At 36.3% G+C, this 72,089-nt stretch overlaps 3 protein-coding genes and 1 non-coding gene across 4 annotated transcripts; 2 read left to right on the plus strand and 2 right to left on the minus strand.

Annotated features, from left to right (window-relative positions):
* Positions 1-8,795: 8,795 nt before the first annotated feature.
* On the minus strand, positions 8,796-11,002 carry LOC133783648 (uncharacterized). Its single transcript, XM_062223295.1, has 8 exons — positions 10,691-11,002; positions 10,342-10,545; positions 10,154-10,246; positions 9,953-10,054; positions 9,567-9,857; positions 9,270-9,356; positions 8,941-9,180; positions 8,796-8,840 (listed from the first exon to the last, which is right to left on the minus strand). The coding sequence occupies exons 1-8, from the start codon at positions 11,000-11,002 to the stop codon at positions 8,796-8,798; spliced, it is 1,374 nt and encodes a 457-aa protein (XP_062079279.1).
* A 2,984-nt stretch (positions 11,003-13,986) lies between these two features.
* On the plus strand, positions 13,987-19,302 carry LOC133783649 (uncharacterized). Its single transcript, XM_062223296.1, has 8 exons — positions 13,987-14,714; positions 14,874-16,349; positions 16,432-16,737; positions 16,821-16,920; positions 17,003-17,232; positions 17,325-17,675; positions 18,571-18,626; positions 19,154-19,302. Exons 1-8 carry the CDS (start codon positions 13,987-13,989, stop codon positions 19,300-19,302), a joined length of 3,396 nt encoding a protein of 1,131 aa, XP_062079280.1.
* A 3,370-nt stretch (positions 19,303-22,672) lies between these two features.
* On the minus strand, positions 22,673-31,629 carry LOC133781423 (beta-amyrin synthase-like). Its single transcript, XM_062220397.1, has 15 exons — positions 31,431-31,629; positions 30,829-30,918; positions 30,005-30,205; positions 29,817-29,901; positions 29,557-29,723; positions 28,603-28,794; positions 27,887-28,000; positions 27,083-27,202; positions 26,833-26,955; positions 26,629-26,727; positions 25,575-25,631; positions 24,882-25,072; positions 24,202-24,379; positions 23,102-23,266; positions 22,673-22,816 (listed from the first exon to the last, which is right to left on the minus strand). The coding sequence occupies exons 1-15, from the start codon at positions 31,449-31,451 to the stop codon at positions 22,676-22,678; spliced, it is 1,944 nt and encodes a 647-aa protein (XP_062076381.1). The 5' UTR covers positions 31,452-31,629; the 3' UTR covers positions 22,673-22,675.
* Positions 31,630-55,401: 23,772 nt separating this feature from the next.
* Positions 55,402-55,508, plus strand: LOC133787340 (small nucleolar RNA R71). Its single transcript, XR_009872368.1, has one exon. It is a non-coding gene; the product is annotated as a small nucleolar RNA R71 (small nucleolar RNA).
* The last annotated feature ends 16,581 nt before the right edge of the window (positions 55,509-72,089 follow it).

The raw sequence follows: 72,089 nt of genomic DNA on the forward strand, positions 1-72,089 counted from the left end.
TTCAACCTCTAATAATCTCAATAGCCCCCTGAACCAGCTCAGGATCCAGATATTTATTAACTCATTCATCTTATAAGATGTTCTTCCAATAATAATTGGATAACCCTCTCTCTTTGATTTACCATCAGTCTGAGAGCGATAAACTATACTGAATTCCATCTATATACTCATTGCCTTCTTAACCCTTCCAAAATCTGGAAGTTGTACTAGAGTCTTCATTTGATAAGATAGACCTTGAATTCTCTAGAAGGCACTCTATTCATTTCTCACATAGAGATGTGAATACTGATCAGCTGTGTTATTTACTCATTCTTACTGATAGAAGTGAACTCACTTGGACTATTGGTCCATAATGACTCAATGCCAACTCATACTGACCCACTATCCTGGCAATCCCACCGCAAAACCCATCGCGATGCTCTCTTATTTCAATTACAAAATAATCAAAGGCTACCATGGCCTTAAGGATTCCTGACACTCTGATCTGACCTGCTAACAAGCGAAGAATTTACCACACATTCAATACATCCCTCTCCATCTCAGGCCATCACTATAAAGCTTTCATATCTTGTTACCTTTCCATGATGCCTGAATGAAGAGAATAGAAGAATAGCATGAGATTCATCCAGAATCTCCCAATTAATTCCAGTGTTCGTCGGATTCCAAATCCGACCCTTATACCTCAATAAATTCATATCTGCCACTGCACAACTCTTAGCTAATCCAGCTAAGACATTCTCCTCAATCTTTCCTATTTGTGACTCACTTAATCATCTTTCTGTTTTTTGATCTTCCCTAAGATAATAATCTCAAACATAAATCTGGCCACCTGGCCCACCAGAAACTCTACCCTAGTTCTGGTCAGATCCTTTAACCAACACGTTGCATAGGCAATCACTTTTCTCTGCTATTGAGGTGTCATAACAACCTCCAAACTAGTTCTGATCTGCAAAAAGACTCAGAACTCTTTCTCATGGCACATATAATATCTTGCAAATCCAAGGAAATTTTTGCCTACCGAGGTGTTCCTTGTCCTTGGCAAATCTCCACAGAGAAAACATCACAATACCATCGTCCAAGACGATCACAATTCTCATTCAAATAAACCTTTGAACGCTCCATTCATCTGATTTATAAACACTTGGCATTGAACCAAATTCTCAAATTATAGCTCAGCACTCCTAATGCCCTTATCTGATACAAACAATCCTTTATTTGTCCTTTACCCTAATCACTAACTGGTACTAACCAGATCAAAGATCCACCTTAAAGAATACCATATTACTCATTAATTGGGCCTTTTATTCTTACAACTCTGTTAAGCCCTTCAAAACAGTGCCCTAAATCTTGTTTCCATTACTGGCATTAACTCAATCACCATTCTATCTTTTCACATAAAAGAACCCTGACAAATCCCCTGGAAACACGTCCAGAATTCACAGACCAATCCAGTCTGTCTCGATCCCACTGGCACAATCTAAGTGGTACCCACCACACTAGCTAAGAGTTCCATGCATCTTTCTACCATAAACTCTAGCTCTCACTACATATGTCATAAACATATCAAATCTATGCACAGTGCCAACTGTCACAAAGCCCCCACTCTTAAACTCAAGAGTTACTATTCTTTTCTTATCGTTTAGCATTGCCCCATAACTACTTAACCAATCCATACCCTGGATCAAACCAAAGCCAGTTATAACCAGCTTTATCAAAGTCACTAATGAGTCTGTCCACAATAATTCACTTGATCTCTTAAATTACCAATACAGTATTACATTCCCAAGAAGCAAAGAACAACATGGCACTAAAATCAGTCATCATAACTCATAAATCAAAACTAGAAAACTGACCTGCCACCCCGAGGAACTAATCTCGGTCTCAAATTCCGATTACAGCAGAATGAACACTCGAGCTTGGAGTTAAGCTGTCAATTCCCTTTTGCTCATCCTTCCTTCACATTGGGCAATCCTTCTTACGATGTTCAAACACATTACATAAGAAACATGCCCTTGCTCGGCATTCCCCTAGATGATGCCTTTTACACCGAGCACATACTAGATATATCTTTCGGCTTTCCTTCTTACTTGCTCCAATAACTGGAGGTACCACTATCTAAGCTTCGTGCTCTCTAGTACTCTTTTTCTCATTTCTTGTAGAGACCAAGAACTTTACTTAGCTAAGATAGATAATAGTATGATAATATTTATAGCATTATCTTTGTAACTGTGGATTTTTGGTTCAGACCGGGAATTATTTGGACACTCATAATAGTACTTATAGATTTTCTAAGTTTAACCTATAGTTTAAGAATATTAAGTATAACCTAAGGTTTGATTATGTGACTGATATTAAGGATCATATTTATTATATTATAAGGTTTAGACATCAACCAATAGGATTTTAAGCACATGTTATGAATGGTAATTAAGGATTAAGTATTTTGGAGGATTAAATTAAATAAGGGTAAAGTTTGAATGTTACAGGGTCAGTCAGCAGCTTTGAATACGTTGAGGGCTTAGTCAAGGCTGTTTACTCCATTCAAACTTAGCTAAAAATGTGTAATTTCGTGTTTAAATATTCAGCGAGTGCCGATATATCGCAGCTATAGGGGGCGATATGTCGCAGCACGTAGATACGGAAAACACGAAACGATGCACGGTCGCCTCGGGCATACTGGCCCAGGCGATATATCGCCTACAGGGGGCGATATATCGCCTCCTTCAGCATATGTTCAATTGTTTTTGAATTCTTTTCCTTTCAGCCATTCAAACTTCATCATAAGTCCAGCATCTTTTGAACGAGTCTTCAGCCTCTGCTGAACGATTATTCAAATGATTTTCACCTAAAAAGCCATTATTTTTATTCAAGTAAAATCAAGATCTTTTCATCTCCAAACTCTATAAATAGGACCTAGTACCCAGCCATTATTCACCATTTGCTCTAAGTTCAGAAGCTGCTAGTGTTAAGTGAGTGTGAGAGTGTAAACACCTGGTTTGGGGAAAAACTACAAGCTTAAACATCATAAGCTTATCAAACACTTTGGGAAGTGAGTTCTATAGTATTTCGGTGGAGGTTAGATTGATCTTGCAAATCTTTGAGGTAACCAAAACTCTAGTTCCTTTCTGTATTATGTTTCCTTTCTCTTAGTCTTCTACTCAATTTCCTAACCTCATTCTTATTTTGGTTAGGGAATCCAAGTTCTTAAGCACTTAAGTTGTGGTAAGCATATTTTCTTTTAATGGTTTAGTCTTCCTATTCTCTTTCATTTCATCTCTTTCCTTCTTTCAACTCATTCTTGTTCATTATGGTTTTAGGAGTGTTCGAAAAGTCCCAACTCAGTCCATTATATCCCGGTAACTTTGGTAAGGAAAATAGGCTAGAATCTATATGTTTATGCTTATGCTATTTTATGTGTTATGTTTTCATATGTTATGAATATGTTATTGATGTGTATGTTGTAGGCTTGGGCATATGCCCTATTTGACTAACAAGACCCCAAAAAGATTGTGGGCATATGCCTATTTAGCTGGTAGGACCCCACTAATCTCATGGGCATAAGCTTGTTTAGTCTATGGGACCCCAAGTAATAATGGCCATTATAATAAGTGAATTATGTGTTATGATATGTCTTTACGTTATTATGAAATTATGTTTATGTTTATGACTATGTGTTAGATTTTTCCTTGCTGGGCATTAGGCTCATTCCTTTCTGTTTTATGTGCAGGAAAATAAGCTTTAGAGGCGGAAAGATTCGTGACGCTTAGAGGATGTGTATCGATGGTGAATGGAGTCAAGGGGCCGAGCGTTATTCGATTCGAGGATGTAGTCTTGTTTATGTTTTTATGGTTTTAAATGTATTTTTCCGCATTTTCTATGTAACTCTTTTTAGTTTTTAAGTTAATTTTGTTTTAAAGACAATGGGTACCCATATCCTACTGATTTTATGAAAGTAAACTTTGTTTCTACAAGTTTCTGATAAATTATGGTATTTTCGCAAAAATGTAAGTTTTATGTATAGTTTCGTTAATGGTCCAAAAAGTCTAGAGTAGTGGGTCATTACATTTCTTATGCTCTCAACAGCAAGAGCCTTTTTTACCACCTGAGCATAGGTAGAGACTTCATGCACTGGGGCAACTCTAATGCCCTAAGCTATTCCAGGATTCAACCCCTGAACAAACTTTTCCTTCGGAGATACATCTGTGGGTACCATGTCTAAAGCAAACTTGGCCAACCTTTCAAATCTACTAACATACTCGGTTACTGTTGCCTTTCCTTGAACGAGACTCAGAAACTCATTCATCTTAGCAGTCTTAGCTGCATCACAGTAATATCTTTCGTTGAACAGCTGCCTAAATTCTTTCCAGTCCATCACAGCTGTATCTCGTGTCTGGGATACTACTTCCTACCACGTCCGGGCATCATCCCGCAGTACACATGTAGCAAAGATAACAATATCGTGACCCACCAGCCCCATACTGTCCAGAATGGAACTGATCATGCCCATCCATTGCTCAGCTCCAAATGGATCTAGGCCTCCCTCGAAGACTGAAGGGTAATACTCCTGGAATCTTCCACAGAGAAATTCTCACCTGCTCTCAACCCTAGGCTAAGCTAAAACTGGTGCCACTCCTGGCATAACAAAGGAAGAAGTGCTTCCCAACAGATTCTGCTGTTGCTTCAAACACCTGATCTCTTCCTCATGCCTCTACAATCTCGATTGCAAATCTGTGGACATCTGTTGAAAATTCATAGGAGCAGACGAAGTCTTGATACCCTGGCTGTAACTCCTAGCCTCTGTATAACCACCACCAGGCCTCATTATCTGCCTTGAATATAAACCTGCTAATTGAGTCTGCAGTCAATAACTTGACCCATTAATCATGATGAGCATATCAAGAGTTTTCCCCCACGGGATAAACCTTACCACACCACATTCATTAACCACTTGCAGTGCTAAAAACATGCCTGTGACATTCATACATCAATCATGATCCCTACTCTTCCATCATTCACACCATGCCTCCAAATCCAGCATGCAAATATTACAATTATATATTCATGGAGCAGGTAATCATATGATCACATTCATATATATATATATTCACGGAGCATATAATCATATAGCCAAGAGCCAGACTCTATTAGAATCTCATTCTCCCAAATACAATGTGCACGTAAAGCATTTACATTCTATTTAAGCAGTTGAGCGCATAACTACATAAATGTTACCATTCCTTAAGTGAAGTTATCTTCAGTGACGAGTGTACATGCCCAGCTTGTCTTCAGGAACCATAAACCTTGGCTCTCTCTGATACCAAAGTTGTAATGCCCCAACTCCAGGGACCGTTACAATGTGCCTTATAAACAGTGCTAAACTCGCTAATCGAGTCATTTGGCCAAAATCGTGTAACTAAGTATGATTAGCGGTTTAGGGATTAAATTTTTTGGTTAAGATATAACGTTTCATTAGAAAGTTTATTGTATACATTGGGATCCCTAAAAAAATATAATTTCAGAGTCTACTATAAGAAAATATTTACAACAGGCCGATCTAAGCGGCAAAATAGGGTTTAACTCTAGTTCCTCTTTCAACCCTCGGTCATGGCGATTGAGCAGCCGCAAATGTACACATCGTCACCTAAGCTCTCCAGCTCAAGGATGGTCCAGCTTTCTTTTGCCTTTACCTGTACCACATAGCACCCGTGAGCCGAAGCCCAGTAAGAAAATTTAATATGCTCATGAACAGTAATAACATGTCATCAAATCATAAGGCACACACCTAGCAAATATATCCCTATTCAAGCAGGCAAACAAATTCATGTAAAGATGGGTATCCAGGATAAGGAATCCTGCCCTCCAGAGTGGATGACTATCAAGTCAATCTCAGTTAGATAAGTGATTTAACACTGGTGGTTCCGGTAACCATACTGGGCTTATAGCCCTAAATAGAAGAGTGACAATTGTAATAGTCTCTATGGTGGGTTTTGTTTCCTTTATAAATACGTGATCATTTCACTAGCTTAAATAAGTAGGTATCTGGTGAAATAGTTACCAACATAAACCTATCGAGTAGATAAGTGATCCTTTCACTAGCTTAAATAAGTAGGTATCTGGTTAAATAGTCACCAGCATAAACCTATCGAGTAGATAAGTGATCCTTTCACTAGCTTAAACAGGATAGGTGCATGATGATTAGTCACCAACATAACCTTCCTCATGACCAAAGAGTCATAACCATGGGATACTGCTCCCTAGCCATATGACAAACCGTCACCTAGGCCTTTGGCCCTGGCTCGGAGTAACTAGTCCTAGACTAGTCAAGCGCTTATAATTTTCATCGACCTTCGGGTCGATCCAGCATTAATACCCCATATGAGTCATTCAATGCTGATATCGATTAGATCTAATCTTCATTCGGCCTTGCATTCGGGACGTGTATGCCGTTTCAGACTCTCAAGTCAGTAATACGCGACCAGTGCCGATCCTGAACAATTGGTACCACACACAAGCAAGCAATGCTACTAAACATATATCATATGTCAAATATCCGAATATATTGCATTTAGCATGCTTACTTAACCATTGTTAGCATAATTAGGACCATGCATAAACACAAAGGCTCAAGCTCTGAATAATATCATATTTAGTATACATAGCATGTCCTAATCACATGTTTCTCGTGCATTACATTTAAACATTCAACATCCATAAAAAATAACCATGCATGTCACAGATACACAGGGTGCAATTTTCTTACCTCTGGTTCATGCGAGAATTAGAACAAGAACGACCCTTGAGAACGATCGATCCTTTAATCCTTTAGCGGTCACCTAGTCATAACCAAACATAACCTCTGATTAATGAAAATTAACAAACATAGGGTCTTGATCTAAACCCCACTCTTGGGACATCGAAACATGCCCACACAGTGAGTAGATTCGATCCCGGGCCTTAAGGATTGAAACCCCGATCCAAAAACCCTTAAAAATACTCAAATTGGGGTTATGAAGAAACAGGGTAGCGCTACAGCGCTACCCTCCTAGCGCCCCAGCACTCTTCTCAGAACCACAAACTGCCCATCAGCAAACCTGTGTAACGCTATAGCACCCTCTGATGGGAGCTGTAGCGCTACCCCCAGACTGAACCACCCCTGAAACCTCCTTCTTTGACTCCTTCAATTCTAACTCGATTTCAATGCTTCCAAATCCCATTTTTGGTGCCAAATGACCTCAAAAACCATCCTCGCATGCCCCAAGCATCATTACCACAAGAACCCTAACCAAAACTCCAATCAATTCCCAACTTTCAACTCAAAAACCAGCTGAAACTTAACTAAGAAAGCAGAGCAAAATCAAGAGTTCTAATGGCTAAAAACTCACCTCAATCTCAGCAACACACCCTCTTCAATGGTGGAGCATAACCCTAGCTTATCTCAGCTTGGTTCCTTGGCTTGATTCCTCAAAAAGAAGCTTGAAAATCCAAAGAGAAATGGAGGAGAAAAAGGTATGGGAGAAGAGGAAGAGATGCTCTGTTTTTGACAAGCTTCTATAGCCTTAATGGCTGATATACATCTCTAAGGGCGAAAAGATCTAAATGCCCTCAAGTTTAAAATAAAGCATTAATAGCCACCAAGGGCAAAATCATCCTTTCGCTCCTATCTCGTTAATCATAATTAACACTCTCCAATTCCCTCTATTCTCGATATTCTCAAACACCAATAATTATATCCCATTACCCGTTAATTCCCGGTAATGCTCTAATCATTAAAATCACCCCGAGACTCACCCCGAGCCTCAAACTTAAACACTTGCATTCCATGTTCGTCTCATGTCGAGAAGCTTGAACAAATCCACATATAATGTGGTATCATTCATAACTCACCCACATTGTAATAATCCGGAATTTTTTTTATTTATTTATTTGTTTATTGTGTTTTATGTAAACATTTTTCTGTGGATTAATTTTTTTTTTAGAGTATGAATAATAATTAAAATAATATTTGGTGAATATTATTTTAATTAAAGAAATGTGAGTTGATCGCTTGAGACCATAGTGTGGGGATTTAGATGTGAAATAAATCTAAGATGGATGTCTTGCTCAAAGAGTTTAAGTATTTGATTTTACGTGTTTGGAATCAACGTAAAATCTTAGAATTATTTTAGACTCACTACACCAAAATATTAATACAGTGACATTTGAAAATGTGACTACTGTATGTTTTTAGTAACATTTACAATTTTTGTGACATTTGTAGCAAATGTAAGATATGCCAATGTGAGTAAAAACTAGTGACATTTTCAAATGTAACAATAGTATTTTTTTAATGACATTTAAAAATGTCACTAAATAATAATTAATAGCATTTTCAAATGTCACTATATTATTTATTATAATAAATTTTATATTTATTTTTTATATTAAAAATAATTTTAGTGACATTTTAATAAATGTTACTAAACTAAAAATGTTATTAAAGTATTTTTTAATATATTTAAAAGAATATTAAGTACATATTTGATAATTAATTCTTGCATTTTATTTTTCAAGTATTGGAGATGTTTTTTATTCTAAAATATTTTTATACACATTTAACTTAAGTAATATTCACAAATATATAATAATAATCAACAACAAAAAGTCTGATAAATAGTGTAAATAATACATAATTGTAGCAAAATAACATTTCTTGAAACAACAACAACAATGGAACTTCTATGTACAAAAACATTGAAATAAACACCAACAAAAGAAAAAAAAAATACATACATGAGTTTAATTTCTACAACATAAAATCATAGCATTGAGTCACCAAGTTGTGTATCTGATTCCCTTGGAATCTGCAAGAGAATAGAAATCATATAAAATTATTTGTATACACATATATATATAATGACATTTAATGGAAGATAATTATTGTAACTTTTTAATTTAGCTTACCACAAATGCTGTTGGCCATGCAATAGGGGCTCCAACAACTTGACCAATTGTCTTAAAATGTCCATATGATTTAATCAGTTGTTCGTCAGGCTTAATAGGAACTTGTACTATAACTTCAGAAAAAAAGGATCCGAGCTTTTTTCCTCCAACTTCTTTTGATGGATCTCTACTTAAAACGATACCAATAGCAATTGTTTCAGGCTCACTAGTGACACTCTTAAGATTGACTACTTCTCCAACCTGTATGTATTATATTAATAAAAGAATAATTTCCATAGTGGAGGATCCACTTATAAATATTTTAAAAAATGATAATATAATAGTAGTACCTCAACAACAGGAGTATCATATGCTGAAGATGAAAACCATAGTTGACGTTGAGTTTCTTTGTTATGTAAGGTACTAGCATTTATGGCCTACATATATAACAATAAATTAGCAAAATAATTTTATATAGTTTATAGGTTAGTAACTTAAAAATCAACAAAATAAAATAAATCTTAACCAGGTGTGTAGATGTAGCATTTTCATTATAATGTAATGGCTGCACATAATTAAATTTAATGTAGTTAGTACAACTTGTTGTCAATAATTAAAATAAATGAAAAACTAGTAATTTGACTAACCTGAAGTGTAGATATATCATTGCCATTATTTTGCTTGCTCAAAATAGTCTTAGTAAGAATTTGAACTTGAGACCTTAGATCATTTACTTCTGACTGCAGAGTATCTACATACTCATTTTGGTTTCTTCTCCAAGTTGATTTATCCTTCCACACATCAGATGGGCAAACACCAAATCCATACATGCGAACTGATCCATGTTTTTCTTTACCCATAACTTCAGAAAAAACGTCATTCATACTCTTTTCTTTTGATGCATCTTCAATCAGTTCTTCTTTCTCTTGTAATTGTAACTATTATTGATTTAATATTGTAAACATGTAAGTTAAGATTAAACTAAACTAGCAAGCAAGAAATAACACATTAATTAAGAATAATTGGATCATACCATTGCTTCTTTTGTTTTCTCATTAGTAATGCTCTTATCTTTTTTTGAGTAGCAGATTTTGAACATGGTTGCACGTGTTGGTGTACTTGCACCATCTTTTTTCTACAAAAGAACATATTATTTTAATTAAAAAGCAATGAAATTTACCTAATTTTGAAATAATATTCAAATGTTAATGTTAAAATACTAAATAAATTTTACCTGTAATGCTCTAAGTTGAGCAAAACTCTTTGTGCCAGTTGTATGGTTGTATTTTTTTTCTGCACGACTAGTCTTGTTGTTAGCACTCTTTCTCTAAAAGAATATTAAAGATTAAAATTTAGTTAGTAAACAATTCTTGAAATACAATGAAAATAATGCAAGTTAATAAAAGTTTGAATGAAAAATACCATTGCACTTTCTGTTGCCCAATATTTTATTAGTTCCTCCCATTGATCATCATATACTCGTTTGTCTTTATATTTCTTTTGCTCCTCAAAAGATAAGTGCTCCAAATAATAAGTTTTTTTAAGATAAGATTTCCAAGCTCTAAGTTTCCTTCCAAAAGTTCTGAAAGTCCAATTCTTAGCATGAGGAGGAATTTCAAATTTTTCCTACAAGAATTTAAACACTGATTATTCACAAATTTAAATATACTAGATTGTAATAAATACACTAAACAAATATTGAAATGACATAATACTTCATTTTTTAACATAAAATACCAAACTAAATAATCATGAAAACAATAATTAATACCTGTATGATTTTCCACATTCCAAGTTTGTATTTAGCAGGTACCTCATGCCAAGTTTTATAATTAATTGGAGCATTTTTTCCATCCCGTACTAATGTCCCAATAAAGCTTGAAAGTTTGCTTGCACTTTTATCATATGGCTGTCCAAAATCGTTGCAAGTGATTTTTATCTTCTCTCCATCTCGTTTTCCCCATATTTCACGCATTTGTGTAGGGCCTCGAGTTTTCTTTTCACCATTATCATTCATCAACATATTTGAAAATGATTCTATACTATCTTGTGAGGCCAATCTACATTGCATGTATGGATCCATAGCTGTTTTGAAGATTTGAAAAAAATAAAGTAGTTATGCATAATTTACTTCATTATAAATTAGCAAAGAAAAAGGACAAGCAATGAATAAGCAAGCAGCTAGAAGAAGCAATTTGAAAAAGTTACCAAGCAAAAACAAAGAATTGGAACAAGAACACAAAAATTTGATTTTTGAAAAAGTTTCTACAACACAAATCCAATGAAAGCTAAAGAGACGAGAGTGATGGCAAACATAGGAAGCCATCTTTGAAGTTGCAATTATTATATTATGAAAATAATTACTTTTATTGCTTATTTAATGATTTAGTGGGTCAAAGTTTGAAGCCATCATTCATTACCAACAAAATAAATAAAAAGAACTACCGCTTGCTTACCATAAGTAATAATTAATTAATAATAATGAGATCCTTTCATAATTAACTATCAAATTATAGTGTGAGCATGAGTATATTATATATGCTTTTTTTTCTTTCTCATTTGATATATTAACTGGGTTTAGGTTACACTATTATCCTATTATTAAAGACTAAGTGGAATTGATTTCCTAATTAAAAATAATAAAGGAAGCACGAGAGGATTTTCTTGGACGGCGTGTTCTTAAATAAATCAGGACATGTTTCTTCAACCCAACAAGAAACGTTTTCAGTCTTAGGGTCATTTCCCTCACTTGTTGTCGATCTCGAATCCATGAAAAATAGCTTACGAGCTATAATGCTATAATAAAGTAAAAATAAAAAATCAGGCTTCCTTCAATTTGGGGACAACTTCATCAGTGGAAACTCAGCCAAAACCCACGAATGGGCATTCTTAGAAATTAGAAAGAAAGAGATTCGCATTGGAGATCAAAGCTGTTAAAGCTGAAGATTATCTATTATTTGGGTAGTATTAGGGGAAAACGCTGCTGATTTTTTTTTTACAAGATTTTGAAAATTGAGAAATGGAAATCGAAGATGGTTTGTTCGGTTAATGGGAAAATGAGAACGAAAATGTGGGCAAAAATAAAGTACAGACGGAGGAAAAAGAAGAATGACAGGTTTGGTTTGCGTGACTGGTGGATGTACACCTAAGAATTGGCGGTTGCATACAAAAACTGAGCTTACATGCATTTTTTATTGTGGCTCCTTTATTTATAACATGGAATTTCAAACATATTAACTTTGAGGAATTTCAAACATATAATGCAAGGAATAAAAAGGAAGAATCACATGAAATATTAAAATCGTTTTAGAAGGTTTGAATTGTCATCAATTGTGTTTGTTCTTCCAATAAGATCTTTGCCACCTGAGCTTCCATATCTATAGTTTTCAAAATTCAATAACAAACAAAATATGAAAATAAATAGGTTAAAAATTATATTCATAGAGAAATTAAGACTAGAAAGTGTGTATATAGTTTTACCATCTTTTTTGTAGTCTTTTTCTCCTTGGTAAGCTTAGTTTAGCCTTCTCCAGATTTGAGATGAGTGAGGAAAAAAGATAATCAAAACTATCTTTTAGGGGTAAAACAATCATGATATATAGAATAACCGCCATAATTTTTAATACGCGCTCTTTTTAATATGTATTTTTGTTTTGCAAAAGATTTAATCAAAATTTATTTATTTATCTAATTTGACAAAAAAAACAAATCAGTTTACTTTCACATAATATATATATTTATTATATAAAAACGTTTTTTTTTCTTTTAATATAAACTTATCATATAATAAGTTAATACTATTATTTATTATATATATAGTTTATTATAAATAATAAAATCATTTATTATATATATATAGTTTATTTCAAAATCGTTTATTATATATATATATAGTTTATATATATAGTTTATTATATATATATATATATAACTTATTATGTTTGTAGTTTTGATGGTTAATAAGTTTATTATATATATATATAGTTTGAAAAATTGTAAGATATATAAAATCGTTTTATATATATATATATTATTTATATACTTATAAAATTAAAAAAATGATGTTACGTGTATTTATTTTTAAAATATCATATATATATATATTACTCATTTTTGCACAAGAATAGATGATATATATCTATTCAAATTTTAAAAATTTAAATAAAAACTATTCAAAACTAACTTCCAAATTTTTAGAACTAATTTTGATAAATAATCAATTTTGAATAATTTTAGTTAACACTATAGCAAAAATAGAATTAATCACTAAGATTACTTTATATGTATACATAAATATGCTTTGATACCATATTCCATAATAACAAAAAACGTAAGATATTTATCATATTAGTTTTTGTATATTCATAATAAATATATGATTATATATCTTTTAAACATATGTCAAATTAAAATTAATATAATTTAAATGAAAACTACTTACGTAATCAATAATTTTTTCTAAACAAACTCTAATATCTTTCCTATAATAGATATATAGATATATACATCATATATTATCAATTTTAAACAAAAAATATAGATGATGTAGTATCTAATTCAAATTTTAAATAAAAAATATTTAAACCAGCTTCTATTTTTTAAACTTAATTTTAAATTATAATTACTTTGAAACTTTTAATTTACAAATAAATATCATGGCTAAGAATAACTATATATATGCATGCATATAAAAAGATATATTATAAAATACTTGTTTTGCATCTCTACATCTTACTCTCTATTTATTGGTCTCATTACAAAACACTTCATAATACTTGTTTCTCAAACTAAAAGCAAGGAAAGTATTAATTTTTTTTTTTGAGGTAATTCTTATTCTTATGTTTTTCATCTTGTTATTTTTCTTGTAGAATATAATCAAATCTAAAATTAATTGGATTTATATGTGTATTTATTATTTTGATAAACAATAGTGTGCATTCAAATCTAATAAAGCACTATTTATGATTTTTTTTTTCAAAAAAATAAATCAAAAGTTTTATTTCATAAGCACCAATATTTTTTAATTATAATATAAATTAATTTGATTTTTTTTTATTCGCAGTATCAATGGATAAGAGTTGGATGCACCATTCTAGATTAAGTGATTCATACCAAGAAGGTGTTAATTTTTTCCTTGATTTTGCCTTTAAAAATGCAAGTCATGAAGACAAAATTGTATGTCCCTGTGTAAAGTGCGGTCTTATCACACCTGTCATCCGTACAATTGCATTTGAACATTTGATATGCAACGGATTTGTAGATGGTTACACTAAATGGGTATTGCACGGAGAAACTTCTTCGCATGCTACGCAAAATGTTGACACTCCTAGTGATACTCATGAGTCAAATTATACCATTGATATGCAAGGAGTTATATACGATGCAATTGGACATAGTATTGGAGACGACGAATGTGAAATTGAAAATGATAATCTTCAAGGTGAAGGTGATGAACCAAATGCGAAAGCAAAAGAATTTTACAATTTGATAAAAGATGCAGAGAAAGAACTTTACCCAGGTTGTACGAGTTTTACAAAGCTCTCGTTTTTAATTCAATTATTTCATATTAAATGCATTTGTGGATGGAGTGACAAATCGTTTGGCAAGGTACTTGACTTATTCAAAAAAGCATTGCCAAAAGGTGAAACATTACCCAATTCTTTTTATGAAGCCAAAAAATTAATCAACGCTCTAGGACTTGATTATGAAAAAATTGATGCATGTCCAAAAGATTGCATGTTGTATAGAAAAGAACATGCAAATGACACAGAATGTGAAGTATGCTCTACACCAAGGTACGTTACATATAACAATTTTTTTCTTTTATCTGTCTTATACTTTCTCTAGATTAGAGTAACTTGACATTGTAAAAATCAAAATAAGAATCTTTTTTTCTTTTACCTCATTTATAATTTCTAGATTATAATAACTTGATATTTTAATTATCAAAATAGGAGTGAAGCTATAGTCTTGCGCCATTTTCCATTGATACCAAGATTACAAAGATTATTTATGTCATCAAAAACATCTGATTTTATGACTTGGCATTATAAACAAGATCGTAAAAGAGATGGTTGTATGAGACACCCAAGTGATTCTCTAGCATGGATGACTTTTGATCACAATCATAAGGATTTCGCTGCAGATCCTCGAAATGTCAGACTTGGGCTAGCTTCTGATGGAATGAATCCTTTCAAAACATTAAGTGTAAGCCATAGTACATGGCCAGTTATTTTGATACCATATAATCTTCCTCCATGGATGTGTATGAAGCAACCTAATTTTATTATGTCTTTGCTCATACCTGGTCCAGACGCACCTGGAAATAATATTGATGTATATCTAAAGCCACTGATTGAAGAGTTAAAGGAGTTATGGGAAGTTGGAGTTGAAACTTTTGATGCATCTACCAAAAAAAACTTTAATATGCGGGCATCACTATTATGGACTATTAGTGACTTTCCAGCATATGCAAACTTATCAGGATGGAGCACGAAAGGAAAATATGCATGCCCATCTTGTCATCAAGACACTTATTCTTTATGGTTGAAGTATAGCAAAAAACATTGTTATATGGGACATCGACGCTGGTTAGAAAACAACGACCCATTTAGAAATGATGAAAAGTCTTTTGATGGCACAAAAGAGAAAAGAATGGCTCCAACACCATTAAGTGGTTCTATAATACTGGATACGTTAGTAGGCTACCAACTTAAATTTGGGAAGACAGCTGTTAATCCTTCATTGCCATACAATTGGAAGAAAAAGAGTATATTTTTTTATTTGCCATATTGGAAGGATAATTTATTACGACACAATCTTGATGTGATGCATATTGAAAAGAATGTATGTGAAAGTTTGATTGGGACATTATTGAGTTTAGATGCAAAAAATAAAGACAATCTGAATGCACGTCTTGATTTAAAATATATGGGTATTAGATTTGAACTTCATCCAAAGGAGAGCGAGTCAAAGAAAACTGTCATTCCGCCTACATGTTTTACATTAAGCAAAAAAGAAAAAATTGTCTTCTGTCGATTTCTAAAGACAATTAAGGTTCCAGATGGATATGCTGCCAACATTTCTAGATGTGTTGATGTAAGCAAAAGAAAAATTTATGGGCTCAAAAGTCACGATTTTCATATCATTATGACTCAATTACTACCACTAGCATTGAGGGGAATATCGAGTGCACATGTTCGTCTACATCTAACTCATTTAAGCAACTATTTTCGCATGATGTATTCAAAAGTTGCTCTACCACAAGATTTTATGCAACTTGAACAACAAATACCTATCATTCTTTGTAATCATGAAAAATTATTTCCCCCTGCATTTTTTGATATAATGGTTCATTTGGTGATACACTTAGCATATGAGGCAAGAATTGCTGGTCCATCAGTTTACCGTTGCATGTACCCTATTGAAAGGTAAAGATCTTGATTGATTTTCATTTTATGTAACTGTAAGAAGTTTCAATATTTTTTCTAATGTTTATATGAATAAATATAGGTACTTATCTAAATTAAAGTCATATGTTCGAAACAAAAGCAAACCGGAAGGTTGTATTGCTGAAGGATATTTAGCTGATGAATGTTTAACATTTTGCTCAAGATATATGGAAGGTGTGGAGACAAAATTTAATCGCAAGCCTAGAAATTACAGTAATGTGGAACCAAATGGAGAAACACTGCCTATTTTCCAAACGACGGGTCGACATTTGGGCAAAATAGATACTAAGAATTTAGATGAGGATACTAAAGTTAAGGCACATCGATATGTGTTATTTAATTGCAATATCGTAGAATCATTTATTGAGTAAGTGTTATTTATTATATCTCCAATAATAATAAAAATGTGAAACATCATATAAATATGACTAAAGCTAACTTATTTTGTAGGGAACATCGAAATATGATTGCACAACAAAACTCTCGTCAAACAACCATGACCGTAGATCAGATTCATAGCCAATCATTTCCTTCATGGTTTGCAAAAAAGGTAAGGTTTTTTAATAATTTTTGCATCAACTTAATGAGCCAAACACATATTGAGTGTACTTATTACATTTTTTTCAAATCAGGTAGAAGAATTATATGATAATGGGGATGATCGAGTTTCTGAAGATTTACGTTGTTTGGCAAAAGGTCCGAACAATATTTTCATTCGATTTAAAAGATATCTAATAAACGGTTTCAGGTTTCACACAAAAGAAATCGAAAAGAACTTAAGAACTCAAAATAGTGGAGTTATTATGACTGCCAAGACTCAAAGTTTCGCAAGTAGTAGGGACCCAAATCTGTTTTCGGAGAGGTTACTTTTTATGGAATACTAACTGATATTATAGAACTAGATTATTCTTTGGGAAATCGTGTTGTGTTATTTAAGTGTGATTGGATTTCAAGAAGTGGCATTAAAAAAGATAAGGATTGCACAAGAGTCAACTTTTCAAAATTGATGCGTGAAGATGAGCCATTTATACTAGCTTCTCAAGCAGAACAGGTAATGTATGTGGAAGACCTCAAACATAATGGATGGCATGTTGCTTTAAAAATCAATCCTAGAGATTATTATAATATGAGTGTGCAATCACACGATGAGAATGTGGAGTCTTATTTGCAAACTGAAGTTTGTAGCGCAACTATTGATGTTGAAGATGGAGAGAGTAGTTTGGTTAGGGAAGATATGCAAGACATAACCATTGATACATCAATGTCGTTTGATACAAATGAGATGGATGAAGAAACTCAGGGATTGTAATTTTTTTTTCTTATTCATATTTTGCATAAATTCTAGAATTTTATTTGTCTTAATAATTTTTATGGAGTTCAATTGCATGTATTCAAAAAAGTTTATTATAATCATGTGCTAATATTTATAGTTATTTTTCATTTATGAAATTAATTAGGCCTAAAAGAATAAATTACATTTAAACACTTAATCTAAATTTGTAAAATAAAAAAAATTAACAAATTAAAAGAAAATAATTATTAAATTAAAAATGGCAACATTTCATTTCACTAGTAACACTTTTGAAATGTCACTAAAAATATTTATTTAAGTAACATTTTAAAATGTCACTAAATCTAATGTTTTGTGACATTTTTGCAATGCCTCTATTAATATATTCTAGTGACATTTTTTGAATGCTGCTAAAACTATATATTCACAAATTAGTAACATTTTTGATCAAATGTCACTAAATCATATAAATAGTGCCACTATTTAAAATGTCATGTATTCTTAATAAAGTAACATTTTTGCCAATGTCACTAAAATACTATTATTGTGACATTTTTTGACAAATGTCACTAATTAAAATGTTACTAAATGCAATTTTTGGTGTAGTGACTATGATTTTGTGACTTATTCACCAAGAGTCTATGAATAATTCAAGATGAATTTTATGGGATTAAAGTTGTGATTTTATGTTGAAAGGATTCACATAAAATCATAAACATAAATTTAAGCTAAAGTTACATTTTGGTATTTACACTATAGTTTTCATTTAATTATTTTTAGATATAGTTAAATGCATTTTCTGAACAAATGCATAGGTTCGGCTGGTGGGAAATTTTGAATGAAATCTTGGGAGGTTATTTGAGGGTGGTTGAGAGGGAGTTGAAGACACTTTCTCTCATTTGGTTTCAGCCATCCTCATATTGAAGCAAGAACCGAGAGGGAAGAAGGAAAGGAAGAAGTGCACGGTGCACTTGTGTTTTGGACGTTCACTTCGGGTCCAAGAAGGAGGAATCAAAGGTGAGTTTTCTTTGGTTTTTCTTTGGGTTACAGTCCTTAGACACGTCCTTAGAGTCTATGTTTTGATTGTAGAAGAAAGCAAGAAGAAGAAGGGAGAGTTATTGGGAATTTGGTACATGAATAGTCAGAAGAAAAACGTAAGTCCGAACATACATTTGCGTTGATTTTTCTCTTAGATTATGAGCACCAAATTCATGTCAAATAGTTTTGTTGTGTTCATAGTATTGTGTACTAAATTGAGGAGAAGAAGAAACCACCAAGAACCGGCCACATTAAGAGGTATATATTCATAAATTTCCTTAGTAGTTTACGGTACCGATTGTTCTTCATTTATGTTCTTAGGTTGGCTATGGATTTGTGGGCTATTTTGTATGGATCTAATTAGTGTTTTGGGTCTAGAAACATACATTAAGGGGTTGGAGATAGTTTAATATATGTTGTCTTGAATTTTGAGATGATTTGGTGGTGGTTGAAGAATGGTGGAAATGGGTGGCCGTGCATGGGGAATACCACTTTGGGTGGTCACGCGTGGAGGCCGGTGGTGGGGCTAGTGGTGGCCAAAGTGATGAGCATGGTGGTTTATGGAGTGAGGTCGTGGCTGCCATGGTGAGAAACCTTGGTTAGGATGGCCATGGCTGAATGTGTATAAGGATGAAGAGGATGGGGGTAGTCACGTGCATGTAAGAGCATGTGTCCAAGTAGTTACTAATTAGTTACTAATGGTTACTGATTAGTAACCAAAAGGACCAAAAATGGTAGTTGGTCCCAAAACTTTAGAATTTTATCGCTAGGCTTGGGATTAGGTACCCTAAAGTCTACAAACTGATATTTTAGGATCAAGGTTTAGAAAATTTATCTAAGTAATATCTAAGATTAATAAATTATGACCAAAACTAAGAAATTATTGCTTAAGCTTCAAGAAAATTCTAGGCTCGGGGATTAGTTCCAAATATTAGATTTGGTAGCTTAGAACCTATCAAATATTTTCAAGGACTTAGAAAATATTTTAGGAAGTACAATATTACCGATTTTAAGTCTCAAGGTCAAGAGGTGGGCTCGGGGCTCGTGAATTGGACTCGAGCATCGGAAAACGGAATTTTAAGAAATAATTGGAGTTTTGACTTGCAATTTCGAACATGGCCTAGGATAAAATTATTATTGGAAATAATAATTTTCTAATTCGAGTTTGGAATTCTGAGAGGGGTATTATGGTCATTTTACCCCAAGGGCTCGGGTTTGGGCCAGGGTCGGGAATTTCAGTTTTTTTTTTTTTTTAATTTCCCTTATATATTTTAGAATCTTAGTAAGAATAAACTAAGAAATATTGTCCCAATATGATTATAGGGTCTAAACGCGATCGGAAATACTCACAAAGATATAATTCGCGAAAGCTAAGGACAAGAGGTAAGGAAGTATACACCAAGAGTAACTTAGCTTGTTGTGATTCTAGTGAATTGGTTGCATGTTTGTAGATTGCTGGTTAAATTCTAGATGCTATATATGTGTGTGATTATATGGCTGGATGCGCATGATAGTACCCATCTATCGGGTTTGAATGTGCTTACTGCAGTAAAGTTATCATGAATGTATGTGCAATGTTTATGACTGTCAAGGGAAACCTTGTGAGGGTGGATCCCATGCAGCCGTGTAGTGGGGTTCGCCGTCCAGTTCGTAAAGTCATCGAGTTTTAGCGGAGATTAACTTTTTGGCACGGGATGTGAGTATTCTCTGGGCCGCGGAGGCCACCCGGGGATCATGACCCCACAGATAACTCGATGGCTCAATACAAGGCCTTGTGACGGCGGATTCCCCATGCAGCCGTACAGTGGGGTTATCCGCCAAGTCAGTAGAGTCATCGTGTTTTAGCGGAGTGTACCCCTTTGGTACGGGAGGTGAGGTTGCTCTGGGCCGTGGAGGCCACACTGGGATTAAAACCCCACAGATAACACGATGGCTCAGTTATATGTTTTCAGTATGTTACGCAACACTTTGACTTATGTGAATATGCTAGACGTGTTGCTCAGTTTGCAGTTTCGAGATATGCATTTCTGTTATGAAAAGTTTGTTTAGAATAGTAGAATCATGAGTTGTAGCTAGCTTCCTTACTAAGCGTTATAGCTCATCAGTTACTCTGTGTGTATAGGTAAGGGCAAAGCTTAAGGAGCAGTGCAATGAGCTGGAGGGGATTCTGTCTGAAGTATGCATACTGTGAAACAACCGACCTGCAGGGTTCTCTTAAGTATTCCGCTGAGTCCAGTAATAGTTTCATCAGTTTCATGTTTACTAGTTTATCTAAAGAAAGCCATGTGGCTACAGACTATTTCTTAAGCTACGTTTAACTACTTTTTTGTTTTTAAAACTATGGGATCCCATCCAAATACTATTTTATTTCAAAGTACTCCCATGTAAAATTTTCTAAAAGTTTACTCTAAAGTTTATTTAGTTTTTAACGTCCGATTTTTACCAAAGTTGACCGTAAGGGTCCAGTTGACCCCGGATAGTCATAGTCGTGTTCGGTGGGTCTAGTTAAGAAAATTCGGGTCGTTACACATGCACAAAAATACACAATTATGCCCTCAATGGGCCAAATTACCAAAATGCACTTATAATTATAAATACACCCATATGCATGCATTTATCATCATATAATAATATAATTCACATAAACATGCATATGATCACTAAATAACATAATAAATCAATTATGGCCCTCCCGGCCTCCTAATCAAGGTCCTAATCCTTATTAGGAAATTCGGGGCATTACATCGTAGCCCCATTGATCATGTTTATACGTGTTTAATTATTTGTTTAATTATGCTATGTGTGCATACATGTGTGAATGAATGCCAAGGGTCGGGAACGACGAGGGCCAAGAACGGCGAGGGCCGAGAACGGCGAAGGCCGAGTACGGTAAGGTGCCGGGAGCAGCGTTTAGCACGTGGAGTGCTAGTTGCTAGGGCGAGACCCTATGGGATACTTGGGATATCCTCACGGTGTAGACTGCGAACCCAGAGCCCGGTAAAGTGCCTGGGATGGCATGGACGTATGTGTTTAACCTGTTGGCAGATTTATTGAATGCTAATTGGTAGCAATGCATATGTTATTTGCTTGTGTGAAGTTTTCTTGTTGGGTTTCGGCTCACGGGTGCTCTAAGGTGCAGGTAAGGGCAAGGGGAAAGTCGACCAACCATGAGTACAGAGAGCGTGAAGCGACGCGTACATGTTTGGCCTGCCTGGCTGCCACGGCCAGTGGTATTTTTGGGAGATGTTTGTATTAAACCTAAATTTTTTCGTTTAATCGAATTTAATTATATTTTTGAGTTGTAATATTTCTAAACATTATTTTGGGATCCCAAATGTCAAACGCTTTATAATTTTCAATGATTGGATATATTTTCAAATTATGTGACTTTATTTATGGTTTAGCTACACTTTTGTCTTAAAACCTCGATTAGCGAGTTAACTGCACGATTTAAACTCAATTAGGAACGACTCTAAGGAAGTAGGGCGTTACAATTATAATATCACAATAATCTTATATTTTTATAATATGTATATTCTGTGTATATATTTATGATTTGGTCAATGGTATAATAGCCATAATTCTAGCTTATATACATAGTTGTAGCCCGACTTTAGCTTGTAATATTGTATATATATTACCTAAAGGTGAATGAATAAAATCAAGGAAAACCAATTTTGACAAATAATCTGTACCAATAAATAAAAGTGTATCAATAATATGAGAGCAATCTTTATTTCATAATTAATAGGCATTAACATTTTCCTCAAATTATTCAAATAGAGAAAGTGAACATCAAGCTTCAAAGACTACATTCTAAATTATAATAAAAGACTTCTTATAATGGATATTATTAATTACGAAGTCTATTATTAATTTGTACTCATAATAATGTCTTATACTTAAGCATAAATCATAACTACGTACACACCAAGCTAGAGCTTTATTAGTTTTAACCACACACATTAATTATTAATTAAGTGCTTCGATCTTTTACTTGTTCTTTGCATGGCAATAGAACTCGATTGCGATACTCTGCAAGCGCCCATAATGGAAAAATGTTTTTGTATAATGGATAATGTAGTGGACAATTCATCTTGAAAACTCCAACTATTTCCTGGCATGGGTCATAATAAAATAAAATCAATTATTTATTTGTTAGACAAAAATAAATTGAACTTTACTTTTAGGAGACAACAATTTCAAAAGATTATTTTTATTTTTGGATTCAAATAAATTAAGAGAAAAGAGAATTTAATTTCATGATCAGATCAACTTATAGAAATAAAACTTTTAATAAGGTATTTTAGAACATACTATATATATTCCTTAGTAATGTTTGTTCTCATTAATTTTTTCATTAAAAGTAATATTGCTAAAGAAAATATATTTATATATATACCTGTTCTGGAAAATCACCATTTTCCATTTGAGAATTGATAATGAGCTTCGCAGCTCGATGAAGAGGTGTTGGGTCTCTTTCTGCTTGTCCAGCATGAATCAATGCCATCATAGCCCATGAAGTTTGTACTAAGTTTGATCTATTTTCTGGAAATGCTACATATTCCTATAATACAATCAAAATTAATACCATTATTCACACATGGTTATATATGAGAAGATAAAAATGAATTGTAAAAAAAGTTATATACTTCATGTTAATAAATTAGAGAAATTGATGAAAATGATTTTTTTTAAGTGATTTTGTACTTCGGTCTAATTTTGATAATTTTTTTGCAAAATAGCCTTTGTCTAAAATTCGACCAGCTGTCTAAACTTGTCGACCAATTGTTTGATTTTTTTGACTACCTGTCTAAATTTTTGACAAGCTGTCGACTAAATTATGAGAAGCCATTTTGCAAAGAATTATTAAAACTAGGTTAGAGTACAAAATGATTTTAAAAAATAGACCATTTTGCCAAGAGACCCAATAAGTTATAAATTACACTACTCATAATATATATAGATATATATTAACTAATTACATTATAAAAATACTCAAGTAAATAAAATGTAAACACTTGTAATTATATTAAAAGCATAATTTAATTATATAAATATACCAATACAATATGTAGGATGTTATTAAAATAACTTTTTATATTAAAAGCAAATAAAAATATTTTTCAAAATCATATGTTTGGTATATCTATTTTAATCATTTTAAATTGTAGCTTAATTTATTGTCAAAAAAAAAAAAAAAAAATTGGGGCATCCCTATCTTATGTGGGTTATTTTATTTTAAACCTCAAACATAGATAAAGTATGTTCTCAAGTTAGACAATAAATTTAGTTGGATGAAATCTTTCATTCCATCTATTTGTATTGTATCCTCTTTCCAATCTTATGATGATACAATCTACGATAAAATAAATAATAAATAAAAATAGAGAGAGATGTTGTCTGGACAACATCACTTAATTAAAAGTCAAGTACTTCCCAATTGCTTCCTTTTAAGGGATGAACGAACAAATTAACACAAGAGAACACTTAAAATGATACCTTTTTAGGGCATGAAAGGTAGCTCTCTCCCCAACCGCCATCAAATGTTTGTTTTTTGAGTAGGAATTCAACTCCCTTGCGCATAGTTGGACTGTTGTTGTAAGTTTTACCAACTGCGGCTAGTCCTCCAAGGGCAAACCACGAAGCATATGTGAAGCAAATTCCCCAATTGCCATACCTATATACAGTAAAACATCTATATAATAATATCATTGGGACTAAACTAATTGTATTCTAATTGAGAGCTTACAACTAAATAGAAGCATCCGTACAAATTTTTTTTCAAACACTCAAAAGTATAAACTTTAACAACAATAACAATAAAAACTCCCTAATAAACTATTATATATTTAAAAGTAATATTCATGTAATCAAATGTGGAATAAATCTTTGATTTTCTCCTTTGAGCACAAATAAATAACATAATACATATATTTATTTGACTGTATACATAATTATTACTATACCTTCTTAATGCATGACTTAAAAAACGTTTAACTAATTACATTATTTATAAATAGCCTAAATTGGAACCAAATTTTTTTTAATACTAAAATAAAGGTTATTCTTATATAGAGTATTCGTATATAAATAGTTTACTTTATACATATATACAAAAATCAACAACTTTCAAAATGTTTTGTTTATATATGCAGTTTAGAATGAGTGATGATGCTAACCATGAACCATCATGTCTTTGTTTGTTTTCCAAAAACTGAACAGCTCCTTTTATGAACATCTTAATTTCTTGTTCCCTATGCCCTGGATATAGCTTCTTGAATAGTACTAAAGCTTGGATTGCAGTAGAAGTGCATTCCACATACTCATGCTCAATAACAATTTCTTCAAGAAATTCCAGAGGATTTAACATCTGAATTTGAATTAATCCAAACACAAAAATTACATTTATTCTTAATTTAGAAAAAAAATATTGCAACTATATATATATATATATAAGGAATGATTACAACGTATCTTTTTTTTTTGCAATACCAGTGTATTTTTTTTTTCTATTTTCGACACCTGGCTAGTTATAATCCCAAATTTTTTTATATGACGGTGTACATTGTTAGAATATCCTGAAAAATTTTCAAAAAATTCAAAATAGTTTACGAAGCCAAAAACAGGATTCAAACTGTCAAATTTTACACGCGTACACACAAAAACAGGCACGAGTGCGACAATTTAGACACTGTTTTCATCAGTACCATAACTGATTCAGAATTTTTTGAAAATTTGTAAGATGTTCTAAATAACTATAATGTACACCGTCATATAAACAAAATTTATGATTATATCTATCCAGGTGCCGAAAATAGAAAAAAGATACACCAGTGTTGCAATATATAAATATATATATATTAACTACTTACTTCCAGCCATGCCGGTGATCTAGCAGGCTCCCAAGCTGCTTCACCACCGTTTTTACTCTAAAATAAGTCAAAATTCAACAAGGTTATAATTGACACATAAATATAGTGATATAAAAAAAGAGGTTTCTATATTTTCTTTAGGTAAGAATAATTAATTGTGAAAATTAAATTCATAATTGGATCTTTCTTATTCTCGTGGTTGTTAGGTTCTTCTAATTAACAAGTGAATTCATACTAATAAAGATTCCAAAAGTCTATCTTTCATGACCAATTGGAACATTCATGTTGTTCCCAATATGAATTATAGTGTTATTGATCCTTCAAATTCTAATTATGATCATAAGAGAATTGCTAAGGGACACTACTAGTGCCTAATACCACAAGAAAATGACATATTGTTATTGGTGCAATTCAATATCGAGTCTCACTTATTTGAATTTAATAAATATTAGGAGTATCTCTATAACCAATCACAGAGTGTCAACTAATGTGATATTGGACACCTAATAACAACACTCTTATCATAATTGACACAATTTATGTTAGAAATTAGAAGTGATTCCACATCCCCTAATCTTTGTTAAAAACTTAATTCTAATTCAATGTATGCCAAATCTTGTACAATGTATCCTAATTCAAACTATGTTGTCTCACATTTAAAAGTTGTCACTCTTACTTTTATAGCATTTATTGCTAACTTGTCCTCATGTGAAATTACTTTTAAAAAGGGGCTGTATTTAAAGAAATGAGAGCTTTAAAAAAGAATAATGTAATGTAAAATTCAGATGATTGATGAAATCAGAAATCTTAAGAGAATGCTTGCCAATGAATTTGAGATTTAGGATTTGGGCAAGTTATGAAATTTTATTTGGTATTTATGTCTCATTTTATCTTATATATATATATTATTGTATTGTTTCCCTTTCAATCAATAGATCTATTTATTTGTCTTCATATATCAAGGCCATTTGGTATGTTGTGGCTAATCATTAAAATGCAAGTTTAACAAAAGATAAATAAAAAATCATATATATATATATATATATTTTCTCACCTGCAAAGAAAGTATTACATTGACAGTATCATATAATTTCTCAGCTTCCATATTTTCTCCAACAATCTCCGGTGGCATCATCGACAACAATATGCAACACTGTAATGTATAATCAACAGATTGGTGTGTGAAAATTAAGAAAATAAAAGAAAAAATTAAGAGAGGAACAATATTTGGTTAAATAATAATTAAACTAATTATAACCTTTAAACCTTCTGTGGTACAATCAGAAAGTTGCCATCCATGATCTTGATCAGAAAATGTCCATGATCCCTTAGAAATGTGGCGATACATACTTTTGAAGTCGCCTGAAGGATTGTCTTTGACCTTTTATAATAATAATTATCATTATGTATAGAATAATTAGGTCTTCTAGGATTGTAATTATTGTTTTACACAAAAAGTGTTATTATGAGATAAGTACTAATTAATTCTCTTTTGAATTAGTACTAACCTGAGATTTCTTAATGAAGTCATGACCTTTAGCCAAAGTTGGTCCAATTTCATCAACAAGGTTACTTGCAAGAAAAGCTTGAATTGCAAGAGTAGCATCCCACAATTGGCTACCAAAACTCTACAAAAATTAATAAAGGTGTAAATTATATTATATTATATTACATTTTGTTTTTTTATATTTTATCAAACCAATTTTCTATATTTTTTTTATGATAAAATGTATTTGAAAATATCACTTAATAATATAGATCCATTGTTAAAAATACAAACATAAAGGATGCATTGTTATATATATATATATATATATATAGAGCGATTATAATACATTTACTTTTTTGCAATATACACTTTCTATTTTCAGCACTTTGATAGAACATCCTACAAACTTTTAAGAAACTCTGAATAAATTATGGTATCGAAAACATGGTTCAAACAACGTATTGCACTCGTGTTTATTTTTTGTATACTCGTGTAAAAATCAACTGTTTGAACCTTATTTTCAACACGGTAAATTATTCGGAATTTCTTGAAATTTTACAGGGTGTCTTAGATGATTACAATGTCCACTGTCATATAAAAAAAATTGGAAAAAAAGATTATCGAGGTGTAGAAAACACAAACCGGCTGCACTTATGTTGTCAAAAAAGTAGATACACTGCAGTCCCATTATATATAAATATATACTTCCATTTTTTTGGGTGCATGTGTGTATAAAATGTGATATAATGTATGTGTATACTACATGTTAAGAAGAAGAGTTAGTTATGTTCAATTTAGTCTAAGTGTTGCATGTAGTACTAACTTGTATCTTCAATCCATCTTCAGCAATCCATATGAAGTCTGGAACCCTAGCAAGATGCCTTTTGAAATAGTCACCATTTGGATCTTCAACCCAACATGCAAGCATACATAACGCCTGTCTTAAAAAAATAATGTGAGCAACTATATATATATAAATTATAATTAAGATAATACCTTATAAGTTTTGTTCGAAAAGTGTGTGATTGAATTGGATATCTTCGTATATATATATATATATATGACCATTTTTATATAGGGGCTTCACTTTAAGTTCTACCGATAGGGCTCTCAGTGTTTCTCGATTCGTGAATAGTTTTCGGCGCGATTTTTTTTTATGACCGTGTATATTGTAACTATTTAGAGCATCCTGTAAATTTTCAGAAAATTTCGAATAGTTTACAGTATCAAAAACTAGGTTCAAACATGTTGATTTCTACGTGCATAAAAAAAAATTAGTCACGCGTGCAACAACATATTTGAACCAAGTTTTCGGTACCGTAAACTATTCAGAATTTTCTGAAAATCACGCTGATGCTCTAAACAGCTACAATATTTACGGTTATAAAAAAAATTCGTGCCGAAAACTGTTCAAAGGTCGAGAACACTGAGAGCTCCACTGGTAGGACTTAAAGTGAAGCCCTTGTAGAAGAATTTCCACATATATATATATATATAAGGTAAACAGTATTTGAATGTATGCTTAAATATTTTGATCACCTTTTCTACACATCCAATAGTAATGTATCGACTATTCTCATCTTCGTAATGAATATGCTTCATGGTTACTTGAAGAGCTTTCTCTCTTATAAATTTTTTCAAAGGCCAACGACTCAAAAGAGGCTCGACAAATAGGTACATACTATCCCATGCAAAATTTTGTACCCAATGACGTTCACAATAAAGATCCTCCTACAATATTATATAATAAAGTCATCATGTACGTACAATATTTACTTATAAAAATATCAATATAAATATATATATATATTAGAGTGGACATTCGATTCAATACAATATTTTTGTACTAATCTAAACCAATTTAATTAAATGTTAGATTTTGAAAATCATCTAATCCAATCAAATTAGTAATTGGATTAGTTCGGTTTTTTAATTGGATTTCAAGTTGGAACCTCATTTTTTTTTTTCCGAAACTGAGTTGGAACTTGATTTTCAATATCAACTTAAAAGCATACAAAAGATCACTTAAAAACTAAACAACACCATCCATTTAGATTCAAACTACATAAAGTTATCAATCTTACAAGTTTAAAGTAGTTTTGTAAAAATTTGAGAGAATGATGAGAATATATGCGTTTTTTTTAGTATTTTCTCTTCTAATTAGGTCTTGAAGTGTATAAGGGAAGACTAATAGTTAGCCAATAACAATGTATTAAAAGAAATATAAATAATTAAATACTTTTTAATATATATTATATATAATTAGATTTGATCGGTTTGTAATTGGATTTTGACAGTGTGTCATCTGCCATCCAATCCAATCTAATTATTCAAATCCAATCCAATTCAATTGTAATTGGATTTGATTGGTTCGGTGTAATTGAATTGGTTTGGATGTTGCCTGCCCCTAATATATATGATATAATATATGTTAATATTTGCCTGTGGATGGCTACATACATACATATTTTTTTGTGTGTATGTGTTTCATACCTTAGCACATTGATGACGTGCATTCCTCCAATTGATTTCATTATATGGTTGAGCATAAAGTTCCTCCCTCAATTGTAGAATAAGTGGTGTGATGGGACCAACAAATCTTTTTCCATACAAATATGACATAGGCATATAAACCAATCGACAATAGCACCATATCTTAGCTACAATAATGTTTAGAAAGACAAAATAATTAAGAAAAACATCTAACAAACTATAAGTATTTATATTTAATTAAAGATATAAATATAACCAACATGGATGTATAGCTGAAAAAGCAGGAAGAATCCAAAATTCAGGAGGCATTGGAATGCAACCACTCCAATCAAAGACTCCAAGCATCTACGAAAAATAAAATAAAATAATAGTAATTAATCAGTTAATCAAGAACAATAACTATATACTGTCTATTATATTTTAGCATTGAAATGATCTCATTTCATACCGAAAGCCAAGTCTTTCCCCAAGAGAGTATGTTTGTTGCACTACCATGGTCAAGAATCCATTTTCTTGCTCTTGCACAAGCATTATCTTGACCATCTTTAGGCAATTCTTCTCCAAGTAAACGCAAACAAATGTAGTTAAATGCTGTCCCAAACATTGAGCTACGGCCCTCTACATGCAGTCCCCACCCACCATCTTCATTCTAAATGTCACAACAAAATGATGGTGTTCAATGAAGGTATTATAAATATAAAATGAATATATATATATATAAGACAATTCTTGTATATAGGGGTTTCACTTTAAGTCTTATTGGTGGAACTCTCAGTGTTATCAACCTTTGAACAATTTTCAGCGCGATTTTTTTATGACCGTGTATATTGTAGTTATTTAGAGCATCTGCGCGATTTTTAGAAAATTCTGAATAGTTTACAGTACCGAAAACTAGGTTTAAACATGTTGTTGCAAGTGTGACTATTTTTTTTTATGCGAGTGGAAAACAACATGTTTGAACCTAGTTTTCGGTGCTGTAAACCATTCAGAATTTTTTGAAAATTTACAGAAATGCTCTAAATAACTACAATATACATGGTCATAAAAAAAAATTGCACCGAAAACTGTTCACAGGTCGAGAACACTGAAGAGTCCTACCGATAGAGCTTAAAGTGAAGCCCCTATATAAAAAATTCTCTATATATGTTATTGTTTTGCAATAATAAATTGTCTTTGTGAAATGTTTATGTTATTATTAAAGGCTAAAATTTCTAACAAAATTTGACAAAGATGAATACCATAATCAAATTTTAGTTGAATAAGCATCTATACCTGATGATAATGTATGTAACGAAAAATTTCCTTACGATGTTCACTAGTGAAAATGGTATTAAGGTGACCTGTAATGTATAGACACATGACCTACAACAAAATAAACAAAATGTTATGTTAATGTCCTTAAAGATAAAAACTAGAAATTGTATATATTAAAGGAGGATTCTACGGTGTACACGAAAAATGGGCATACCGGTGTACCCTTTTGGTGTTTTTAGTTCGGGAAATATTTTCAGTGATTTTTTAAAACTTCGTTCATTGTAGTTATTTAGAGCATTCTATAAATTTTTAAAAAATTTCGAATAATTTACAGTGCCCTAAATAAGATTCAAATATGTTAAAAAACCAGTCACGAGTGCAACAAACTATTTGAACTTTGTTTTCTACATTGTAAATTATTCAAAATTTCTAAAAAATTTGCAAAATGTTTTAAATAACTACAATATACACAACCATACAAAAATTTGCGATAAAAATAATTTCCAAACCAAAAACTAAAAAAAAGTACACCGGTACGCTTTTTTTTTCTTTTCAGTACACCGAAGAACTACCTTATATTGAATAAGAAAAAAAAAGACATAATATATTAAAATACTAACAAATGGGGGTAAGAAGTACATAGGGCCACTATTTTCAGCAGGCCAATGTCCATCACTAGTTTGTAAGGCTGACAAGAAATGGGCAGCCCTTCTTAGTGCACGTGTTGTCTTTTCAAGAGTGATCACTTCACCATCATCAATATGAACTGAAGGAATTGTTTGTTTGAAACCTTTTTCTCTCAAAATCTACAAAAACATTAATAAAACAAAACTAATTTATATACTTATCATATGATTTCATTAAGAAATAGAAGAAATAATAAATTAGATTAGATTATAAAATAATATAATAATTGATAAGTAGTTTTAAGAAGTGATGGCTAAATGTTAAAGAAGAATGACTCAAAATGGTCATTGTATGACCTTTAGTAGAGCTCACACACAGAGATATATAACCTTTTTTTATTCTTTGGATAATATGCAAGAATTTCTAGGTATGTATAGTTTAATATTTAAGGTTGTTTTAGTAATTTCCTTTACATATAATATCTAGTTTTCATAGAATATATATATATATATAAGTTGTAATATTGACCTAACTAGTTAGTCCATAGAGTACATATAATATAAGTTGTAATTTTATTTCTCATCACTTCTCAGTCCTCTTTTTTTTCTCACAACTCTTTTGCTAGCGTTCTCTCTCTCCTTTGACTCCAAGTCTAACTTTCACTACAATATTGACCAAACTAGTTAATATTAGTCCATAAATTGAACTCTATCTAAATTCCAAGCAAACTCTAATTAGACCAACGATAACCTTTATTTATAAAATTTATCATTTACAAACTAGACCTTGGCCAAAAAAGATTTCAATAGGAAATTTTACGATATAAAATTTTAATTGTTTCTTATTGAAATTTAAATTAAATCTATTTGTCTAGCATTTCATTTTATTGCTATTATTTACTTTTAGTTTAAAAAATAAGAATAGTAAGACCTTAGACTTTTTGTAGTTGAAAAGTCAAAAGAAAAATAAAATATTATTTTATTTTAAGTAGTGGGACCCACTTCATTTCTCTTAAAAATAATTACTTTCCTTTCTTCTTCCATTTCTCTCTCCCTGGCTCCACCTTTCCATTTTTGTTCTTTATTTTTTTTCTTCCTCTCTTGACAAGCTCACAAAGCTCTAGACCCAACCATCGCCGGACCCCATTGCCGCCACGCGCTGGAGTTTTGCCACTAGTGGCTGGCAATGACCTCACTCCTGAAGTTCGGTGGAAATTGGAGCAAGGACACGCCAGTACGATCATTCTGAAGTTTCGCTGTCGAAACTTTGAGGTGACTTTCCGGTGAACTCTGACCACCTCTCGACGAGTGGGTGGTACCATTGGAACCAGCATGGAGAGAAGAACAAAACCCACTAAACCATTTCGAACAACTCACCATTTTTCTCCGACGAGATTTTAGGTATCTCTGCCCCTTTGGAAACATTTTTCGGCGACAATGATAGTTGTTTGGGCTAATGAGTTGCATATTTGTGATGTACTCACTGAGGGGATCATTTTGATATATGCCATGCATATATTCGTCGACGCTTCCGGTACACCGCTCACTGCTACCACCAACTCCTATTGTGCATAGCTTGGGTGAGGTTCTAGAACTTGAAATTTTAAATATGGTCATATTATATATCGTTGGACACGATTTTGAATAAGGAATGCAACAATGATAATTGTTTGCTCATTTGATGCACGTAGGAGAAACGTGATATTAAAATTGAACTAAATCACTATAGGATCATCGTTGAGCTTAGGAGCGTCGTTTTGGGCTCAGATTGAAAATTCTAAGGAGGTAGGGACTCAACTTGACTATTAGACTTATTTTACTCGTATTGAATTGCATTAAACATATATCAATTTTTATATTTATAAAATGTTTGAAAAATTGAAAATTTAATATGCATGTTTTTTGTTCTGTTTTGAGGGCATTGAGTGCCGAATATATTTTTGTTCACTTATTTATGCAGGTTATGATTTTTCGGTTTTATTCAAATGCAGCTGTTATGCTGCCCAATTTTCTAAAATATAAAGGGAATATGTTTATTTCTTTTCATGTTTACCTGCACTTGGTTATACCAATGAAAGTCATAGTGAACATGATTTGTGCATGTTGTTGTTTCACGACCTAGTCTCTGTGTCGTCATAGGTAGATCAGTTGTCCACTCACCTATAGGTGTAAATACCTAACATCTGTATACTGGAAGCGTTCTAAGCCTCCTCTTGTGGTGGTTATCAGGTCCGGTTACCGGGTTTAGGATGTCGGTTTTTCTATGGTGGGTAATGGGAACTAGGGGTCTAGTGGACGATGTGATGTGAACTTGTAGCTATGCTCTTATGATTATTTGTGGTTTGTGACGTCCCACGTCACTATGGCTGCTTTCTGGAATGACGACTGGCCCTACAAACCAACACGAGTCTTTTCAGCATGCTTTGTCCTCACTCACATGCTTCCTAGGAAAACTTCCCAGGAGGTCACCCATCCCTAGATTACCCCAAGTCAAGCACGCTTAACTTTGGAGTTCTCAAGTGATGGGCTACCGAAAAGAAGATGCATCTTGTTGATATAGGCAGTACCCATCAATCCATTTAAGCCCTCTTCAACTGTGTAGTCCCATACCTACACAGTCTTAGAATCATCACACTTGACCTTCCCCAGGCGGTGTGGGATTGCACAGCTTACCCGGTCTTTCCCCTTACGGATCACAGGATGATATATGTTTTGTTTTGAAAGCTAACCATGCAGGGGTTGTATTAAACTTTTGGGTCTTATGATATTAATTGTTTTCCTACTAGGCTTTATAAGCTCACCCCCTAGTGACGCGATTGTGGATAAAGTGAATTATTGATGAAGCCAATGTGTTTAGTGTCATAGTCCTATCTTTTGAACATTATATATGTATTTAATTTGGAACCTAATGGTATGTCTATCTAAATTAGCTATGTAATAGTTAGGAATGAAGAATGGTGGATTCTAAGTATTATTTTGGGTGTTTTATGACTTATTAAATTTAACTGTTTGTTGACTACATAACTGTGGGGTTATTATTATTCTACGTATAGTGATAAATGATCTTGTTTTTATCACTAATATTTTTATATATAATTATAGGAGTTATTCCATTTTTTTGACTTAAAATTATAGTATTATCTAATATAAACTAAATGATCATTTATAAAGACTATATTCCAACAAGGGTCAAAATTTGACCTTTGTCTACAAAAATTATGGATATTACAAATTTGTCACAGCCTAGGCCTTAGGTCGTGACAAGAATATTCAGGTGGAGATTTAATTTTGGTTTGTAAACTAGAAGATTGTGGGAGTAGTTTCTCCAAATCCCAACTAATTCTGTTAATGAGTTGTTTGGTTCTCAACTATCATAACAACCTCATTAGCTTTCAGTCCTTGGTCTATAAAAGGACTTGTGGGATTCACTTGTTAGAAGACACAAAACAGAGAAGAGAAAAAAAGGAAGAGAGAAGAACACAGTGAAGAGAAATACACAGATGAAACAACAGAAAAGCCAGATTAGACGAGAGAGCTCAAGTGTGGAAGTCAAGATTGAGTATTGAGAAGGTTGTGAGAGCTGGGTTTGGGGAACTGTATTGAAAAGCACAATTGTTGGGAAAGTGCTTACTCAGGGATGGAGAGGAAAACACCTGTGTGATTGAGTGTTTAGAGAGTTTGATCCAAGATTGTTCCAAGAAGCTCCATTGAAGCCTTGTACTCATTTCGTTGATTGAATAAAGAAGAGATAGTGGTTCCTAAAACTGGATTAGGTTCAAGATCACATTGATCTTGTTCTAAACCAGTATATATACTTGTGTTGATTTATGCTTTCATATTTTTCATTTTCTAATTGTTTGATAAGTAGTCTTACTGATTTGTGTTCTTAGATTCATCTCTGGTTTTCCGAGATTCATATGAGGTTCTTGAACTGGGAAATTTATCCTCATTTCCAACAAAATCAGAGCCAGGTTGTTGATCAAAACGGGAGAAGAAAGTTCAAGATCCTAGAGCTTCCGCATTACAACTGATACAGAGCACAAGTTAGAAGACTATGTCAACCATGGCCAAGTTCTAGCTTGAGAAATTTGATGGTACAAACGATTTCTCATTGTGGAGAGAAAGTCTTAAAGGAATTTTGGTACACCAAAAAGTAGCCAAGATTCTTGGAGATCAGAAGTTGCTGGCTGATAAGAAACCTGAAGAAATAGTTGAGATGGAAGAAATGGCCTATTACACCATAATCATGTACCTATCAAATGGAGTGCGAAGGAAATTGACATCAGAGACTACGGCAAATGGATTATGGGATAAGATGGAAAAACTATATTTAAAGCCTTCTGTTTCTAACAAGATTAATTTACTTGAAAGGCTTTATAGTTTTATAATGAATCCTGTTATTTCTCTAGATGAAAACATTGACAAATTCAATGAAATCATTGTAGGTTTGGCAAATATCGAGCACAAGGTGGATGAGGAAAGTCAAGCAATAATCTTGTTGCGCTCATTACCAATGGCATACCAAGAAGTGAAAGCTGCAATAAAGTATGGAAGAAATATCATCTCACTAGATGGAGTTCTTGGAGCATTGAAGTCCAAAGATTTTGAACTTCAGTTGGAGAAAGAATCCAAGAAGGATGAAGCTTACTTTGTTCGTGGAAGATCAACAAAGAGAAGCTCTTCAAGAAACCATACACCATTTCACTCACGTTCTAAATCAAGAGGAAAGGATTCAAGAACATGTTACCACTGTTGAAAGGCAGGACATATCAAGAGATTTTGCAATCTGTTAAGAAATCAGCAAGGGTCCAGATCAAACCAGGACCAGAGAAGACCCATCTACAATTAATTTCGTAATGAGAACAAATACCAGCAAGGAATTAAATCTCAAAATGATTCAGCTGCTGTAGCAGAAGGAGAAGATGAACGTGTCTCAGAAGGAGAATTGTTCTCCATCTCAGAAACCACCATGACAAGGGAGTGGATTCTTGATTCGGGATGCACATTTCATATGTGGCCCAATCAAGAATCATTTTTTGATTATAAAGAAATTAATGGTGGTAAAGTACTAATGGGTAATGATGTTTCTTGCAGGGTCCATGGCATTGGCAAGGTAGCTGTTAAACAATTTAATGGTGAGGTCAAGGTATTGACAAATGTGAGGCATATACCAGAATTGAGGAGAAACTTGATTTCTCTCGGATCTTTGGAAGATGAAGGATACAGCTATAAGTCTACAAATGGCATCTTGAAAATCACTAGTGGCTCTCTAGTAGTGATGAAAGGGAAGAAAGTTAATGGACTGTACGTACTGGAAGGAGAAACTGTAGCAATTGCTGAAGCATCTGTTGTTAAGACCCAAGAAAGTGAGATGCATCTGTGGCACCAACGGATGTGACATATCAGTGAGCAAGGGCTGAGAGAGCTTCACAAACAAGGAAGCATACACAAGTTGAAGACCTGTGCATTACCTTTCTGTGAAGCATGTGTATTTGGAAAGCAGCATAAAATTAAATTCACTGCAGCAAAGCACAATACCAAAGGAGTCTTGGAGTACATTCATTCGGATTTATGGGGGCCTAGCAAAATACCAACACACTCAGGTAAACATTACTTTCTATCTATAGTAGATGATTATTCTAGATGTGTTTGGGTATATTTACTTAGGACTAAAGATGAATGTCTAGAAAAATTTAAAGTATGGAAAAATCAGGTGGAAAATCAAACAAACTCTAGAATTAAGACTCTTAGAACCGATAATGGCATAGAATTTATAAACCATGAGTTTGACATATTGTACAATGAGTATGGTATCACTAGACATAGGACAGTAGTTAGTACTCCAGAACAGAATGGAGTTTCCGAGAGGATGAATCGTACTCTACTGAATAAGGTTAGGTGTATGCTAGTAAGTTCAGGGTTGTCTAAATCTTATTGGGGAGAAGCACTTGCTACTGCTTGCTATTTGATAAATAGGAGTCCTAATAGATCTATAGATTTGAAAACTCCATATGAAATGTGGTATAGAAAAGCCCCAAGCTTGAAACATTTGAGATATTTTGGTTGTGCAACATATGCACATCAGTCCAATGATAGACTAGGCACTAGATCTGTTAAGGGAATTTTTCTTGCTTACCCTATAGGATCTAAAGGTTATAGACTTTGTGTTAATCAAAATGGTAAGCCTAAAATTATAATTTCAAGAAATGTTATCTTTAATGAGCATGATTTTCCTCACTTGAAAGCCGAGATTGGTAGTGTTTCAAATGATGTAGGTGGAACAAGTAAAAGGAACATGGCTGAGTTTGAAGTTAAGCTGAGAGACTTTGAAGGAAATACTCAAGCTACTACTGATATGAATGACCAAAGTGAATCTGAAACTGAGCTAGATGCAACAGAACAACAACCTGATCTGTCTGGGTATCAACTGGCAAGAGATCGAGAGAGAAAAGTTATACAACCTCCAGCAAGATATGCTGAAGCTGACTTGGTGGCTTATGCACTTGCATCAGTGCAGCAAACTGACATACCAGAACCCAACAGTGTTGAAGAGGCTCTTTCAGGGAAGAACAAGGCTGAATGGAGTCAAGCAATGAAGGAAGAAATGGATTCATTGAGCAAAAACAGAACATGGGATTTAGTTGCAAAACCAAAAGGTCAGAAAGTGATTTCATGTAAATGGATTTTCAAGGTGAAGGAAGGTCTAAGTAAAGATGAGCCTTTGAGGTTCAAAGCAAGGCTTGTCGCAAAGGGGTTTACACAAGTGGAAGGAATCGATTTCAATGAAGTGTTCTCACCTGTAGTAAAGTATAAGACTATAAGATTTATGCTTTCTCTTGCAGCACAACAAAATTTAGAAGTAGAATAGCTTGATGTCAAGACTGCCTTCATAAATGGTTTTATAGAGGAGGACATTTATATGCATCAACCACCTGGTTTTCAGGTGGAATCAAGCAACAAAGAGATGGTGTGCAAGCTTAGAAGGTCACTGTATGGGCTTAAACAGTCACCACGACAATGGAATAAGAGATTCGACACCTATGTTCAAGACATTGGATTTGTTAGATCAAAGTTTGATCATTGCCTATACTACAAAAATCTTGAGCAATCTACATCAGTTTTTCTCTTACTATATGTAGATGATATGCTCATTATGGGGAAGGACAAAACAGTGATAAAAGGCATCAAAGACAAGTTGAAAGATGAATTTGAAATGAAGGAGCTCGGTCAAGTCCAAAAGATACTTGGGATAGAAGTGACAAGGAACCGAAAAGATGGGATTCTGAATCTTAAACAAGCAAGTTATATTCAGAGGGTACTTCAGAGATTCAACATGCAGGATTCAAAGAGTGTTTCAGTACCTCTAGGAGGACAATTTGTACTTTCAAAAGATCAAAGTCCAAAGACTATCGAGGAGACAAAGGAAATGGCAAAAGTCCCTTATGTTATGGCGCTAGGGTGTTTAATGTACATCATGGTTAGCACTAGACCAGACATAGCACATGCTCTAAGCATTCTTAGTAGGTTTATGTCCAACCCCGGATTAGAGCATTGGAATGCTCTTAAGTGGCTACTTAGATATCTAAAGGGAACTACAGAGATGGGATTGAGATACAAGCAGATGGATCAGAAAGTTACACTCGAAGGTTTTGTAGATGCAGACTATGCAGCAAGTAAGGATACAAGGAGGTCAACTACTTCATATGTATTCACAAAAAATGGAGATTGCATATGTTGGAAGTCCCAACTACAGTCAGTGGTGTCACTATCAACAACTGAAGCTGAGTTCATGGCCACCACCGAAGCATTCAAAGAGGAAATATGGTTACAAGGAATGCTACAAGAGCTGAAGATGATGAAAGGTAAAGCTAAGATATACTCAGATAGTCAATCTTCAATTCACCTCTGTAAAAATCCAGTATACCACGGAAAGAGCAAACACATTGACATTCGTTTGTTTTGGATAAGAGAAAAGATAGAGGAAGATGTGATATCTTTGGACAAAATTGGTACTGAGGATAATCCAGCTGATATAGGAACTAAGGTGCTACCTGTGAACAAGTTTAAGTATTGCTTAAACTTGCTCAACCTTGGTAACTAATACTGGAACTCTAGGATCACTATATCTACAAGTTGAATTCTATTTAGGTTGTGATTTGAAGAATCTAGGTGGAATTTGTGGGAGTAGTTTCTCCAAATCTCAACTAATTCTGTTAATGAGTTGTTTGGTTCTCAACTATCATAACAACCTCATTAGCTTTCAGTCCTTGGTCTATAAAAGGACTTGTGGGATTCACTTTTTAGAAGACACAAAACAGAGAAGAGAAAAAAACGAAGAGAGAAGAACACAGTGAAGAGCACTACACAGATGAAACAACAGAAAAGCCAGATTAGACGAGAGAGCTCAAGTGTGGAAATCAAGATTGAGTATTGAGAAGGTTGTGAGAGCTGGGTTTGGGGAACTGTATTGAGAAGCACAACTGTTGGGAAAGTTCTTACTCAGGGATTGAGAGGAAAACACCTGTGTGATTGAGTGTTTAGAGAGTTTGATCCAAGATTGTTCCAAGAAGCTCCTTTGAAGCCTTGTACTCATTTCGTTTATTGAATATAGAAGAGATAGTGGTTCCTAAAACGGGATTAGGTTCAAGATCACATTGATCTTGTTCTGAACCAGTATATATACTTGTGTTGATTTATGCTTTCATATTTTTCGTTTTCTAATTGTTTGATAATTAATCTTACTGGTTTGTGTTCTTAGATTCATCTCTGGTTTTCCGAGATTCATATGAGGTTCTTGAACTGGGAAATTTATCCTCATTTCCAACAAAGATTATTATTGAAATTTTTAAAAGTATAAATCTAGAGTATTTAGCTAAACATACAATATACATATTGAACATAACCATAATTATTTAATTTACTAGATCACTATTGAAACAAAGTTCTTTTTTCGTATGAAAAGTATATAAGAAAGAAAGAAATAAAATCAAATAAAAATATCATGAAATTACTGTATAAAAGTCAATCCAAGAGTGGTGCTTACATATCAAGATAAATCATATAGAAAAGAAAAAATACTATAAATTATCAAGAGGAGGTGAAGGTTGAAATAATAATAATAAAGAATTATAGTAAAAAAATAATTAATATAAGAAAAATTTGTGGTCAAAACCACTAATTAGTTTAAAAAATTTCACCTAACTATCTTTTAGTTTATTACTTATTAATTTTTGCCGCAACTAATACTATTTTTCAAAAAATTAGAATACTAAGTAATAAAAAAATTTGAGAGGGGTTTAACCCCACAGGGAACATATGTAGCTTCGTTCACGTATACAAAAGTACCTGCATCCGCCAAAGTGAATCTGTAGAAGTCTTGACCTGTAAACGATTGTTGTAGAAGCTAGAGCGAGCGGCTTCAACCTCCGCTCGCTCTTCAGCAGTGCCGGCCTTGGCATCAAACTCCCATATTTGTCTTCCCACAAACTCATTTGTGCTGTAAATGTTTGGATCCTTTCCTCTTTCTGCTATCTTCAGCTTCCACATTTTTCCCTATTTCAAAATTTATACATATAAACATTTCTATTAAATATATATGCACACACCTAGTTTGTACGTGTGTGCTATAAAGATAAGAGATTAATTCACAAAAATTTTAAGCACTATGAATTTCTCAAATTTGCGTTAAATATATTAACAAATAATACAATAAAACATCTCTATAGTAATAATATTGGGATCAACATATATTTTATTACTATGAGAAAATTATAAAATATTGTAAGTATACACATTTAAATCTAAATTGAATAATTGATAAAACATGTTTGTTAATGTATAATCATTCATAAATGTATAGCTACAATGTACATATTTATATAATGTTGAAAATACACAAAGTTATTTAAGAAGTCTAAATTAATAAATAATTTTATTATAAATTTTTAGTATGTATAAAATAGCATATATATATATATAAATATATTAATCATTAAGACAATTATTACTATGTTGAGGCCTATTTTCTAAAGGCGAGATATAAAAAAATATTACAACTTATTACAATGTGAAATTTTTACTATTTATAGCTAGTCTCAAAATGGAACCAAGTTTTCTTGCCGCTAATATTACTATTATTAGCGGCGATGTATATTTCTTCGAGTAATACTTTATATAGAGGTTTTACAAAATAAATAATATAAAATAGAGATCAAGAATAGGGAGAGAATAATATACCTCCTTGCTGTAGTTACACTATGTAAAACACCTAGTTCTTTCTTTCTTTTCGAAGGTTAGGTTTATTATCGAGAGTGAGATGAGACTACTCTATATATATATATAGAGGCAAGTTTATATATATATATATATATATATGATACACAACTGAGAATACAGCATTGTTTACCAAACAATATAAATATATGTATATATTATCGTGAGCAATCTACGCCATAATCTTATCGTCAACTCTATATAAATGTAATTCCCTGATTGTAGAGATATATGATTATATCAATAGTTTAATATACAAATCCAATCCTTCTTATAATATATATATATACTAGATACAAACAACGTGCAATATGCACGTTTACTTAGCTTTATTTATAGAATTAATTAATTATTTTTATTAAATTTGTATTATTGTCATATAAATTTTGAAATAAATATCTTATTTTAATTAAATAATTTATTTATTTTTTTGTTTAAGTTTATGTTTGTTCTAGTTTTTGAATTTGGGAGTGACAACAAGAGATTATATATTATATATTTAACCTAATGTTATATATTATATGTTGATTTTAAATTTAAGTTTATTGCTAGTTTAAAAAAAAAAAATTTGTTGCTAATTCACAGTAGATTATATTATATGTTTAATATGATATTATTCTAATAAATGAATTTAAGTTTAAGTTTAATTAAATTTTATTTAAGTTATAAAACGTATGCTTTTATTATTTTTAAATAATTATTATTGTAAAATATCTCAAATATATCATATTTTAATTTTTTAATTATTTATTATTTAAAAATAATTATCATTGTAAAATATCTAAAAAATATCTTATTTTAATGTGTTGAATTATTTATTATTTTAAAGTAATTATCATTGTAAAATATCTAAAAAATATCCTATTTTATTTTTTTTAATTATTTATTTTATTTTATTTAAGTTTAAGTGTTTACAAACTATCATTAAATATAATAATATTCTGTTAAATATAAAAATATTCCGTTAAAGTTAACTTAAAAAAAAAACTGTTAAAACTAAGAATTTCCGTTATCTACACACTTATTATATAGAAGATATATATACATATATATAATAGTTAGGTAGTAAGGATAAGAAACTTACTAAGACACTCACTTGTTGGTTGAAAATAAATAATATTTTATGTTTATTAGATTGTATTTGTTATTTCAAGAAAATTAAAATGATATTTTTTTGGTGTTGTTAATTATATATATAAAAATATATTATATTCATTTATTTTTTTTACATAAGGCTGTGTTACTAATTTTTTTTTGTTTTTTTTCTTCTCAAAATTATGTTTAGTAAACTAAATAATTTTTGGTGTTTGTATATAATAAAGGAGGTGTCATATAAAAGATATACTCGCGAATAGGGTTATTCAAAAAAAATTTGCAAACCGCCAAAGTCGAATGACCCATCTAAATTAAACAGAATAAATTAAATCAGTAAAATACACACACCCAAATAATCCAGCGAAAATTCAAACCGCCCCATCTAATAATTGGGCAGCAGGCAGGAAAATATTCCAACCCACCCATATTAATAACCCAAATAAGAGTTTTTTTTATACATATATATTATGTAATATTACATAAATTATCTTTTTTAAAATGGTCCATTAGCAAAATAGTCTATTTTTGAAGTTATTTTGTATTATAATCTAATTTTGATAATTGTTTGCAAAATAACATCCGACACTCGAGACAACTGGTCGAAATTTTAGACAAAACTCATTTTGCAAAAAAATATAAAAACTAGATCAAGTGCAAAATGACTTAAAAAAAGATGTCATTTTCACAAATTACTCAGGGTCCCGTGGATAATTAATAACAACAATATTATATATATATATAATACATGCATAATTAAATTATTAGCCTGGAACTTTTCTTTTTCATAATAAAGTAACATGCCCATAATTTATAATATTATATATTTATCTCAATACGTTGCCAATATTGACTCGTCCCACCTATATATAGCATTAATTAAGCGAAGGATCTTTCTATTTAACTTGTGTTAATATACCTAACAAATAGTATATATATTTATTTATATTTGTAGGTAAGACTTATATATATAATATAGAGATATAGGGAGTGAAAGTTACAATTTTAATTGGTGTAGACAGTCCCATGCAAAACAAGCAGATCTTTCGTATTCGATCGAGAAGAGACTACCATGAACACTCTCTCAATCCTTTACCAAATCATTATAATATTCATGCATCATTTATTGGTAAGTCTAGCTATTTTGTTTGGTTCAGCTATTTTAACATTAATTATATGAACTATTATTGCTATACCCAAGACTAATAAAAATATATCACGTAAATACTTAATGGAACAATAAGTACCATCAGATGCACCGAAATTATAAATTTAGGTATTATTACTGGAAAAAAAAAATAATTAATAGTATTAAAATACAATTTTTGAAAAAAAAATTGAGTATTATCACTGCCAATATCCATAATTAATAATTATAATTTAAATTTTAAACTAATATAATAAAACTAAATATTTATTAACTCAATTAAACATTAGACATAATCTAAATTAACGAAAAAATCAGTTATATTAATGTTAGTATTCTTAATTTTAGTGATATTTTTATTCTTGCACTACTACAAAAAATGTTTTTTAGGGCTCGTTTTGTGAGTCTTCTATTTGAGAGCCTTAAAAAGTGAGATTTTTTAAAACTCGCATTGTGAGTCCTAACAAAATATTGCGAGTCCTAAAAAGTTTTATTTTTAATTTTTAAAAAATGAATTGGTAGCCAAAGCTCCCGCCGGAGCTCTGGTGACAGCAACAGCACCACCACCCTACAATGGTGGTTTGAGAAAATAGTGATTGGCTTTTGAAGCCTAAGGCTCGGGGAACGTCGTGGTGGTGGTGGTTCTTCGTGGAACGGAATGGGGTGGCCGAATTGGAGGCAAAAAGTTTCAGACTCCATAGATTCCGATGAACACAAAAAATGAAATCCGGCGACTTCTAACCCGATCCTTGGTTGGGTTTTGTTCGCATGAAAGTGTTAAGTACAATGGTTGTGGTGGCTCGACTCACAACGACCCAAGGTGGTGGGAATCTCGTTGGAAACTTTGGGAAAACCCAAAACCACAGGCTCCGTTGACCGTCTTAGGCGGCACGTGAGGTCTCGAGCTCGCAAGGGTCGAAGCTTCGGTGGCCTCCGAAGCTCCCTGGCCGGAGCATGTTGCTGGTGGCGGCGGGGAAGGCAACGGTTGGGCTCGGCAAAGTATCAGGCGAGAGAGAGGGAAGGAGAGAGAATCCGAGAGAGAGGAGAGAGAAAGAAGAGGGGGTTGAGTGGGAGATTGGATTTTTATTTTGTACTCTGAGATAGTTTTGATAATTTTTTCCAAAATAACATCCCACAATCCAGACAGCTAGTCGAAATTTTAGACAGAACTCATTTTGCAAAAAATAACCAAAACTAGTCCAAGTGCAAAATGACTTAAAAAAATATGTCATTTTCACTAATTACTCAGGTCCCATGGCAAATATGACTTATTTTTTGAAGTCATTTTATACTCTGTTATAGTTTTGATAATATTTTGCAAAATGACATCCAACACTTCAGAAAACTAGTCGAAATTTTTCAGACAGCTGGTCAAACATATTTTAACAAACTAAAATATTGATTAAGATGATGTACACAATTAATAGCAACGATATTATATATATAATACATGCATAATTAAATTATTAGCAGGAAACTTTTCTTTTTCATAATAAAGTAACATGCCCATAATTTATAATATTATATATTTATCTCAATACGTTGCCAATATTGACTCGTCCCACCTATATATAGCATTAAGCGAAGGATCTATCAATTTAATTTGTGTTAATATACCTAACAAATAGTATATATATTTATTTATATTTGTAGGTAAGACTTATATATATAATATAGAGATATAGCAGGGAGTGAAAGTTACAATTTTAATTGGTGTAGACAGTCCCATGCAAAACAAGCAGATCTTTCCTATTCGATCGAGAAGAGACTACTATTGTTGCAAAATTTAAAGCTATGCAAGTGCACACAGTCGCAAACTTGTAATAAAATGGTAAAACCAAGTATCGTCCTCAAGGACTGATTTATCAATTACCAATCAATTAATCCCTTAATTCTATTTGATTAAACAATTATCAGAGATTTTAAACTAAGAAAAATACTAACAAAGCGTAGTGAAGAATTAAACAAATTAACAAAGAAAACACAATTAGGACAATTATGATTCTCTATTTTTCCACCCTGTTATTTCCTAATGCAAGCATCTATATCTCCTTTCTCCCTATTCAAAAATAAGTTGCAACAACAATTCATAATCTGGTCAAGACTTATGAAATTCAATCTAAATGACAACTTCCTATATTTCTATGGTAAGTTGAATCATGTAGAGGGCATTAGCCACGCACTCAGAAAATAAACAAATAATCTAGATACTTTCATTCTAAATTAAATTTGCATCCAAACAATCAAAGCATATCAAATTTCACTTTTCAGATTTCAATTTGATTCATAAAATAGCAATTAGAGGTGATCAATCAATAATCGCACAATTAACATAGATTGCAAGGAATTGAAAGAGATGAAGAAGAATATCAATTTTGCATTAAACCATAACAAGGGTTTCCAAAAGATTCACATAAAAGCCCTAAAAGAGAATTTAGCCTATGATCTTCATTCTAGCAATAAGATAATTCAATTACAAACATGAAAATTGACAGAAAAAGATGATGAAAACTCAGGGACGAATCCTCCAATATGGTGTTCTTACTCCAGCCGTCGTCGTCTCTGATTAGCCTCTCTCAGTCGCCTATATGACTCCCAAAAACCCTACTGAAAATTCCCTCTCGAAAAGACTGAATTGCCCATAAAAAATAACCAATTATGCCAGAAATCGCGACCCCAGCGCTAAAGCGCTAACATTGTAGCGCTGTAGCGCTAAACTCAGAAACAAAACGGGGAAAAAACTAGGCACCAGCGCTGTAGCACTCTTTTGGTAGCGCTATAGCGCTAAAGTCAGGAACTATCTTCCTGAAAACTGCTTCCCAGCGCTGTAGCGCTGATGTTGTAGCGCTTAAGTCAGTGCTGAAGCTCTTCAAGAATTCTTCCTAGCGCTACGGCGTTCCCAAGGTAGCGCTGTAGCGCTACTTACAGAAACACCCAAAAGTCACAAATCCATCTCGATTTCATTCCATTTTCGCTCCTTTTCAATATTTGCAACACTTAACATAAATTACCCTGAAACAAGAACAAACGAGCATAAATCCGAAATAAAACAATCCTAACTAAAGAAAAATAACCTAAAAACTAGAACCATAAACGAGCCTAAAACTCGTTTATCAAACTCCCCCAAACTAAATCTTTACTCGCCCTCGAGTAAATCCTAAGTTAAACTAACAAAACGAAACAAACACAAAACGAACACATTAAACCATCATTACTATCTATACTACTTTGCCAAAACTCATGAACTCTCAATTGCAATAACAATAACCAGAATTTCAGCTCAATTGCCTTAAAGTCCGATTTGTAAAGTTCAATTAGGGAAATCACAAATATATCATGAAAATTACTGCAACAATTGGACTCTATCATATATGCTCAACTCCTTTCAGACAATTCCACAAACCAAATTTTCAATACGCTTGCATCACTTGACCTTCTCCACTAATGTCAATAACATGTGTTTTGAAATCAAGAGGACTTTCACAGGTTATAGCTTGGCTTAGGCAGGGGTAGATAAAATTGTCATTTAAGCTCATTCGTTACCATAAGCATAAAACCTTAAAACCAACCAAATTTTTTCTTTACCACACCAAAAATCACCCTTTTATACAATTAGAGAGAGAGATGACAACACTTTTCATTATTTTTCTTCTTTTCTTTTTCTAGACTTATCACTTTTTTTTTTTTTCAAATCACACTCCCCCAAACTTATTATTTTCTATACATATATATGATCAAGGAGTGTGACAAAGTGATAATATATATATATATTTTTTTTCAAAGACTTCTCTCTCTCTCTTTTTCGTTTTTGTACAATCATACTGTATTCCCATCATACCAACTTCTTACTATTTTTTCCTTCTTCTTTCCCACAGATTATATGCTTATGATAACAAAAGGAAAGGAAAACAAAAATAAAGAAGTTAAGAAATTTAGGCTCAAATAGTATGATCAAGAACAAAAACAAAGTTTAAGGTTCAAAAAGGGTGACTAAGGATAATAATCAAGGTTGGCTTGAAAGGCACAATCGATCCAATAAAATTGCCTAAATCACTTTTCTAAACACATGTCATCAAGGATTTCGCCTCAAAGGCCAAACAATGCAAGTTCTATCGAATTCAAATTGTCATACCACCAACCCTAGTCCAACATATATAATAAACTCCAAAATGTTGCATTTTCAAAACATATTAAAAATTTCCCACAAAACCTTTAAATTAAACGCTAAACCAATTGAACCAAGCACACAGTTGAATTCAATTTCCTTTTCATGAGCAAAAACAAAGCAGCAACAGACACGAATGATGGTTTAACGATAACACTACAACTCAAAAACAAATAAAAACAGAAAAATAAAAACAGCATAAGCCCCCCCCCCCCCCCCCCCCCCCCCCCAAACTAAAGATGCACATTGTCCCCAATGTGATAAAAAATAAAAACAAAGGAAGAGAACTTACCTGACCAGCCACATCAGTATGGCGGTGGTGGTGGATGGAACGAAGGGCCTTCGAAAGGCTGAGATTGCGGAGGTTCAGGTGCAGGAAAACCAGCAAAAGACGGTGGTGGAGGCGGAGGGTAAAACGGAGAGTACGGTGGATAAGGTGGAGGTGGAGCAAAATACGTGCGATCTGAATCATCTAGCGACCTGCGGTTCACCAAATTGTTTAGTTGAGCCACATGACTCACTTCATAATCATAACGCTGGCCTAAATACTGATTCACCATATGCTGCTGCTGAACCACATATTGATTCTGTTGGATTAGATAATCCAACTTCTCATTAACTTGCTGCAAGCTTGAATTGCTATCGCTACCCACTAAAGCTGGTTCATCGTCCTCCTCCACAGCAGCTTCCATACGGCGCTTTCCCTTTTTTCTTGCTTGTGGCACATATAAAGAAGGCTCGGGATAGTCATTCATCAGATTAATGGATAATGGTTGCTGCAGCGAATGATAGATATCAGTAACGAACTCTGGGACACCAGCCTTACAGCATAACATTGTGATGACTGATCCATGGGCTAAACCACCAGTAGTGTGCCCTTTTTCAATGAAATTGATGTTGGCCTTAATCCAAATACCCGGATTAACACTCATTCCCTGCATCAATGCGTACATTAATAAGGCTCGATCCTTAGTCATATCAGATACATGACTAACAGGCATGAATCGAGCACAAACAAGGAACGCCCAAAATCTCGCCTCCCTGTTAAGCTGGCATGATGCTATACTTTTAGGGAGGCTGCCAGATAAATTCCAAGGGGCGCCTTCAAAACACAGTTTATCAGCCACGGCCGCAAAATCTATAGAGCCGCCCAAGAATTGGGCATATTCCTGCTCCTCTTGTTTGATATGCGGGACCTTGAACACCCTATTAATCGCTTCAGCAGTGAAGGGCACACGTTTCCCTCGAACAAAGACTGTGTCATTGTGTTTATCTCGTAGGTTGGCATAAAACTCATACACCAACGACACATTAGCCTGAGCCAGCCTTGTTACAAAATCGCCCCATTTCCTATTCATGAGATTCACCCGAACCCGTTCAAAGATCGGATGAGCAAACGGTTCAGACTGAAATTCCACTTCTCTCTCGGAGATCAAAGGTTTCCTGACAAATTTCTCATACCGCTCCTGAGCCTGGAAATTGATAAATCGAGTCTCATCATACTCATGCTCAGAACTTTCTTCCCTGGATTGAGACGCAGAAGCTTGCCCCTTTCCCTTGTTTCTACCCGCTCTTTGCTTGGGTGCCATTATCTCTATTATCACCACCACAAGACAAAATTTTTACAGCACCTCCCCTATTAATGGACCTTTTTCCTCTTCACAAACAGTAGCAATATTCAACCTTTCAAGCAAATCAACTAATTTCCCCAAACCCAAGTCAAAGAAAGGATTCACCCTCTTCAATCAATCAAAGCCAGCCAACCTCAAATATCGCAACAACACAAATCGGAAGAGAGGAAAGGGAAGAAACCACTTACCAAACCTTTGCAATTGATTCCTTTACGCTTGAATGTGAATACCCCCTTAAGAATTTCCTCTTTTTGCAAGAATTTGGATCAATGAAATTCTAGGGTTTCAAAATAGATTTGGGGCAAAATTGAAAGAGGTTGGAATGGAAGGGAAGAAAAAAGAAAATAAGATGAAGAATGAAGGAAAAATGGAAGGTGTGTGGGGAAATTTCTGGGAAAAAGGCTGTAATGGCAAGGCTATGGAGGTATGGATAGGATAGGAATAAGGAAATAAAGATGAAGAAAAAAGAAAGAAGAAGAAATGAGGGAAAAAATCGCACCTTTCTGATTTTTAAGTGATTTACTGGGCCGAGCACTATAGCGCTATATGAGTAGCGCTATAGCGCTCATACTCGATTTGGGAGTGGGCCTCTGGAACCAGCGCTATAGCGCTTGTTGAACCTCGAATCTCCTGTTCCTCTCTGAGAAGAGCGCTATAGCGCTGCAAGTGCAGCGCTGTAGCGCTATAGCTCCTGAAATCACCACTATTATTATTATTATTTTTTTTACTTTTTTTTATCTTTTATCTTTTTTTTTTCACGATTTTCACGATTCAAAAATACATAAAAAATAAAAATAAAAATAACAACTAAATACAAAATCCCATCATTGTTCAAAACCAAATAAAATAAAATAAAATTCACAATTGAGAACTGCCTTCTCAAAGCGCTGTCTTTAACGTCATTTAGCCGGATGCTGGATCCCTCTTCAAAGAGGCTTCAGAAGAAGGACAGACTTTGCTTGATCAAAAGTACCACCCAAGTAAGGTTTCAATCTCTGGCCATTGACTTTAAATAAAGCACCTGAATTGCCCCGAACTTCTACAGAGCCATATGGAAAAGCTTGAACTACAGTGAAGGGCCCTGACCATCTTGACTTCAATTTGCCAGGAAACAGTCGAAGTCTTGAATTGAACAGAAGTACCTGCTGCCCTAGTTGGAACTCCCTTCTGATTAAGTTCTTGTCATGCCAAGCATTTGTTCTTTCTTTATAAATCTTGGCATTCTCATAAGCCTCATTTCTGAACTCGTCAAGTTCATTCAGTTGCAACAGCCTTCGTTCACTAGCAGCATTCCAATCAAAATTCAACTTTTTCATAGCCCAGAATGCCTTGTGCTCCAATTCAACTGGTAGATGACACGCTTTACCAAACACCAACCTGTAAGGAGACATGCCTATCGGTGTTTTGAATGCAGTTCTGTATGCCCAAATCGCATCATCTAACTTTTTCGACCAATTCTTCCTCGAACTGTCAACGGTCTTCTCCAGGATGCTCTTGATTTCTCTATTCGAAACTTCAGCTTGCCCATTTGATTGAGGATGGTAAGGCAAAGCTTTTCGGTGATAAACTCCATAACGAGCCAACAATGCATCCAGTTGCTTATTCACAAAGTGTTTCCCTTCATCACTAATCAGAGCTCGGGGAGTACCAAATCTAGTAAAAATATGTTTGTGCAGAAAATTAAGGACAGTTTTTCCGTCATTGGATCTAGTTGCTGCAGCCTCCACCCATTTAGATACATAATCCACTGCCAATAGAATGTATTCATTGTTGTAAGATGGTGGAAAAGGCCCCATGAAATCGATGCCCCATACGTCAAACAGTTCTACCTCAAGAATCCCTTGTAGAGGCATTTCGTTTCTCCTCGAGATATTGCCAGTTCTCTAACATCTATCACAAGCCTTGACAAACACATTGGCATCCTTGAATAATGAAGGCCAATAGAAACCGCTTTGTAATACCTTAGCCGCCGTTCTTGATGCTCCAAAATGCCCTCCGCATTGTTGAGTATGACAGTGATTAAGAATGGACTGCATCTCTTCTTCAGGAACGCACCTTCTGATAATCTGATCAACACAGTGCCTATAGAGAATAGGTTCCTCCCAATAGTAGTGTTTCACCTCATAAAAGAATTTCTTTAATTGCTGCCTTGACATTTCAGAAGGCACAATCTTGGCAACTAAGAAGTTCACTATGTCTGCAAACCAAGGGACAGCTAAGGTTTCACTTACCCCAAACAACTGCTCGTCAGGAAAATGATCATTGATTTGCACTGCTTTCTTATTTTCAGTCTCCTCCGCCTCAAGTCTAGAGAGATGATCAGCTACCACATTCTCGCTGCCCTTTTTGTCACGAATCTCCATGTCAAATTCTTGAAGCAACAGAATCCATCTAATCAGGCGGGGCTTGGCATCTTTCTTTGACATCAAATATTTAATGGTTGAGTGATCAGTGTAGACAATCACCTTGTTGCCAATCAGATATGGTCTAAATTTGTCGCAAGCAAACACAATAGCTAGCAACTCTTTTTCTGTGGTGGCATAATTAAGCTGAGCATCATTTAGAGTCCGACTAGCATAGTAAATAGACCTGAATACCTTGTCAATCCGCTGTCCCAGAACTGCCCCCACTGCGTAATCATTGGCATCACACATCAACTCAAAAGGCAATTCCCATCTCGGAGCTATCACAATTGGGGCAGAAATAAGCTTTTCTTTCAAGAAATTGAACGCCCTCAAACATTCGTCATTAAAATCAAAGACAACTCCATTCATAAGCAGATTCGAAAGAGGCTTAGACACCTTTGAGATATCCTTGATGAATCTTCGATAGAACCCAGCGTGACCAAGAAAACTTCTAACTCCTTTTACTGAAACTGGTGGAGGCAGCCTTTCAATGGTAGAAATTTTCGCTCTATCTACCTCAATTCCCTCACTTGAAATTTTATGGCCAAGAACGATCCCCTCTTTTACCATAAAATGGCATTTCTCCCAATTCAACACCAGATTATCCATCTCACAACGACGCAGCACGTTCTTCAAATTGCCCAAACAGAGGTCGAATGATGAGCCAAAAACAGAGAAGTCATCCATGAAAATCTCAATACACCAGTCGACCATGTCTGAAAATATGGCCATCATGCACCGTTGAAATGTTGCAGGGGCATTGCATAGTCCAAATGGCATTCTCCTGAAAGCAAATGTTCCATAAGGACATGTGAAGGTTGTTTTCTCTTGATCCTCTGGTGCAATAGCGATCTGATGATACCCAGAATACCCATCCAAGAAACAGTAGTAGCTGTGGCCTGCCAATCTATCAAGCATCTGATCAAGAAAAGGTAAAGGAAAATGATCCTTCCTTGTTGCCTTATTGAGCTTGCGGTAGTCTATACAAATCCACCACCCCGTTACAGTCCTTGTTGGAATGAGTTCATTGTTCTCATTTTTCACCACAGTCATTCCACCCTTCTTAGGTACCACTTGCACAGGGCTCACCCATGCACTATCAGAAATTGGGTAGATCACCCCAACATCCAACCATTTAAGAATCTGGTCCAATACTACATCCTTCATGGCTGGATTGAGTCTTCTCTGGGCCTCTATGGATGGCTTGCTATTCTCCTCCAATAAGATTTTATGCATCACTGTCGCTGGGCTTATTCCTCTAATATCTGCCAAGGTCCACCCAATGGCCAATTTATGCTCCCTTAAAACCCTCAACAGTTTCTCCAATTCTACCTTTGACAGGTCAGCTGACACAATGACCGGTAAGGTTTCATTCTCTCCCAAATAAGCATATTGCAAGTGATCTGGGAGAACCTTTAATTCCAATGGTGGTGGCTGCTGAATGGAGGTTAGCGGTTTTTCAGTCGCATCCGCTAATTCTTGGAACTTTTTCCAATATGGTAAGAAAGAATTGATCCAGTTGACACATTCTCTGATCTCAGCGTCCTCATCATCATCGCCTTCATCACCCAATAATACTGCCTCTAAGGCATCACTGCTCATCCTTCTCTTGGAGACTGCCTTTTCTATCACATCCACACTAAAGCAACTGTCACTAGCCACCGGATACTTCATAGACTTGAAGACATTAAAGACCACCTCATCTCCTTGAACTCTAAGCTTAAGCTCTCCTTTTTGAACATCAATAAGAGCTTGGCCTGTGGCTAGAAATGGCCTACCAAGAATAATAGGGACATCTGTGTCCTCCTCCATGTCCAGAACAATAAAGTCAGCGGGAAATATGAACTTATCCACTTTCACAAGAACATCCTCAATAATACCTCGTGGATGTGTTAACGATCGGTCCGCGAGCTGTAAAGTGACAGTTGTTGGTTTTGCCTCCCCCAAACCAAGTCTTTTAAACATAGATAAGGGCATCAGATTGATACTTGCCCCCAGATCACATAAGGCGTGCTTACATTCAAACTCGCCAATGGTGCAAGGTATGGTGAAACTCCCCGGATCTCTCAGCTTTTGGGGTAACTTCCTTTGTAAAATAGCGCTGCACTCTTCAGTGAGTGCTACAGTCTCATAGTCCTCCATTCTCCTTTTCTTTGACAGAATCTCCTTCATGAACTTAACATAACTGGGCATCTGCTCCAAGGCCTCCGCAAAAGGAATGTTTATGTGCAGCTTTTTAAACACCTCAAGAAACTTAGAAAACTGTTTATCAAGGGTAGTCTTTCTAAGCCTCTGAGGGTATGGAACTCTAACTGGCTGCTCAATGACAACTGGGGGACTCTGATCTGACTTCTAATGGTCTTCAGTAACCCTTTCTGAATCAGACTGTGCACCCATCTCTTTTTTCTGAACTACTGCCTGTGGAGGTCTAGGCTGCTCTGTTTGCTTTCCACTCCTCAGAGTAATTGCCTGAACTTGCTCCTTGGGGTTGACTTCAGTATTACTAGGCAAGTTTCCCTGAGGTCTGTTATTGAGCATATTGGCCAACTGCCCAACCTGTGTCTCAAGGTTTCGAATGGAGGATCTGGTCTCAGTCATGAATTGAGTTTGTGTATTAGTAAGAGTCAACAGGGCAGCTTGCAGTTCATTAGGTCTCTCAGGTTGAGGCATTGGTTGTTGAGGCCTAGGCTGCAGTGATGACGAAGCTTGATTCATAGGTGGCTGAGACATGTTATTCTGAAACTGGCCCTGAAACGGAGGTTGTTGACCTTGATTATTCTTCCACGAAAATTTTGGATGATTTCGCCACCCTGGATTGTAGTTGTTGGAGAATGGGTTATTGAGTGGCCTCTGAAAATTTCCCACCGCTTGAACTTGGGCGTGATCCATTGGGCTGTTATTATTACAGATAGGGCACTGATCGAAAGAATGAGCACCACCACACATTTCACACCTCACTGCCATCTGAACCGCATTAGCAGACATACTACTCTGTTGCAACTGCTTGGTCAAAGAGGCTACTTGCGCTGTTAAAGCAGTAATCGCATCTAGCTCATGCACCCCAACTACCTTTCTAACTCCTGATGATCTTTCCTCTGACCACTGATGGTTGTTTGTAGCCATGTCCTCCAGCAGCTCATAAGCACCAGTTGCACTCTTGCTCATAAAAGTACCACCTGCTGCAGCATCTATAATAGTTATGGTTGTTGGACATAAACCATTGTAGAAATTCTGTACTAGCATCCACTGTTCAATGCCATGATGAGGACATCTTCTCAGGAGTTCCTTAAACCGTTCCCAAGCTTCATACAGTGACTCCCCGTCATTCTGGCAAAATTTATTTATCTCTCCCCTCAGTTTAGCAGCCTTTGACGGAGGGAAGAATTTGGATAAAAATTTATGAGCCAGATCTTGCCAAGTGACAATGGAGTTTGGCTGCAGAGAATTCAGTCAACTCTTAGCTCTGTCCCTTAGAGAAAATGGGAAGAGCCTAAGCTTGATTGCGTCATCACTCACCCCATTATATTTGAAGGTTCCACACAACTCCAGGAAGTTGGACAAATGGGTGTGAGGATCTTCAGAGGGCAACCCATTTAATTGCACAGAGGACTGCACCATTTGTAAAATAGCAGGCTTGATTTCGAAGTTGTTGGCCTCTACAACTGGTGGGCGTATACTATTTTGTACTCCCGTCAGAGTGGGTAGCACATAATCTCTCAGACTCCTCTCAGCGTTGGTCTGAGCCTGAACCCCTTGGACAACTCCTGGATTTATACCATTCCTGCCATCCCCATCATTCTGTGCCATCTTCACAGAATTCTGGGTCTCTCTCTTATTCTTTCTGATTTGATTGCAAGACTTTTCGATCTCGGGATTCAGAGGAACAAGTGTGGCTTTTCCTTTTCTGCCACGCATATACCAAAATTCACCTGAGATAGACAAATTAAGCAACTAAACAGATTAGAAACGAGAGAAATAAAAATCAAATTACAATAAAAATTAATTAGACTGATATTGATAATTTTCAGTCCCCGGCAACGGCGCCAAAAACTTGTTGCAAAATTTAAAGCTATGCAAGTGCACACAGTCGCAAACTTGTAATAAAATGGTAAAACCAAGTATCGTCCTCAAGGACTGATTTATCAATTACCAATCAATTAATCCCTTAATTCTATTTGATTAAACAATTATCAGAGATTTTAAACTAAGAAAAATACTAACAAAACGTAGTGAAGAATTAAACAAATTAACAAAGAAAACACAATTGGGACAATTATGATTCTCTATTTTTCCACCCTGTTATTTCCTAATGCAAGCATCTATATCTCCTTTCTCCCTATTCAAAAATAAGTTGCAACAACAATTCATAATCTGGTCAAGACTTATGAAATTCAATCTAAATGACAACTTCCTATATTTCTATGGTAAGTTGAATCATGTAGAGGGCATTAGCCACGCACTCAGAAAATAAACAAATAATCTAGATACTTTCGTTCTAAATTAAATTTGCATCCAAACAATCAAAGCATATCAAATTTCACTTTTCAGATTTCAATTTGATTCATAAAATAGCAATTAGAGGTGATCAATCAATAATCGCACAATTAACATAGATTGCAAGGAATTGAAAGAGATGAAGAAGAATATCAATTTTGCATTAAACCATAACAAGGGTTTCCAAAAGATTCACATAAAAGCCCTAAAAGAGAATTTAGCCTATGATCTTCATTCTAGCAATAAGATAATTCAATTACAAACATGAAAATTGACAGAAAAAGATGATGAAAACTCAGGGACGAATCCTCCAATATGGTGTTCTTACTCCAGCCGTCGTCGTCTCTGATTAGCCTCTCTCAGTCGCCTATATGACTCCCAAAAACCCTACTGAAAATTCCCTCTCGAAAAGACTGAATTGCCCATCAAAAATAACCAATTAAGCCAGAAATCGCGACCCCAGCGCTATAGCGCTAACATTGTAGCGCTGTAGCGCTAAACTCAGAAACAAAACGGGGAAAAAACTAGGCACCAGCGCTGTAGCGCTCTTTTGGTAGCGCTATAGCGCTAAAGTCAGGAACTATCTTCCTGAAAACTGCTTCCCAGCGCTGTAGCGCTGATGTTGTAGCGCTGTAGCGCTTAAGTCAGTGCTGAAGCTCTTCAAGAATTCTTCCTAGCGCTACGGCGCTCCCAAGGTAGCGCTGTAGCGCTACTTACAGAAACACCCAAAAGTCACAAATCCATCTCGATTTCATTCCATTTTCGCTCCTTTTCTATATTTGCAACACTTAACATAAATTACCCTGAAACAAGAACAAACGAGCATAAATCCGAAATAAAACAATCCTAACTAAAGAAAAATAGCCTAAAAACTAGAACCATAAACGAGCCTAAAACTCGTTTATCAACTATGAACACTCTCTCAATCCTTTACCAAATCATTATAATATTCATGCACCATTTATTGGTAAATCTAGCTATTTTGTTTGGTTCAGCTATTTTAACATTAATTATATGAACTATTATTGCTATACCCAATTTTTTTTATTTTATTTAATAATTTGTTAATTTTTATTGTATGATTTGTTTAAATGTTTGATTTTATTTTATTTTATAAATTGTTAAGTGGATAATTGATTTAATTAATTTTATTTTATTATTTGTGTATGTGTGTTGTGTGTTGTGTGTTTGTGTAGTGTAGTGTGTGAGAGTGCATGGCAAGTAAGATAAACATGGAAGAGAGTAAACTTGAACTTAGACTAAATTATGGAAATGAGGATGTTTACATGTTTAGAGAATCCTATCATAAAGGAAGAAAGTTCTAGAAAGCTAGTGTTCACATGGATAAAATAAAATAAAACAAGAGGAGAAGAGAAAGAGAGTGGGCGTGTGGACTAGGAAGAGCAAGAACATGATTTGTTTCCATTTTTTGGAGAATTCTACATAAGTGTGCGATCAAAAAGAAGTGGAAAGTCTACTATTTGATTTATTAGAAATATAGGGAATTAATTTATAAAATAAAGAAAGGGAAATGAAATTTGGGAAAATTTCCCCTTTCCCTTAGCATTAGGTTTCGGGCACTAGGGCCTTTAAATAGAAAAGGAGAAGAGCATGAGAGCTCTTGTTGGTGGCCGAAACACATAGAAAGAAAGAGGGAGGGAGAGCTCGTGAGAAAGAGGAAGGAGAAGAGAAAATAGAATAAGTATATAGGTATGAACCCTTGGGGGTGTTTTCTCCTCTTCGGATGGCGAAGAAATACATCGATAAGGTCTTGATGGTCCTGGTACTCCTCATCATTCCAAGGACACCCCGAGATTTTTCCACACTCAAGGAGTGATGGCGAGAATAAGGAGTGGTCGGGATTAGTTCTCTCCCTTTATATGGTGGGTGTAGTAAACAACGATTGGAGATTTACTTTGAGGCATGGAGGATGACTGAATTCCAGCCTTGAGCTCATCTTCCTCTCTTGCCTTCATGGCAGCTTTGATTGTGAGTATGTTCTTTGTGTGCTCCTCACAAATACGTTGTTCATACTCGTATTGAGCCTTCACCGCAATATAATTTGTGTTGAGCCTCGCCTCTGTTGCGAAAATTACAGCTTTGCAAGTGCACAAAGTCACAGTTTGTAATAATATCTTGGTAAGACCAAGTATCGTCCCACAATGACTGAATTATCAATTACCAGATAATTAGTTCTTAGTTTCTATTTGGTTAACGAATATTGGTTTTGTATTTTAATAATTAAAAATAATAAAACTACTAAAAATAATGCAAGATTGTAAGAACATAAATAAGAATAAAAATTCCAACGAATTAGACAATTAGGGGTTTTAATTTCTTCTACAGTCCCTCCTATCAATCACTAACACAATATTAAAAACTCTTCTTATTAAGCTAACAAGTTGTCAATGTATTTTATAATCAAATTAGGAATTATAAAACTCGGTCTAATTGTGAACTTTCTATATTTCTATGATAAATTCAACAATTATGAGGCAATGAATTCACAACCTAGATGCTACACAAATAACCTAGATACTTTCGTTCTAAATTAAATCTATGTTGTTTCAATCAAAGCTTGTTTAAATTTCACTTTTCTGAATTTCAATTCAAACACAAATAGACAATGAAATAAGATGGCCAATCACATTTCATGCATTAAAATAGATTGAGACAAACTTAATAGGCGAAGAAGAAAAGTACTAATATTGCATTAGATCATCATAGGAGTTCAAGAGAATCCATTAAAAATCCTAATAAAGAAATTAGTTCAACATTGTCATTCTAAACATAAACATCAATTAAAAATAACATAGAATTAAAAGGCAATAGAAAAAGAACTGTAGAGAGCGAATGGAGATGCTCCACGATGAGTTTTCTCCTTCAGAGTTTATCCTCCTCTGTATATTTTTCCCCTTCTCGAAATTAGATTTAAAACCTAATTTTTTCTTCAAAAGCAATGTGGGTCGCGACCCAGCACTTCATGTGCTACAGCCCGTGTTAATCTAGGCTTTGCGTGGACGTTAGGCGGGCCACGGTCCAACCCCTTCAGTGCCACGACCCGTGTAAATTTTCAGGGCGGACACACTCATCAGCACCACGACTTTTTGTTCCTGCGTCGAGCCCGTGTCAAACCTTGAAAAACAGACTTTCTGCCTTAGACTTGGCCATGGCTTAGGATCGTAGCGTCACGACCCTTAACAACTTTTTCAATTTTTGTGCTTTTGGTCCTAAAAATTCCACGAAGCCATAAAATTGATTTAGGATTCATCTATTCACGGAATGAACACCAAAAAGCCAATTTTTCATTATTTTGCTGCCAATTATCTCCAATTGCTCTTTTCCTTTATTTATAATCTAAAACTTGGAAACAAACAAAAACAAGCATAATAGCGCACTAAAGCGACTTCTTCGAATCACGGAAGCTAATGAGGACCAAGGGGCTTATACTTTGCCCCTCCTAAGGTAAGCCATACTGCTGAAGATGAGCCTCTGTGATGAGGAAGGTGAGACTCATCTCTTCCTCAGGGAGGGCATTCATTCTCTTGAACCTTTCGTTGTAGGCGTCAATGAAAGGTGTGCGACGGAAGGGACCTGAGAAGAAATGATTAAGACTAAAGAGCAACCACGAGTGGAGGAATAATAAACTATATTACCCAAGGAGTAACACTTACCAACCCTGGTGAAGTCCAATAGAAGAGTCGGGTTGGTCCGCATGGGGAAGCCACTTGCCCAGAAAAAGTGGTCCCTGTAGTCCCTCGTGTGGTTCTCATTACCGCTCAAAGCCTTGTACTTCATCCTTGGGTGCGTATGCTTCATGAAAGTATAGCACCCGTCTCGCTCATCCTTCTTCGGGCATGGTCAAAAGCTGTAGATATACAATATCTCAGCTGGAGAAGGAGCGGGGCAGTTCTGCCTCTTGTATATAACAAATAGCCTGTCCAGCACCCGATTTCCATTCACGGGTAGCTGGAATTGAGTTATACTGACATACTTCAAAAAGTTGACATAGTACTGGTGCAGTGGCAAAGTTGCACCAGCTTGGAGATGAGATGCGCTCCAGGCCCCGAGGCCATGTACGCTCTCATGCGCTCTCTTGCCCTCCAAAGGCAAATGCACCCACATGTCACTGGTAACCACCCCGTGGTGGGTTATAATCTTCTCCAAAGCTCCTCGGTGTTTGAGCTTGCTAAGGATCACCTCCGCCTTGAATCTCTCGACAGTGTAGGAATTGTCCGACGGCATGAACCATGTTCGCCTCTTCCTCCGAGACGTCGTGTCGAAGGGGCCTCTCTGCCGCCGAGGGGTGGTTTTCCCTTACCATGAGAACCTGACTAATTTCCACGCTCTCTTTCCCATCTTAGGAGGTCATCCCTCTTCTTGGGTCGTCTCTAGTATCTCGGAGTCAAATTCGTAAAATTCCTGCTGGTGTTGTTGTTGAAGCTCCTTAGACATATGAAATAAGAAACAAAGTAGTTAGCGTAATGACCCAAAGAAAGATAGGCCAAAAACGAGAACCCCTAACCTAAGACTACTGCTGTAACGCCTTGCTAAATAGGGTATGTTACCAAGTATTTTTAAAATCAGTGCTGGACTTGCTAAACAAGTCATTTGGACCAAACATGTAATTAAGCCACTAAAGGTTTAGGTATTAAATTTTTTGTTCAAGTCATAATCATTTTCATTAAACCAACAACCTTGTTTTTTACACGGGATCCCAAAAACACCAGTTTAAAAGTTAGTTACAACATTCAGGTTACATAATAAGTTGACCTAGGCAGCAAAAGTTGGGTTCAACCTTAGCTTCCTCAAGTATCTCGGTCGTGGCAGTCGAGCGGACTGCTTATATACATGTCACTGCTAACGCTCTCCAACTCATAGATAGCCAAGCTTCTCTTTACCTTTACTTGCACCACAAAGCACCCGGGAGCCAAAAGACTCAGCAAGAAAATATATTCAACAATTCACAAAGAAATATATTAGATTAACAAAAATAACAGAATCTAGCGTAAACATCATACAAATCAACAACCATAGAGTTGCACAAGTGTGTGATGCACTCCTTCTCAATTTGTTTGGCATCCAAGCCAGCCAGGTGCTTGGTGCACCCCCAAGGTGGCCCAACCATGGTGGCCTGCACTCCACGTGTGTAATGCCAATCCCAGCTGATAAGCCGAGTCCTACTGGTCCTCGACTTATAAGTTGAGCCTCACATGCCTCTGACTTATAATAAGTCGAAGCTTTAAGACCATCGACTTATAAGTCGAGCTTCAACCCTCGACTTATAAGTCGAGTCCCTCAAATCATATATGCCCTCGACTAATAAGTCGATCTCTAACTAGATATTACAACAATTCCCTGGTTTATAAACTGAGCTCCCTAGTCTCAACACCATTTATCATACATTTAAACAGATACAATGTATTTCTAACATGTTTAATCAAACATACATAGGCATAATTGTAATCATGCGCATTTGCATGCCTAACGCCCAAATCAAGATTACATTCAACATTCGGGCCAAGCCTTAATCATGTACATCACATGTTGGGTGCAATTTTCTTACCTTTAGTCCAAGTGCAAGCTACTAACGACAACCCTTGAGTACGATCACTGATCCGAGCCATTAGCGTTGAACTAGTCACAACCACGATAAAGAATTCCATCAACAATGAGTGAATAAAGGCTTCTGGACTAAGTCTTAGTCTCTGAGACATCGAATTCTAGTAAACACGGTAGTGTAATCGATCCTGAGCACATAAGGTTGAGTTCCCACACTCAAAACCTACCCCGGGGATCACAAACCCCTTAAGAGCTGCGACCCCATACCCTTATGCCGCGACCCGCCTCCAACCAGAGGCTCAGCTTCCCCAACCATCAGACACGCGCCGCGGCCCAGCCATGGTGGCGCCGCAGCCCGCTCTTGCTATAGAGCCCACCTTGGCTCCCAATAGTTCTAGAGGGCTGCGGCACACCAAGAATAGGGCCACAACCCGACCCTTCGAACCCAGAATTTCTGGGTTTTTCCTTTAGCTGACCCAATTAAATTCAACCTAACACACTCAAATCTATAATTCAATCCCCATACTCAGTATAACTCCTTTCCAGCAACAAAGCCTAGTCAATTACTAGATCAAAAACTCATCAACACTCCAAAATTCACCCTCCAAACTATCAAGCATGCAAATACTCAAGCTTCAAACAAAACCACAGAATTACCATAATTTTTTTTCGAATTTAAGCCCTTACCTCTAATATGATAATTCCCTTGAGCTAATCTCCATGTTTCCCAAGCTCAATCTTTCAATTTCCTAAGCTTTGCCCTTCAATTTTCTCAAAATTCTAAAGCTTCCAAGGCGAGGGAGAGAAAGTTACGGGAGAGAGAAATAGTTCTGTTTTGTTTTGATTACTGTGATAAGGCTTCCCTCAGCTGAAGAAAAAACTAGTTAAGTCTTTAATTAGGCACAAATGACCTAAATGCCCCTAGGCTAATCCAATTTCTCGAAAGCCCTTCAAGGGCACTTCCGTCAATTTCTACTTCCTGTGATTCCCCGAGTGTTCCTCTAAATCCCCAACTATCTAAAAATAATAATAATTTAATCTCCCATTACCTGATAAATCTCGACAATGTACTAAATTACCAAAGATACCCCCGAGCTCACCCCTGAGACGGGTATTTTACCCCGTTATGAGTTTTCCGCTAACTTGCTCACAAGGATTGTCTCGCGTCGAGTAACCCAAATATATCCACATAATAATGTGGTCTCAAACACACAGACTCAAATTTACAATTATACCCTCAGCAGGTAAAATTACTAAAATGCCCTTCTTATATGAAACAGGCCCACCTACACATATTTAGCATTTCTAACAAGCATGCATAATTATATTATAATATAATTCACATAATAACAGGCTCATACTATATTAACACAATTATTGCCTCCAGGCCCCCTAATCCAAGCACTAAGTCATATTAGGGAATTTAGGATTGTTGACGCGGTTCTTCGCCAACAGGTAATTAAAAGAAGAAGAGAAAGGGATTAGTGCTAAGGGTGAACCGAAATAGATATATAATCTTAGAGGATGAAAGAGGTGACTCAAGACACGGTTTTTAAGTGGTTTGAAGGTTAAAGTCCTTCTACTCCACTAGTCAATATTATTGATCTATGATGAGTATTTGATTACAAAGTATTTCTTACAAGAGATTATTTTTCCAACCCCTATCAACTCCCAAGGTCTCCATATTTATAGGAGAAGGCACCTGGAAGTTGGTAAGAAGGTCATCCCGTGACCTTCTTACTTGTCGTATCAATTCTGTGACATTCATGATTAATTCCTAAACCTGACACATAAGTGTGGTCAAATCAATAGGTAAGGAGGTAATGGGCCGCATGGCCCAACCCAGTCGTGGTTGTCTGAACACGCACGTTCCTGCTGCGTGTCCGAGAAGTCAGGGGGATATCAGACACGTGATGCCTAATATATGCACGTTTACCTTCCGTGTGTTGACTTCACAAAGGGTCACAGCCTCCATATCCAGCTCGTACCACAAGCTTCATACTTAGCTCGGTCTTCGGCCTTCGGAATCCCTGCCCCGGCCTTGGGCGGTGAAGGCGAGCTCTTGGGGCTTCCTTGAGCTAAGAAGGCACGACATTACGATAGAAGCTCTAGCCCTGGGGATGATCATGAGGTAATCATGGTTAGGCCGCAGCTCGGCTTGCTAATCAGCCCGGGGGAAAATCAGGGCGTGCATCTGCCCCAAAGCTCCTGCTCGTGGTATATTACGTCGTATATAAGGCCACAGTAGGGGCTTTTGGACTTCCCCATGAACTCTTCGTATTCCACTTTTTACGCAGGCGCCTGATACGTTGAACATCGTGGGTGGTGATGGTACGTCTTATGAGAACCACATTTATTGGCCTAGCCTATGCCCAGCCGTCGTTTCGTATTTCGAGTGGAGGGCCTCGAATCCCTCATCAGGGCCATCCAACGACCCTCTACGCATGATCCTTTATGCATATAAAAAGGGGTGGCCACCCTACGCATGGGCCACCCTTTCATTCGAAAATTTTCAAACTTCTCTTCTTCTTCTCTCTTTATTTCAGAAGAACAAACCCTTTACTCTGTTACTGCCATTTTCAGCGTTCAAGAAGCTTAGGCGTACGGATTTCTTCAAAGCTTTGGAAGCCAATACAACGACGAAGCTTTTACCAAGGCGGCACCTCCATCCACTCCCCAGCCATACACTGTAAGTTTCCTGACCATGTGCGTTTTGAAAATATATGCCACTGTAGCATAGGTAAAAAGTTTACTGTAGCCGCATGCAAGGGTTTACTGGGTTTTGTGGATATGGAGGGTGAAAGCCCTTTTAGGTTAGGGAATCTTTGCTGTAGGAAATCATTTTAGAGTATGGGTTTCAGGATGTTTTCTCTGGGGAAAACTTTCTGGGTAGGAGTTTTGGGAATTTTGGGTGCAAAACCGGGTAGCTTAGGGAACACGCCTCACAGGCGGTTTTGCATCCAAATTATATCCTGACCCTCCTGACACACGAATCCTGAGGAATCGGGGATCTGTTGGGAGCACAGGCGCGTGTTCATCGAACCGCGTGGTCCCACTCTCCACGGGTTGGGCTTACCTCAGCTCATGCAAATAATAATTTCTTTTTCCTCATGCTTGGGTCGCCTTTTCTGAAATGTTTTCTTTTGTTCGTTAGGCGACCAAATGGCTCCAAAGAGGAATCTCCCACAGAAGAACGTCAGTAGCTCGACCTCCCAGCAAGACAGTGGGAAGGCGGCGATGCCCAGCTCCCCGATCCCCCGCTTCGGGCCGGCAGTGGAGAAAGAGGTCGAGGTGGCTCCTGATGCATTCTTTGAGGCGGAGGGGATCGTCTCAAAGATCACCGACCAGGTGAAGATTAACAAAATCTTCCTTTCCCACAACATCGCCCTGGGGAAGGCATCCGTAGTGGCCCGACCTACTTTAGATGGTGAGCGGAGCTGTGCGCCGCTCGACGAGTCGTTCGCGGCCTGGAGCGGTGAACATTTTAAGGCAGGGGCCTTCCTTCCACTGATCAGTATTTTGATGATTTCCTCAACTATGTGGGGTTAGCCCCATTTCAGCTCCCCCCTCAACTCCTACCGTCTGCTGGCAGGGTTGAGGTATTTGTTCCAGAAGCACGAGTGGGAGGTCCCCACTCCTGCAGACATTTTATATTTCTTCTGCCTCAAAGCCAGCCCGGACCAGCGGGGGCGAGGCGACGGGTTTTACTATCTAACCTAGTTTCCCAATACGGCAGCGGTCATCGAGCTGCCCAGCCACCCTAATGACTTTAAGGACCAGTTCTTCATGTCAACTGGGTTCCGGAACTGCGAGCACCACTACTTCAATCGTCCTCATAAGTTCTTTTTATCTTTAGCTCGTAGGTTAGATTTCGTACAATTCTTGTGTCCCTTTCTGACTTGGATTAATCCTGCAGCTATCTTCGCGAGGACAGAGAAATCTGCGACCCTCGGGGGTCAATACGAGACACTGGCGGGCTTGCCCCCCAGTGAGAAGGACTACCGGGTGCTCGTGACGGACGAGACGATGGTGGCTTGTAAGCTGATTTTCCCAAATCATACTTTGAATCTAAGGAGGCCTCGGGGGCCTCCCCCAGCTCGCTCCTCTATGCCCATCATCGTGGAGGAGGTCGCGATGGATGAGGACGAGGAGGACGAGACTCCACTGGTGAGGAGCAGGAAGCGGGCACTGGAGGTCGCCCAGATAACAGACGAAGAGAGGATCCAATCCGGAGCAGCCGCGAGTCCCTTGGGCCAAGGTAACCTTTACATATTTAGGAACTTAGATAGGGCCATTGTCGACCCTCGGGTAGCTAGATTCAACCCCCGAAAGCTCGTCCATCATCACCGAAGTGATCCGGACCTGGACACAACTCTGCTCCACTGCGTCGATCGGCTCATGTTGGACTACCAAGATAGCCGACCTAGGGGCACCGTAGTAGTAGATAACACCCTAGCCTTTAGATCGATCCTATTCGAGGAGTATGGGACCAACCTCCGCTCATGGCCGTCACTCCGGAGGGGTATCTTAGCTCCGGGGCTTAGGTAGTATGTAGGAGAATCTAGCCCTGAGTCATACCCGAACCCAGAACTTGCACCAGTTTGGGAAGTAATCGTCTTAGGCTCTTCTTCCAGCTCGGGGGGTAGGGCTCCCTTAGTATTTGCATACTTTTTACCTTTAACCCTTTGTCTTTGTCTCTGTATGGTTTCAAACTTGTACTAACCATGTCTTTGTTTTGACAGAAGAGGTTTCTCAGCCCGTGGAGAGCTTGCGAGGCGCAGTCTTTGGGGGGAACCCCTTAGCCGGGCCAAGACTGAAAAGGCTCTGGGCGTCCAAGAGCACTGCTGGGGTCTCCACCATGTCTTCGGCAAAGGAGAAGGAGAAAACCCCGGTAGACCAGGTTGCGGGAGTGATTCTCCCTGTTGCAGGAGCATGCCAAATGCCTCCACCACCTCCGCGAGCTCCAACCGCCACCCAGGACGTAGGAACGGAGCTCGGGACTCCGGCCGTGGTGGCCTCCGATGTACGCATCCCAGTCAATCCCCAGGACCTGGAGAAGATCCCAGAGGCCTTCCGGGGAACGGTGTATAAGTCAGCGAACTACGCCGTCAGCCATATATACAAGTTCACCGAGACTGAACTCCGGGCTATTGAGACAATGATCCCGGTTGGCGTAATGGAGTCTTCAATGAGCATGACCCTAACGGTAAGCTGCCCTGTTTTCTTCAAAGCTTTTATCGTTAAACTTTGCCCTATTTTTCCTCTAAGGCAATATATCTTTCATTCCTTGCAGGGCGTCTTCGCTCTTCACCGGAGCATCATCAGGGCGAAAACTCAGCTCGAGGATATGAGGGCCGAGCACCAGGCCTCTCTTTAGGAGGCTAAGGCGACTAAAGATGCCTTGGCGACCTCGAAGGCCGAGTTGGAGAAGACCCGCTCGAAGGTCCAAGAGCTCGAGACCTCCCTTGCCACCTCGCGGACAGACCTCGAGGCTGCAAAGACTGAGATCCAGGCCGCCCAGGCCGCCCTGGAGGCCGAACGGACCACTTCGGAGCAGTCCATGGAAGATCTGTTCTATCACTGCTGGGCCTACAATCCGGAGGCTGACTTTTCCTTCATGTCACCGAGTCTTTGGGCACGCTTGCTGGTGAAGTTCCAAGCTCGCCTTGAGAAAGAGGCGCCGCCTTCAGAGACTGGGGAAGGCTCTGGCGCGGCGGAGCAGGGTGAGACAACGACCTCCAAGGGGCCATCTGACGGAGCTTAGTGCGTTTTTTCTCTTTTGCCCTTGAATATTTTTAAGTATTTTTTTTATGTAACCTTTGCATGAGGTGTTTTCACCTTGAGACAATTTGCTTTGACATTTTTAATTTACGCTTTTTATGCCTTTAAGCATTTCGGTTACAATTTTTTGAAAAACCTAGTTCGCGTTAACTTTTATCCGTATCTCGAGCTCTTTAGGAAGAACATCAATCAATAGATTTAAATTAACTTCTAAGTTTTATGACCCGGTTAAAACCAGGAACTTAATTTGAAAACTTAGTTGGTGTTAACTTTTATCTATATCTCGAGCTCTTTAAGAAGAACAACGATCAATAGATTTAAATCAACTTCTAAGTTTTATGACCCGGTTAAAACCAGGAACTTAATTTGAAAACTTAGTTCGTGTTAACTTTTATCTATATCTCGAGCTCCTTAAGAAGAACAACGATCAATAGATTTAAATTAACTTCTAAGTTTTATGACCCGGTTAAAACCAGGAACTTAATTTGAAAACTTAGTTCGTGTTAACTTTTATCTATATCTCGAGCTCTTTAAGAAGAACAACGATCAATAGATTTAAATCAACTTCTAAGTTTTATGACCCGGTTAAAACCAGGATACGACTTAGTTAGCGTTAACCCTTATCAATATCTCGCGTTTTTAAGAAAACAACGGTCAATCGATAAGAATCAACATCTAAGTCGTTAAGGAGACCTGGTTATATCCAGGTACCATATGGCCCCCAAGTAACTAGGAAAGGGTCTTTCGTGGTTACTTTAACATTACACTTGCAAATATGTGTAAAAAGCTGATTTTCATTGATACATAAAAAGTGGCCTTCCAGGCCTTACAAGTGGATCATTGATAATATTTCTTTAAGTGAACGGTGTTCCAAGTCCGCAGGACTGCCCCACCATCAAGTCCAGCTAACTTATAAGTTCCTTCCTTGATGACTTCGATGACCTGGTATGGTCCTTCCCAGTTCGGTCCCAAAACTCCATCTTTGGGATCTTTTCCGGCGAGGAAAATTCTCCTCAGGACCAAGTCACCCAAGCTAAAGGCGCGTTTTTTGACCTTGGTGTTGAAGTAACGGGTGATTTTCTGCTGATAATGGGCGAGCTGGAGTTGCGAATCCTCTCGCCTTTCCTCAACCAGATCGAGGGAATGGCACAGGAGCTCATGGTTTCGATCTTGGTCGTAAGACTGGACTCTATGCGAAAGAACCTTTATCTCCACGGGGAGGACTGCCTCACTCCCAAAGGTTAGGGAAAAGGGAGTATGACCCGTAGGAGTCCGATGCGAGGTCCGGTATGCCCATAGGACCTGGTGGAGCTATTTTGGCTAGACCCCCTTCGCTTCATCTAATCTTTTCTTGAGGCTCGCCTTTAGGGTCTTGTTGACAGCTTCGACCTGGCCATTAGCCTGAGGATAGGCCACGGAGGAGAAACTTTTTACAATCCCATGTCTTTCACAGAACTCAGTGAACAGGTCACTGTCGAAATGAGTGCCGTTATCGGAGACGATCTTCTTGGGCAGGCCGAAGCAGCAGATGATGCTTTTAACCACGAAGTCAAGCACCTTTTTGGACGTTATCGTTGCCAACGGCTCTGCCTCAGCCCACTTAGTAAAGTAGTCGATGGCTACCATGGCGTAACACACCCTGCCTTTTCCAGTGGGGAGGGTGCCAACCAAGTCTATCCCCCAAACGACAGCGGCCATGGGGACGAGATCATCTTCAGCTCGACCGGAGGAGCTCGAGCAACTGCAACGAATCGCTGGCACTTTTCGCACTTCTTCACGTATGAGATCGAGTCTTTGGATAAAGTTGGCCAGTAATACCCTTGCCTGAGAACCTTTAAGGCCAAGCTCTGCCCCCCGGTGTAGTCTCCGCAGAATCCTTCGTGAACTTCCTGCAGGATGGCCTTCGCTTCACTTGGAAGAACGTACCGGAGGAGAGGTAGGGAGTGCCCACGTCGGTACAACACCCCATCGACTATCGTATATCTAGGAGCCTGATACAGGATTCGCCGTGCATCGTTATGTCCTTCAGGAAGCTTGCCCTCGACGAGATATTCAAGAATGGGGGTCATCCAGGTCGGCCTGGCGTCGACCATCTCGACCTCAGCCCGTTCTTATTCTATACTTCGTTTTTCCAAGAATTCTATTGGCACCAACCCCAAGGTCTCCGTCTCTCCTGAGGTGGCGAGCTTGGCAAGAGCATCTGCATTAGCGTTCTACTCCCGAGGTATCTGTTCGATCGATCCTCTCTCAAATGCGGACAACTCAGCTTTTACCTTTAGGCGGCCATCTTGGGTCCCCGCGCCTGATACTCGCCCAGAACCTGGTTTACCACGAGCTGGGAGTCACTGAAGCACTAGACGGAGCTCACCTTTAACTCCTTGGCTATCCTCAGCTCGGCCAACAAAGCTTCGTACTCTGCCTCGTTGTTGGAGGCCTTGAATCCGAACCTTAGCGCAGAGTGGAATCTATGTCCCTCGAGGGATATCAGAATGAATCCGGCCCTGGAGCCGTTCTCGTTGGATGAACTATCCACAAAGATCCTCCACAACGATTGGGGCGAGGTGACTTGGGGTGAGCCCTCTGCTGGATTCTCCTGGAATCCCGTGCATTCTGCCACAAAATCGGTGAGGGCCTGACTTTTTATAGCAGTTCGCGGAGTGTAGAAAATCTCGAACTGACTTAGTTCGACCGCCCATTTTAACAAACGTCCCGATGCTTCAGGTTTTTGCAAAACCTTCCTTAGAGGCTGATCGGTCATGAAGTGTACTGAGTGAGATTGGAAGTACGACCTGAGCTTTCGCGAGGCCGTGATTAGGTAGAACGCCAATTTTTCCATCAGTGGGTATCGTGATTCTGCCCCGAGGAGTCTCTTGTTGATGTAGTAGACTGGCTTCTGAACTTGGTCCTCTTCTCGTACCAGTACGGCACTAGCTGCATCCTCAGTGACAGCCAGGTAGAGAAAAAGAGGCTCGCCTACCTTGGGCTTGGATAGCACAGGCGGTTCAGCCAGATGTGCCTTCAGGTCGAGGAATACGCTTTCGCATTCTACTGTCCATTCAAACTTCTTGTTTCCTCGGAGTAGGTTGTAGAAGGGAAAACACTTATCAGTTGACTTGGAGATAAACCGGTTGAGTGCTGCAACTCTTCCTGTTAAGCCTTGGACATCTTTTCGCGACCTGGGCGAAGGAAGCTCGAGCAGAGACCTGATCTTACTTGGGTTTGCCTCGATTCCTCGGGTATTGACTATGAACCCTAGGAATTTCCCTGATGCGACTCCAAAAGTGCATTTCTGGGGATTGAGCCTCATGCCGTATTCTCGTAGTATTTTAAAACATTTTTCCAGGTCGGAAACATGGTTATCGGCAGCCTTTGACTTGACTAGCATGTCATCAACGTACACTTCCATGTTCTTTCCTATCTGGTCCGCGAACATTCTATTTACTAGTCTTTGGTAGGTAGCTCCGGCGTTCTTCAGGGCGAAAGGCATGACCTTGTAGCAATAGACATTAGTTGGGGTCATGAAGCTGGTGTGTTCCTGATCCGCCGGATTCATCACGATCTGATTGTAGCCTCAGTATGCGTCCATAAAGGACATGAGCTCGTGCCCCGCCGTGGCATCCACCAACTGGTCAATCCGTGGCAATGGAAAACAATCCTTGGGGTAGGCTTTATTCAGGTTGGAGAAGTCGATGCAGGTTCGCCATTTTCTGTTGGGCTTTGGAACTAGCACGGGGTTGGCGACCCAAATTGGAAACTTGGCTTCACGGATAAAGCCACATTTTTTGAGCCGGGCTACTTCTTCTTCTAGGGCTTCAGCCCGGGTTGTTCCTAAACGTCTTTGCTTCAGAGACTTGGCAGGAATGCTTTTATCCAGATGAAGCGTGTGCATGATGACACTCGGGCTAAACCCCACCATGTCCTCGTGGGACCAGGCAAATACGTCTAAGTTAGCCCGCAGAAACGTAGTCAGCTCCGCCATCCTCTTGCCGCAGAGGTTTTTCCCGAGCCTGACCGTCCGTGACAGATTCTGTGGATCAAGGTTCACTTCCTCGAGCTCGTTAATAGCCTGGAGCTCGGATATATCTTCGCCTATTCGAGGGTCAA

The sequence above is a fragment of the Humulus lupulus genome, chromosome 6, assembly GCF_963169125.1.
Source record: "Humulus lupulus chromosome 6, drHumLupu1.1, whole genome shotgun sequence".
In the NCBI taxonomy this organism is placed as follows: Eukaryota; Viridiplantae; Streptophyta; class Magnoliopsida; order Rosales; family Cannabaceae; genus Humulus; species Humulus lupulus.

Coding starts and splice junctions, on each gene's coding strand:
- LOC133783648 (XM_062223295.1), bottom strand. CDS start 11,002: ATGGATCCATACATGCAATGTAGATTGGCCTCACAAGATAGTATAGAA. Junction 10,055..10,153: donor CTCAACTTAGAGCATTACAG/GTAAAATTTATT, acceptor GTTCTTTTGTAG/AAAAAAGATGGTGCAAGTAC. Junction 9,181..9,269: donor ATGATACTCCTGTTGTTGAG/GTACTACTATTA, acceptor TAATACATACAG/GTTGGAGAAGTAGTCAATCT.
- LOC133783649 (XM_062223296.1), top strand. CDS start 13,987: ATGGATAAGAGTTGGATGCACCATTCTAGATTAAGTGATTCATACCAA. Junction 14,715..14,873: donor GAAGTATGCTCTACACCAAG/GTACGTTACATA, acceptor TTATCAAAATAG/GAGTGAAGCTATAGTCTTGC. Junction 17,676..18,570: donor GATGAAGAAACTCAGGGATT/GTAATTTTTTTT, acceptor ATTTGGTTTCAG/CCATCCTCATATTGAAGCAA.
- LOC133781423 (XM_062220397.1), bottom strand. CDS start 31,451: ATGTACTTCTTACCCCCATTT. Junction 30,919..31,430: donor TGTACTTCTTACCCCCATTT/GTTAGTATTTTA, acceptor ATTTTGTTGTAG/GTCATGTGTCTATACATTAC. Junction 26,956..27,082: donor ACTTCATTAAGAAATCTCAG/GTTAGTACTAAT, acceptor TTATTATAAAAG/GTCAAAGACAATCCTTCAGG.